At 44.1% G+C, this 60,473-nt stretch overlaps 4 protein-coding genes and 1 long non-coding RNA gene across 9 annotated transcripts; 3 read left to right on the top strand and 2 right to left on the bottom strand.

Moving 5' to 3' along the window:
- Positions 1–2,091: 2,091 nt before the first annotated feature.
- On the bottom strand, positions 2,092–29,250 carry LOC117185835 (putative sodium-coupled neutral amino acid transporter 11). Of its 3 annotated transcripts, XR_004474635.1 has the most exons (12): positions 28,641–29,247; positions 28,054–28,368; positions 18,394–18,453; positions 8,462–8,755; positions 8,119–8,233; positions 7,771–8,023; positions 5,877–5,947; positions 5,615–5,776; positions 5,267–5,379; positions 4,968–5,159; positions 4,216–4,593; positions 2,092–2,116 (listed from the first exon to the last, which is right to left on the bottom strand). XR_004474635.1 is itself a non-coding variant. In XM_033398329.1 (11 exons), the coding sequence occupies exons 2-11, from the start codon at positions 28,108–28,110 to the stop codon at positions 4,330–4,332; spliced, it is 1,581 nt and encodes a 526-aa protein (XP_033254220.1). In that variant the 5' UTR covers positions 28,111–28,368; positions 28,641–29,247; the 3' UTR covers positions 2,677–4,329. The 3 variants fall into 3 exon arrangements, 2 of the variants coding, with proteins under 2 accessions (XP_033254220.1, XP_017149992.2); XM_033398329.1 differs by lacking the exon at positions 2,092–2,116 and having other exon boundaries at positions 2,677–4,593; XM_017294503.2 differs by lacking the exons at positions 2,092–2,116; positions 18,394–18,453 and having other exon boundaries at positions 2,677–4,593; positions 28,641–29,250.
- Positions 29,251–29,324: 74 nt separating this feature from the next.
- Positions 29,325–30,748, bottom strand: LOC117193592 (leucine-rich repeat-containing protein 34-like). The gene is made up of 2 exons (XM_033398330.1): positions 30,259–30,748; positions 29,325–30,204 (listed from the first exon to the last, which is right to left on the bottom strand). Exons 1-2 carry the CDS (start codon positions 30,671–30,673, stop codon positions 29,474–29,476), a joined length of 1,146 nt encoding a protein of 381 aa, XP_033254221.1. The 5' UTR covers positions 30,674–30,748; the 3' UTR covers positions 29,325–29,473.
- Positions 30,749–35,501: 4,753 nt separating this feature from the next.
- On the top strand, positions 35,502–36,321 carry LOC117194058. Its single transcript, XR_004474731.1, has 2 exons — positions 35,502–35,893; positions 36,243–36,321. It is a non-coding gene; the product is annotated as an uncharacterized LOC117194058 (long non-coding RNA).
- Positions 36,322–45,107: 8,786 nt separating this feature from the next.
- On the top strand, positions 45,108–54,084 carry LOC117193462 (protein anachronism-like). Of its 3 annotated transcripts, none has more exons than XM_033398222.1 (5): positions 45,108–45,736; positions 49,798–50,159; positions 50,237–50,467; positions 51,363–51,435; positions 52,753–54,084. In XM_033398222.1, exons 1-5 carry the CDS (start codon positions 45,420–45,422, stop codon positions 53,174–53,176), a joined length of 1,407 nt encoding a protein of 468 aa, XP_033254113.1. In that variant the 5' UTR covers positions 45,108–45,419; the 3' UTR covers positions 53,177–54,084. The 3 variants fall into 3 exon arrangements, with proteins under 3 accessions (XP_033254113.1, XP_033254112.1, XP_033254114.1); XM_033398221.1 differs by having other exon boundaries at positions 49,798–50,168; XM_033398223.1 differs by having other exon boundaries at positions 49,798–50,168; positions 50,237–50,463; positions 52,753–52,861.
- A 1,377-nt stretch (positions 54,085–55,461) lies between these two features.
- Positions 55,462–57,791, top strand: LOC117193463 (solute carrier family 28 member 3-like). Its single transcript, XM_033398224.1, has 8 exons — positions 55,462–55,515; positions 55,575–55,779; positions 55,849–56,053; positions 56,118–56,572; positions 56,655–56,958; positions 57,014–57,341; positions 57,397–57,577; positions 57,645–57,791. The coding sequence occupies exons 1-8, from the start codon at positions 55,462–55,464 to the stop codon at positions 57,728–57,730; spliced, it is 1,818 nt and encodes a 605-aa protein (XP_033254115.1). The 3' UTR covers positions 57,731–57,791.
- Positions 57,792–60,473: the final 2,682 nt, after the last annotated feature.

Below are 60,473 nucleotides of genomic sequence, written 5' to 3'. Positions count from 1 at the left end.
TCTACTAAATCGAAAATGTTGTCATCATCCGGGAAAATGTATGATGGATTATCATTATTAGGCGTTGCATTCCTTGGGTCATCGTCGTCATCATCCCATTTAATGTCACTTAACCAGGTCAAGTTGCTCTCGAGATAGGTTTGGGTCTTAATCCCAAAAATCAAGGACAGGTCTACGGAGCTCGGCTGAGAGTCCAGATTTATGGTTGATTCCGGTTGGGAATCGATAAAAATGATTTCAAGGTCATCCATCGTTGTTGAAAGATTACTAGTTTATGTACTAGCTGTTAGCTGTGAGTAGTTATTATATAGGCATTTTGCTATGGGACAGTGTTACACAAAGGAGGAATATAAATTATAGAGAAAGTAGAAAGGTTCAAGGGCATCGAATCCGTTTTTCAGGAAACACTTAAAAAATACCTCTAAACTATCACATTAGATTCATTGCAAAGGGATGACCTACCTGTTTGAGGGTTGTTTGAATCGCAACACGGGACCAATCGTAAAAACAGGTTCATTGACAGTAAGAGGGAGGAGAGAGAATATAAATGAGCGAAGGATCGATTTGAGAGGATTTTACATGGTTGAGAAACAGGATTGAGATCGAAGTTAGTTCACAATATCACCGATAGGTGGCACCACCAAGTAGTAAAGGATAAGGGACGGCCGTATATTTAATATAAGTAGCTTAATTAATTTTTATGTCTTCCTATTATAATTTTATTCTTTGTGTGCTCCTGTATATATCTCCATTAATTTGTGTTCTCTTACCATTCAACCCTCTATACTTATAAAATATCCTATAAGTATTTATTTAACTTGACCAGTTAATAACATAGCAGAAATTGTTTCCCAATTCAATGTTAATAAAATATCTTATAAGTATTTATTTAACATGATCACGTAATAACATAGCAATATGATGCACATTTACATTCAACATGTTGCCAAGCTGCACATTCTTAAGCATATGTTGCTGCAACATGTTGCGAATTTGGTAATTCAGTCTAAAATATGACCGTCCCTTATCCTTTACTACTTGGTGGCGCCACCTATCGGTGATAATGTGAACTAACTTCGATCTCAATCCTGTTTCTCAACCATGTAAAATCCTCTCAAATCGATCCTTCGCTCATTTATAATCTCTCTCCTCCCTCTTACTGTCAATGAACCTGTTTTTACGATTGGTCCCGTGTTGCGATTCAAACAACCCTCAAACAGGTAGGTCATCCCTTTGCAATGAATCTAATTTGATAGTTTAGAGGTATTTTTTAAGTGTTTCCTGAAAAACGGATTCGATGCCCTTGAACCTTTCTACTTTCTCTATAATTTATATTCCTCCTTTGTGTACCTAACACTGTCCCATAGCAAAATGCCTGTATAATAACTACTAATATATATACTTTATGGGGTCGGAAACGATTCCTTCTGGACGTTACACACATCCACTTTTACCACAAATCTAATATACCCCAATACTCATTTTGAGTATCGGGTGTAACGAGGGGGAACGTTGTGAGTTGCTGCGGACACCGAAACTCTACATTTATACCCGATACTTAGTCAGTATGGCTCTCCTCCGGCAGACGCTGCTAATATTAAACGACACGACAAAGAGTGCGTGCGAGAGAGACAGAAAATCAGTCTGAGCGTGACGTCGGGCGCTGCGTAGCCAGTGCAAATTGATTTGTTCCTTTTGGCTATAAACATTATCTGATCTGGTCCAGATTCAGCAATCTGATAGATATGGTCGTTATCTATGATTCTGCGTTTTTAGTTTTCTCAAATGTGCAATATTGTGGATGCAACAGATTTTCGTTCTTTGTGGAGGCGGAAGGGGGTGGGGCGAAATTCTGAGATATACGTTTTATAGTGAGATCTAACAGAAATGCGGATACCAAATTTGGTTACTCTAGCCTTAATAGTCTCTGAGATTTGTGGATACCCCAGTTTTTCGTCCTTTGCGGGGGCGGAAGGGGGTGTGGCGAAATTTGGACACGAAACGGTCAAGGTCCGATATCACAGGAGTGTGGATACCAAATTTGGTTGCTCTGGCCATTATAGGTTCTGAGATCCTTGAACTCATATTTTGCAATTGCCAAAGCCGACCATGAAACCTGTGTGTTAGAGAGAGACAGAGCGAGAAAGAATGAAATTGTTTTCTTGATTCTGGCTATAATAATTATACGATCTGGTTGAGATCTTACATTCTAAAACATATAGTCATTCTCTACGATTCTGCGTTTTTGGTTTTATCGTATCTTTAAAAATGTGGATGCCACAGATTTTCGTCCTTTGTGGGGGCGGAAGTGGGCGGGGCGAAGTTTTGAAATATTTTTGTAGCAGTGACATATCACAGAAGTCTGGATACAAAACATCGTTGCTCTAGCTCTTATAGTCTTTGAGCACTAGGCGCTGAAGGGGACGGACAGACGGACAGACGGACGGACGGACAGACGGACAGACAGACAGACAGACAGGGCTCAATCGACTCGGCTATTGATGCTGATCAAGAATATATATACTTTATGGGGTCGGAAACGATTCCTTCTGGACGTTACACACATCCACTTTTACCACAAATCTAATATACCCCAATAATTATTTTGAGTATCGGGTATAACAAAACATAAAACAACTTATAAATAAAAAATAATATTTTGTGAAAACCGCAATATATAAAGAAATACAAAAACATTTATTTGCCTTCAAGCATAGCTTAGTTCCCCTGAAAAAAAATCTTATTGGAACTGGTGTGAGAAGAAATAACAAACATAATTTACCGCTACTTGTGCCGTGCTAATCAGCCCTCGCAGCAACCAAACGTTTTATTGCTTTGGCGCGCCGATCCGGAAGTCAAAAACAACGACTGCAAGCTAAAGTGCGAGTAAATCGAAGCTAATCAGTTTCGTCTTCTTTACTCTCCTTCGCACTCTTGCTTCTGCGGACAGGTATTCTGGTTTTCCATCACCCGTGGCCAGGCAAACTCTTTATAAAGAGATTGTTCTGTCTTTCCAAGCGTTTGATGGCTAGCTCTGCCGCATACTATTGCTAAAAATGGATGGGTCTTTGCCAAAACTTGTTATCCGTGGTCAGGCTAGACTTATCTAAAGACTTCTTCCCTGCTTTTCCAAACGTCTAACTAGTTGGGCTACGGACCCCATTACTGTAGGGTATTTACTCGCCTACTAAGCTCTACGTCCTCAGCCGTGGCTTGTCGATCGCTGCTAGCAACTTCTCAACAATAACTCCTATGCGACTGATTTGCAAAATTTAGCTGACTATATAGCTCGTTATTCTGGCCCAGATGCTGCAGGAACCGTAGTTTGAGAATAAAAGCGGACAAACGTATATGCTTCTCTTCTCAAGCTCACTACATAGCATCTAGTTTGCCAGAAAAATCGAAAGTGTTTTTGATGTGTGTTCCTGCGATATTGTTGACCACATCGAGATGCGGTTCTACCAATTATTTTGGGTCCCATTGTTGGGCGCCACTAACTTTATAATAATGAAATTAATAATTACTTATAACTGTAACGAACTTGGCAGGTGTCGGGGAGTGAGAGAAGGGGGCACGCAGATATTCCCGGCTGGGAGGCTCGTCGGCTAGTTGGGGTGGTGATCTTGCCCTCCTCTCACTTAATGCCTATTCTCATTATTACAAGGTTATAATCTGTGCGTGCTACGACGAGAGTTAATTTGGACCTAAAATGAACACATAATTGGCTCTTTCTTCGACCTGTCCTCGAACGCTTTTCCTCGCCTCAAATCTCGTTGAAGCGGATTGACCCTCCCTTCCTTGGCCATCCCTAGGTCGCAATTTTCACGGAATGACCCCTCTGCGTTCTCATGGGGCTCTCAGGGGCATCTGGCTAGCCGAAGGCAAACAAAAACTATATTCTAGAACATTATAAAATTTATTGAATCCTACATAAACAAATTTCTAAACTAAAACTAAACCTAACCCAAAAATAAGTACGCATAAAACAGATAAAATAGATGGAATTTCAAAATGACTTAATAATAGTGATAAATAAAATGTATAATTATTTCACATATAAAAAGATTAACAACGGCCAAACCGAAAGGGGGGAAGAAATAGACACAGTAAGGGGGGAAGCATATAAAGTATTTGTCCCTCTCCTCTTTACTTTTTCAGTGGGACTCGAGTCAAATCGTTTGAGTTGAGTCTTTTACATTTCTCTTTCACACTCACCCGCAGATCCGCATGTCCACCGGCGAAAGCGCTTTCCGGAGGAGAATCGGACCTGGAACGAGAACTCCGATAGGGAGTGGCCTTCCGTTCCCATTACCCTTCCTATCGCCCGGACTAATCCACCGTTTTTGTGGAGGCCACATCGGCGGTGGCATTCTGGAACTCCTGCCGGCAGTAGCCCAGCACAATATCCGACCGACAATCATCGCCCATTAGGCCGGGCAGCAGCACCGCAGCTCCCAGGATGGTCACCAGGGCACCGAACACCACCAGGCCCAGGGCGGGCAGCTTCTCGCGGCTGAAGAGGGCGTGCGGCTCCATCCGGATGTAGGCCAGGCCGGGCAGTATATAAGCCAGTGGTATGGCTGCCAGGAGACCCTAAAAATGCGTGCGTGTGAGTGCCGACATAAATTTACATAAAAGTACAAAGCTAAAAGGGCCTAAAATTGTGTATGGGAGCATGGGATCGTTGGAAAGTTAATGCTAAAGTTAATAAACATTTCTCAGCTCTCAATGGAGAACTTTACTTGTGGATTTAAAAGAGTAGGAGAACTTTTCTGTTGCATGACGAATATAAATATTGTATGCGGGGGGATTTTATCATCTCTTCATGTGGTTTGTTTGGAAAATATCAGAAGAGCAGTTAGCACTGTTGGCTATAGATTCGGCCCCCTAAGAAGTATAAGTACATATTTGTACTACTGGTCAGGGGTACAATGTTTAGGGCTCAGGGATGGAAAGGGTCCACTCACATTGAGTTCCAGCACCGAGCCGAGACAGTCGGTCATGGGCGATATGATGAAGGCGCTGAAGACGATGGCCATGGTAATGGCTTTCGAGTACTCATCGATGATGGCTCCCTTCTCCAACTTGGGGTCCTTGTCCTGGGTAAGCTCACTGATGGGTTCCTTCAGCACGAACCGAAGGACTAATGCGCGTACAATCTGGCCGACAGAAACGGAAAGAAGTGGCAGAGCAGAGCGGAAAATAAATGTAGCAGAAATGTTCTCAAGTGGACTGTGCAAATAAACAGGAGGATGAGTGGGCTAACCTCTCGAGAAACGAAGCATTCGATGGGAAAGGTCAGCAGTATGGAAATGGAGAAGAGAACACGCGAGAAGTTCATCAGGTCGTCATCCCAGCAATAGTTCTCCAGGAGGTCGCCTGCGAAAAAAACAGTACAGTGAGATGAGAGATCAGAGGAGAACCCAGGCATACAACCCAATACAATCGTGATAGCGCATCTTCAGATAAGAACTGAACCGAACCAAAAACGAAATGGAAATGGGAAAAGGGAAAACAAGGAAATTCTACAAATTGCCTGTCAATGCAATTAAATGCAATTTACGTCAATCCCAGGAACCCTCACTCCCTCTCCCACTCTCCCTTTCGTTCTCACCTTGGGACAGGGCACGGAAGGTGGAGTATCCAGCGATGCCGAACAGGGCCGCCACTGTCCAGGCGAAACCAATCGAAATGTGGGTGACCTTCTCCCAGCGCTCCATGGTCGCGTCCCGCATCGATTGATAAACGAGGAACGTATCGTGATGACACATGAAAGCTGCAGTCCAGACAAACACAAATACCAGATACGAAATTGACCACTCGACAGATGGATAGAGATGGAAATGGAAATGGTGTAGAATCCACTGGCAACTCACCAAAGACCATGATTCCCGTGGCTGGTATGACATCCGAGTTAGCAAAGCTCCACGAATCCGCAGTGTCCGTTCTGGAAATACATTAATAAAGGGCTAATAGAGAGGGGAAAAGGTGTAAGGAGGGAGAAGATCGTAGGTAGTAGGTAAAAGGGAGAAGAGGAAAAGAGGAAAAGGTTTTTTCCCAAGAAATATTACTCAAAAGTTAATACCAAATTAACATTTCGCTGGCTCAGGGAAACGTGAATTGTTCGCATACGGAATAAGCAAAAAAACAAAAAAACAAATGCTCTGGCGGGAAGATAGGAAGCAACGTAACAGTGGGGCAGGCCGCAAATTGGAAATTTATTTAAATTTTATGCCCCACAACAGACGCAACATTCAAGGGTGAATTGAGCTGCCCCACGCCCTCCCCCAACCACTTTTTAATCTGAAACTAAAGCTGAAGCTGAATCTGAATATGCAGCTCCCCTTTTCGGTGGCCCTGACAAGTGGCAGAGAAAGTGTTGCTCGACTAAGCTGCTGGTCATGGGACCCCACCCCAGCTATGTTGGTTTATATGTTTATAGTATGTATGTATGCATACAACTAAGTTGCCGATGCAACAGACTCCTCGACTCGACTCGACTCGACTAATGAAAAGCCATAAAAGGCAAACAAGTGGCCCAACGCTAAATTTCATGAGCTGAGCGTCCCCCGAAGCAGCTCCACCAGTAGCCACCGCCCTGGACAGTTGCCACAGATTTGAAAGCACTAAAGCGGCACTTAGCTTGGCACTAAAGAACCACCGCCGAGAACCACCCACCCTACCGCCAACCACAGCCCCTAACTCAACTGCAGCTCAGATGGTGGCTGGAGGTAGACAATTTGTAATTACAATGCAAATAAATCATTAAGCGTTCCCGTTTAGTTTGGTAATTTTTATACCTGATACTCAAAATGAGTATTGGGGTATATTAGATTTGTGGTAAAAGTGGATGTGTGTAACGTCCAGAAGGAATCGTTTCCGACCCCATAAAGTATATATATTCTTGATCAGCATCAATAGCCGAGTCGATTGAGCCATGTCTGTCTGTCCGTCTGTCCGTCCGTCCGTCTGTCCGTCTGTCCGTCCCCTTCAGCGCCTAGTGCTCAAAGACTATAAGAGCTAGAGCAACGATGTTTTGGATCCAGACTTCTGTGATATGTCACTGCTACGAAAATATTTCAAAACTTCGCCCCGCCCACTTCCGCCCCCACAAATGACGAAAATCTGTGGCATCCACAATTTTAAAGATATGAGAAAACCAAAAACGTAGAATTGTAGAGAATGAATGAATGTAGAGAATCGGATCATTTTTGTAGCCAAAAGCAAGAAATCAATTTTCAGTGGCTACGCAGCGCCCGACGTCACGCTCAGACTGATTTTCTGTCTCTCTCGCACGCACTCTTTGTCGTGTCGTTTAATATTAGCGGCGTCTGCCGGAGGAGAGCCATACTGACTTAGTATCGGGTATAACCGTAGAGTTGCGGTGTCCGCAGCAACTCACAACGTTCCCCCTCGTTATAAATGGATTTTAAAACAAATGGCTTCAGTTGCTAATTATCTTTTTAATTGACCTGGGGCAGAACGTTACTTACAACTCAGGCTATCATCAGTTTCGGATGACTAAGAAACATTAAGGTATAGCTTCTTTCTTAGAGAAAACTTAGTGGCTTAAGGAGTAAATGAGTTAAATCTTAATCCCTTAATCTTAGGGAAACTTCAACCTCTATTTCCATTCTCCCGGAAAAAGTCCCTTACAGCCAATCAAGGAAAACTATTAACCTATCACCTGCCAAGCTTCCACGCTTCTTTGTGTCGTTTGATAAATATATATATAGGAAGTAGAGCTAGGGGAAGAGCCAGCACACTTACACTTTATAATCGCCGGACATGAGCTTGATGATGACGGCAAACAGGATGAAGACGACGCAGGCCAGGCTGATGAAGCTGGCCCTGGCCAGGCGGGAGACGTTCTTGTACAGGCAGAGGGGCATCACAACGCCGACGTTGACAAAGAAGACCACGCCCAGTCGAACAGCGCCCATCGAGGCGCCGCAGGAGGGGAAGAAGCGAACGAGCACTTTGGACAGGGTATCGCCCACGACAATGTTGTACGATATCATGGCTATAAAGAGCGCAGCGGAGATTGAGGAGGATAATGTGTGTACTCGCATGACAGACGACCGACCCACGGAGCGACCCACGGAAAACTTTACTCACCCAGAAAGGGATACATGAACTGGAGCAGGGAGAGCAGGTAGTAGCCGTACTTCCCGTAGGCAGCCTCCATGATGCCCGGATAGCTGAACCTGCCAAAAATGTGGCCGCATCTGACCTGTAAGTGGAACGGCTATTAAACGGTTGTACACACGAGCAGATGGGTTGGCGGTTGGGTTGTGTGTGCTTTGGACTCTCATTGATTATGCAGAATATCCAAATGCCAAACGGAATGGCATTCGGTATGGATTTGTCTTGATTTCGATTTTAAAACCTGCTTCGAGGCTGCCCCAATTTTCGCAGTTCGATTGCTAGTCGGAATTAACGAGCAATTTGCTGTACTCACCATTAGGATGAGTGAGTAATCGGTGATGTAGGCGACGAGGATGAGCAGGGCCAGGCCCAGGCCGAACCCGGCCCGGTGCAGGGCGTATGGTATGCCAATGACGCCACTGCCTACAATAGAGTTGATGTAGTTGAACGAGGCCTGTGGCAACGACGACAATGTGTCGACAAGCGTGGCATCATGCTGTGGTTGCTGTGGCTGTTGCCGTTGCTGGGAAGGATTTTGTTGCTGCTGCTGGGGCTGCTGTTGCTGTGGCTGCTGTCCCTGTTGCTGATGTGTCGGCTGATGGTTGTTCTAGGAAATGGGGAAGGGGAGAAACAAAAGCATTGGGGAAAGATAGAAATTGGTCTCTGTAGTGCTCTCTTTGTAGCTCGCTCATGTCTAATATTGCACGTTGATTGCCTTGAGTGGCTCTTTACATCAAAAACAAAGCCACCAGAGCCACCACCCCATCACCCACCAGTCAGCGTTGCGTATACGCAACATCCTAGCCAAAGGTAAGCTCGTATCCGTATCGTAAATTGCGGTTGTGCCAGAATCACTTGGTGTCGGTGTCGGTTAGAGTATGAGTTGTATGTGGCTTTTGCCATTGTTTCGATACCAATCCAACTGGCATGGCACCGGCACCGCCAACGGCACCCTACCCCCCTCCGCTGCCAGCTGCCATAAAAGACAACTTTATATCAAGAGCTCTAACATAAACATAAATAAAATTCCTCAGCCACGTCATAAAGTCACGAAAGGCTGGCCAATGCTGCTGTGGCCCGAATAAAGAAGGGGACGGGGATGGGAATGGGGATGGGCAGGGGGTGACATTTACAGACCCACATAACTAAAAAAGGAGAAAAAGAAAAGCAGAAGGGATAAAGCCGAATTCGGGGAAAAGTTCTGCCAGCTAGCTGGCAATTAAAGAAGTTTTCCCAACATAACATTGGAGAATTCAAACAGTAAACAGTCACTCCGATCCCCCTTTAAGAGTGGTGAAGCGTAAATATTTCCCGCGCACTACTTTAAAATGATTGTCGTGGGCGAAAATGTCGGCACAGGCGATGGGTAATGAACATTTCCAAAGGCAAATTACGCGCGAGTTGAGTTGAGTTGAGCTTTCAATTCAATTAAGTGGCGTCAAAGGTCGCTTCTGAGAGACACGACACGCATTCCGCCCGGCAAAGTGCCGTTGAGTATCAAAAGAAAATGGCTAATTATGAAGAACGGGCCTGGGCCTCGCCACACTTCAGTGTCAGAGCCAGTGGCAGTGCCAAGAATCCAATGCCAAGGGTGGAGCATCCTGGCAAGGTTGCGACCAGCGGCAGCAGCAGCTGCGGCCAAATGAAATTACAAAGTATCCGTTGTCAGACGTCCTGTTTCTGTCCTCCGTTTTCTGTCTCCTGGCCTTTGTCCCTGTTTCCACGCTACCCTCGCACAGGAAAAACAAATTGCCGCGTCGAATGGCAAATGGAGAAGGCAAATGGGCCAACGTTAATCTCGAGTCTGAGGGGTGCAGGGCTGCAGGGCTATCCTCGCCTTTCAAAGCTTTGGGAACCCACTCCACTCCGTAATGGAGCGGGTGATGCGATACGAGTGGGAGAAACAATGCCACACACTAAACGGGATAATTTATAGCCAGTTAAATTGATTATTTTATCATTGAAAACATTACCCCCACATTACATTTTTATTGCCACTTGTCCCTCAACCTGAATGAAACTATCCTCACAGATTATCATAAATAAATGACTTAATAAATTATATGTATGAATGAACAAAATCAGTTTCCGTTGTGCAATCGAGCATATTTTTGGGAATGGAGTTATTCATATATCAAAAAGGAGTCAGGAGCCGAGAGCCGGCAACCGGAAGTCTGATGCAGGACAATTGTGCTGTCCGCACTTTTGGGCCGGGTCAACGAATATTTATGCACATAAAAGCCTCCTTGAATTTCCAGCAAAAATTATCATAAATAATTTGTCGGCATTCCCTTGTCAGCAATTAAACCTTGCAAATCCAATTCATTGCTAAAAAGGAACGAGGGGGAACGTTGTGAGTTGCTGCGGAGACCGCAACTCTACAGTTATACCCGATACTAAGTCAGTATGGCTCTCCTCCGGCAGACGCCGCTAATATTGAACGACACGACAAAGAATGCGTGCGAGAGAGACAGAAAATCAGTCTGAGCGTGACGTCGGGTGCTGCGTAGCCAGTGCAAATTGATTTGTTCCTTTTGGCTATAAAAATGATCTGATCTGATCCAGATTCAGCAATCTGATATATATGATCATTATCTATGATTCTGCGTTTTTAGTTTTCTCGAATGTGCAATATTGTGGATGCAACAGATTTTCGCCCTTTGTGTGGTCGGAAGGGGGTGGGGTGAAATTTTGAGATACACGTTTCATAGTAAGATCTAACAGGAGTGCGGATACCAAATTTGGTTACTCTAGCCTTAATAGTCTCTGAGATTTGTGAATATCCCCAGATTTTCATCCTTTGCGGGGGCGGAAGGGGGTGTTCGGAGCAGAACCCAGCCGATTAGCTGCTTGCCAAATAGCACCTAATTCTTGGCCCTCAGCCGCTTATTTTGTTTGTTACTTATGTCTATGTCACTCATTTGTTTGTTAAAGCTCTGCGCTTGCTTGCCCTGCTAAACGCTCTCTGCCAGCTCGCTCTTCGCTATCTCCGCTTTGCGTCTGCCTACCGACGTCGGCCGAGCGAAGCTGCGCTTAGCGATCGGAGCGGCAATGTAAAGGGCAGGCAAGCCACACTTGCAATTTGGATGTCACGCATTAAAGAACGTATCGTAATTTTATTTCTGCGCCGAGTTTTATTTAATTCGAAATAATTAGTCGGCCGATTGGGGATAAAAAACATTATCTCCACATAAAATTTGGTGACCCCGACGTGATTTCCGATGGGTTGCTGATCTTCATCATAGGCACGAAATTGGACCACAAGACCAAGGAGAAATGGGAAGAGAACTTGCCGACGTCAGATTGCCTCGGTGGTCAAGCATGGCCTCATTCTTGGAAGCAAGATGTCGGATGCCGGAAAATTTGGGATCGGCTATGGTAACAATTCCTAGCCAGCAGGTGGGAGAAAGTAAACCTAGCACCCTAATCACCTCCATTAACGATCATAATAGCTCAACATGCAAGTATTGCAAATCCTCCGATCACTACATATCCCGATGCCAGGCATTTATAGATCTCCCTGTTTTTTCTCGATACCAAGGAGGTGAAGAAGCGCCATTTATGTCTAAACTGCCTCAACAAAGGCCATTCATTGCAACGCTGCAAGTCAGGGGCATGTAGAAATTGCCAAGCCAAGCATCACACACTGCTCCACATGCAGTCGGGCGCTGACGCTGAGTTGCCGTCGCCGAGCACGGAATCGACCCAGCATGATCCTGCAAGTGCCCTAGTAGCAAGCAAATATATTAGCCCTCCCCCCTCGAGTCAAAAATCTCTGCCTAGCCAAAACGTGCTTCTAGCTACTGCAATCGTATATGTCAGGGGCCGTTTTGGATCGCTTATTCCATGCCGTGCCATTTTAGATTCCGCTTCTCAGGTTAACTGTATAACATCGAGACTCGCCAATCAGCTGCAGTTAGATCCTCACCCGTCTCACGTTAAAATCGCCGGTATTGGAGAGTCAATTCTACCATCCAGCAAGGCTGTGGACATCGTCCTGCAATCTCAAGACGAAAGCTATCGCGGTTTCCTCTCTGCAATTATCACTGCCTCAATCACAGGAATGCAGCCTAACTTCGGCCTAGACGCAAAGGATTGGCCAATGCCAAATAATCTAAAACTGGCTGATCCTAATTTCGCCAAGCCCCAGCGTGTCGATCTGTTGATAGGTGCTGGTTTGTTTTTCGAATTAATGTGCGTTGGACAGATTCGACTGTCAGACCAATTGCCAACATTGCAGAAGACGAAACTTGGCTGGATAGTGTCAGGAAGTATTAAAAACTCTGAGAAAGCCCGTGCGGCGCTAGCAGCCGTTGAAGATCCCCCTGTCATCTCCGCTTGCGAGACTAATTTGTGCGATATTGTAAGGCGGTTTTGGGAAGTCGATGGAGATTATTCGCCCTCATCAATTTCGGAGGAAGATGTTCATTGCGAACAGCATTTCGTCACAAACTGCATTCGCCTAGAGTCCGGAGCTTACTCCGTGCGTTTGCCAACCAAATTCAGTCTAGAGGAATTAGGAGAATCGTATCAGCAGGCGCTACGTAGATTTCTCAATTTGGAGAGGAAGCTAGCAAAAAATGCACAGCTTAAGGCAAAATATATGGAGTTTCTCCAGGAGTATCGTGATTTAGGACACATGTCGCCAGCTTCGCGGCAGTCAGACCTCCCGCAGTACTTCGTGCCTCACCATTGCGTCCACAAGCAGGATAGTACAACCACCAAATTACGCGTAGTGTTCGATGGATCTGCCAAAACAGCGGCTGGAGGATCACTAAATGTTGCGCTTATGGCCGAACCCCCCATCCAACCTAAAATTCTGATAACTCTGCTTCGTTTCCGCTTTTTTAAAGTCGCCTTGTGTGGCGATATCTGCAAAATGTACCGCTGTGTACGCGTTTCCCATCCCGATACGCACGTGCAGTGCATCCTATGGCGCAATGACCCGAAGGAGGAGATTCAGGTGTTCAAGTTGGAGACTGTTACTTACGGAACCAAACCTGCCGCTTTCTTAGCAATTCGTGCTATGCATCAATTGGCAAATGATGAAGAGTTGCGTTTTCCGCTTGGCGCTGATGTTGTTCGAAGAGATTTCTATGTCGATGATCTCATATCTGGAGGGGACAGCATTGATTCTGTCATCAAGATTCGTCAGCAGGTAAAGGAGCTACTTTCGAAAGGATGTTTTCCCATACGTAAATGGTGTTCCAATGAACCCGCTGCTTTGGAAGGCGTATCGGAGGCGGATCGCGAAAAGTTCCTTACCTTTCATGACGGGACTGAAGTAACCAAGGCGCTTGGTCCAGTTTGGGATCCCACCACGGACAATCTTCTGTTTAGCTTCGCTCACGTCGGAACCGCTGCAGGCCCAATATCGAAGCGTTCGGTCCTGTCTACACTAGCTAGGTTCTACGATCCTCTAGGGCTCATCTCTCCCATCATCACAAAAGCCAAAATATTTATGCAGTCGCTATGGAACGAAAGCCTAAAGTTGAATTGGGACGAAAGCCTGCCCCAGGATCTACATACGACTTGGATTGAGCTGACTTCGCAGTTGTCGATGGTTAAAAACTTTAAGTTTCCACGTTACGTGCTTCGGCAGCAAGCCAGATTAGAAATGCACGTGTTTTGTGATGCGAGCCAAGCAGCATATGGCGCCTTTGTATACATGCGTTCGGAAGCTCTTGGCATTGTGCAAAGTCATCTCTTATGCTCTAAATCCAGAGTCGCGCCCTTGAAAAGTATGACTATCCCCAAGCTTGAGCTGTCCGCTGCCCTCGTATTAGCCGAACTAGTGTCCACCATAGTTAAGGGATTATCAGCTCCATGCCAAATACATTGCTGGTCGGATTCGTCCATAGCCCTTGCCTGGATTCGAGAATCACCATTGAATTTTAATATATTTGTTTCTAATCGAGTTCAGCGGATTCAGGAGCTCACCGCTGGAATGACTTGGCATCACGTGCCCACAAAGTTGAATCCTGCCGACATCATATCACGTGGAGCCACGCCCGCTGAGCTAATGGATAGCAGCCTTTGGATCTCTGGACCACCATTCTTGCGTCTTGAGAGCTCAGAGTGGCCTGCAGGCTTGCAATTGCCGACCGATGTACCAGAACCTCGTCATGCAGCATTGGTTGTTTCAAACGAAAGGGATGTATCGTACGATTGCAAATTTCAAAACTCATTCGGATCCATGCAGCGCGTCTTTGCTTACATATATCGATTCTACATTCTCAAGGACAAAGGCATAGCGCGGTCGAAGGGTCAACTTACCGTAATCGACATCAAAAATGGTACGCATTTGCTCATAAGGGCAATACAGCAGCAACAATTTTCGGAAGAGATAAGGGCCCTCTCCAGCAAATAGGCCCTACCCCCAAAAAGCACGATGGCCTCACTGAATCCATTTCTGGATAGCTTTGGATTGCTGCGTGTTGGAGGCCGCCTCCAAAATGCCGAATTGGACTACGACGCGAAGCACCCGATCCTGCTTCCTAAGGGACATCCTGTCACTGTCTCTATTATTATCTTCTTTCACGAAAGGTTTCTCCACGCAGGAGCTCAAGGATTGCTCGGACTGCTTCGGCAAAAATTCTGGCCTATTGGTGGACGCAAATATGTTGCGGGAATCATTCGCAAATGTGTTAGATGCTTTCGTTTGAAGCCAGTGCTGAGGGAACATATCATGGGAAACTTGCCTGCGGATCGCGTAAGGACTAATCCAGCATTCCACACAACGGGCGTTGATTTTTGCGGACCCTTTTATCACAAGTCGGAAGTCAGAAGCAGGCCTCCTATCAAATGTTACATCGCTGTCTTCGTATGCTTTAGCACCAAAGCAACTCATTTGGAAGTCGTTCGGGATCTATCTACAGAATCCTTTCTGGCAGCATTAAGGAGTTTTATAAGTCTACGTCCCAAACCTCGAATCATCTGGTCAGACAACGCTACAAATTTTGTAGGAGCAAAAAATGAGCTTTTGGAGCTTCGGCAAATGTTCCTCCGCGATCCTCATAAGTCGGCTGTGTCACATCTCTGCGTTTCTAGTGGAATCGACTGGAAATTCATCTCCCCTCGCTCACCTCATTTTGGGGGTTTGTGGGAGGCGGCTGTTAAAGCAGCTAAATATCATTTTCATCGCATCGTCGGGACCTACATTTTTACTCTTGATGAAATTCAGACCTTGGCTTGTGAAATCTCTGCTTTGTTAAATTCCCGTCCGCTTTATGCAATTACAGAAAGTCCCGATGATCTAGATGTGCTCACGCCAAACCACTTTCTCAATGGAGCCCCGAAAGCTGCATTCGACGAGCCAGATGTGGCGCATCTCCGGGTCAACCTACTTAGTCGATGGCAGCGGCTGTGTCAAATGAAGCAGGCGTTTTGGAGAAAATGGAGCACGGCGTATCTTTCGATTCTTCAGGAGCGGAGCAAGTGGCGGTCATCGTCTCCAAACATCAAGCTAGGAGCGCTCGTCATGATCAAGGAGGAAACGCTGCCACCATTAAGGTGGCCGCTTGGCCGCATTGAGAGCGTCATCCCAGGAAAAGATGGAACCATCAGAGTAGCCGTCATCCGCACTCAAAAAGGCCTTTTCAAGAGGGCCGTTGGAAAAATAGCGGTTCTGCCCCTTCAGGATGGATCTGTTGAAAGCCTTTGCCTTCCAACGGGGGGTGAATGTTCGGAGCAGAACCCAGCCGATTAGCTGCTTGCCAAATAGCACCTAATTCTTGGCCCTCAGCCGCTTATTTTGTTTGTTACTTATGTCTATGTCACTCACTTGTTTGTTAAAGCTCTGCGCTTGCTTGCCCTGCTAAACGCTCTCTGCCAGCTCGCTCTTCGCTATCTCCGCTTTGCGTCTGCCTACCGACGTCGGCCGAGCGAAGCTGCGCTTAGCGATCGGAGCGGCAATGTAAAGGGCAGGCAAGCCACGCTTGCAATTTGGATGTCACGCATTAAAGAACATATCGTAATTTTATTTCTGCGCCGAGTTTTATTTAATTCGAAATAATTAGTCGGCCGATTGGGGATAAAAAACATTATCTCCACAGGGGGTGTGGCGAAATTTTGAAACAAACTCGTCTCGGTCCGATATATTAGGAGTGTGGATACCAAATTTGGTTGCTCTAGCTTTTATAGTCTCTGAGATCTAGGCGCTAATGTTTTACTCTAAGCAAAGCCGGCTATGCTACGTGTGTGTTAGAGAGAGACAGGGCGAGAAAAAATGAAATTGTTTTCTTGATTCTGGCTATAATAATTATACGATCTGGTTCAGATTTTGCACTCTAGAAGATATAGTTATCTTCTACGATTCTGCGTTTTTAGTTTTCTAGTATCGTCGAAATTGTGGATGCCACAGATTTTCGCCCTTTGTGGGGGAGGAAGTGGGCGGGGCGAAGTTTTGAAATATTCTTGTAGCAGTGACATATCACAGCAGTCTGGATCCAAAACATCGTTGCTCTCGCTCTTATAGTCTTTGAGCACTAGGCGCTGAAGATTTTCTGATTTTCTGTCTCTCTCGTTTAATATTAGCGGCGTCTGCCGGAGGAGAGCCATACAGACTAAGTATCGGGTATAACTGTAGAGTTGCGGTGTCCGCAGCAACTCACAACGTTCCCCCTCGTTTATTTTACAGGGATCAATACATCTCCAAAGCACTCCCTCCCTCATTCTATTGTAGTCCTATCCCAACCAAGTGCCTATATACCCCACGAGGGATACTGCAATAGCCCAAGGAGATTGTTTGATTAAAAATGGACAAATATTTTTGGCTTGTCCGGGCTTGGCTAATGAAATTAGAACGAAAGAAAGCAACACAATGGGAGTAACAATTTTCACTTTAATGGAAACGTTTAGGCAAACACTGTGCCGGTGGGCGGTGGGCATGGGCATGGGGTGAATGGTTCTCGCCAACAGGGGAGACGGGACCCAAAATGATGCGAGTGGCAAAATGTTAACGTGACACTCGCCGCAGGAATTGCTCAACTTTTGCACTGCAGTTTGTGTTTTGGCTGGGGGGGGGGGGGGGGGATATTGACACAACGTGTCGACACGCTATCTCCTTGCGGTGCCAAAGCAAACACAAATATGCAAGGCAGACAAATGGCGCACAGTCTAGAGGTAGGTTCGAAATGGTAGGTTTCGACATGTCCTTCACATTTTGACTGGCATTTTCAGTGTTTAATTCAGTTTTTACCGTTCCCTTTAACTGCTTTCTACTGCAATTAATCAGCCATCTTCGACTGTGGCCCACAGAAAAGCCTAATTGAGAACCAGCCACGAGGTGGTTGAGAGCGTCTCAACTATTGGCAATTTGCCTTGGTGGCGACGCGGCCATTAGTTGAGCAAACAATCAGGACTGCCTTCTGTCCGGGGTTCCTTTTCCGTACCGTACACCCATCCCGGCCACTTTTAATGTCGGAATTCGGACAGCCTTGGCTGCCTAATGGCTTCGCCAACAGCAAAACTTTCGGTGCGAGGGCCCAAGAAACCAACAAAAGCCCACCCACACAACGGGCTCCAGAGAGAGAGGGATCCGAATGAATTTCCTTACTTATGCATGGTAATGCATCAAATATTACACAATGTTCCGTTCTTCAAGGCCAACATTTATTGCTTTCCTCCCCAAAAAATCAAGCATGTAGAGGAAATCCTTTTTGTGGCTGACATTCTCTGGTATTATTTTCTGTTGTAAGCTTCAGCTTATCCTTTTCTTTTGTGGTCCTCACTTTTGGACGGCTTAGTTTGTATTTATTTCCAAATTATGTACTGGCACCTCTTCTTTGCATCACTCCAATGAATGTTTCTTTCCACCTCAAAGGAATTATGGTACATTTTTGATTGTAATTTATCATCATTATCAACTGGTACGAGATTTTGTTTGATGCAATATTTAATAATGAGCTCACGAAGGCAAAGTCTACAGAGTAGAACAGCAGCGACAGGAAAATATTTCTTAATAAGAAAATTTATTTGATGTCCAGAGACCAAGAGCAATTTGGACCACGAATGGCGGTCCGCCACCCAAAAGACCTCGGAAAAGGTCGCGGCCAGAATTCCTTCCGCTCTCTGACTCTGACTCATTCTCGTTCTCTGGGTACATATGTATATGTGAAGGCGGCACTTGGAATTTAATGAATGTAAAGAGGAATAGTACTATATGTGAATGTGGACTACTACGAATGGCAGTGCGAGTGCAGCTGGGGACTAGAAGAATGACTAGGAATGTAGGTCAAATTTTACCTTCATTAAATTGTTGAAGTCGTCGAATGCATAGGCCTCGGCAACGGACACATCGCTGCCCTGTTGAAATGAATAAGAATCAAATTGTTAACCATTAAAGTCGAGTTCACTTCATAGCCATGCCCCATAAAAAAAATCAAACAAAAATATGTATCAAATCAGAAAAACAACGAGGGGGAACGTTGTGAGTTGCTGCGGACACCGCAACTCTACAGTTATACCCGTTACTAAGTCAGTAAGGCTCTCCTCAGGCAGACGCCGCTAATATTAAACGGCACGACAAAGAGTGCGTGCGAGAGAGACAGAAAATCAGTCTGAGCGTGACGTCGGGCGCTGCGTAGCCACTGCAAATTGATCTGATCCAGATTCAGCAATCTGATAGATATGGTCGTTATCTATGATTCTGCGTTTTTAGTTTTCTCAAATCTGCAATATTGTGGATGCAACAGATTTTCGTCCTTTGTGTGGGCGGAAGGGGGTGGGGCGAAATTTTGAGATATACGTTTTATAGTGAGATCTAACAGGAGTGCGGATACTAAATTTGGTTACTCTAGCGTTAATAGTCTCTGAGATTTGTGGATGCCCCAGATTTTCGTCCTTTGCAGGGGCGGAAGGGGGTGTGGCGAAATTTTGACACGTGTGGCAGTAAGGACACCAAATTTGGTTCCTCTAGCTCTTATGGGTTCTGAGATCCTTGAACTCATATTTTGCAATTGGCAAAACCGACCATGAAACCTGTGTGTTAGAGAGAGACAGAGCGAGAAAGAATGAAATTGTTTTCTTGATTCTGGCTATAATAATTATACGATCTGGTTCAGATTTTGCACTCTAGAAGAATCCGATTATCTTTCGTAGTGATCAGACGTATTTTTGTTTTGCGCTCCGCATTTTTTTCTTTTGTTTTGAATAAACAGCCGGTGTTTTCCTAACTAAATTCTAATTATACTTCCTAACCAGACAACAATCTGGAAACCTATTCTATTACGCGAGTGCATGCCTTTTGATTTGTGTTAAAACATTATTTAACTTTTTATTTTTCGGCGTCGGCTTGTGCTTGTGCTTGTGTTTGGGTTGTTGCAGTGAGTGAGTACGCATTACATTGCATTGCAGTCCGCTCTCGTCTGGTAGCCTTTGTTGTTTTATCACTCTCTCGCTATCACCTAAACTTCAATAACTGTTCTTTCTCTCTCGCTCTTCAAACTTTCCGAGCAATAGAGCTCTCTGCTTAGTAGCTCTCGCTATAACCGCTCTCCACTCTGCTCTCTTTTTTTTTACCAATTCCGCTTTGAGCGTTGTCTGGCACATTGGTCTGATACCAATTTGTTTTGCAAATAATAGTATATAAATAAATAATAAAATGGAATACGCTGTGGTCTGTGCCAAAAAAAGCTGTAAGAAGCAGATCACCCACGATCAGCCGAATGTCCCCTGCTGGCTCTGCGACAGCGTAGTGCACGCAAAATGCGCTGGATTTTCTGGCCTCGTGAGTGATGCTATAGCCAAACGTAATGGCTTGCATTACAGTTGCGAGGCATGCCGTGCGGTGGAGAAAGACATGGTGGCTTTCATGAGGCAGACGCGGAGTGGCTTTAAGGAGCTGACCGTTGGTTTTAAAAACCAATACGATCGGCTCCTAGCCATGGAGGCTCAGTTTAGCGGTTTAAAACTGCTGAATGAGTCTCCGAGGCGCAAAAAGGTCACTCCGCGGGATCTGCAATTGCCAACCGTCACTCAGCCGTGCGCCGCCGAAAAACTGACTCCGACCAGTCCAAGTGTGCAGCAGTTGATCTCGTTTGCCACTCCAAGGGCAACGACAGCTGCTGGCGATGCAGATTCGGTAGCCGAATTCATCGCCTCGGAGAATGTGCAGCCAAGTACGTCTGCAGCGTCCGTGTCCGTGGTGTCCGCAAGTTCGCTAGTTGTCCCGTCTATCCCGATCCCACCAGTAAATAGACGTTCCGGACCTCCGGATATTGCCACCACAGGTACTAGGCCTGTGGTGACTAAACCACTGGTGGGAGTCCCACCAAAACGACAAGTTTTTGCTTCACGGCTGGCCCCTGACCTCACATCTAATGATGTTTTTATTCAAAGCAAAATAAAAGCCGTGGGTTTAAAGGTGGAGAAATTTAACTTCTCTTATGCCAGGGAGATAGCCTCGTTTAAGATAAGCATCTCCCCAACTCAATTTGACACCATTTGCTCCGCCAAATTTTGGCCGGAGCATTTGGTGGTGAAGGAGTTTAAGGCTAAGAAGAAGAATAGGCCCCCCATATCCCTTCCAAATCTTTCCAGTGTGCCACCCTCAACCACAACTTCCTCTTCCTCAACTTCCCGTCTTGCTTCCACCTTTCCAAAAAACTAACTTCTCTTTTAGTAACCTATCAGAATTTAAGAGGCTTGCGTAGTAAGCTCAGCATTCTTTTCCGGGATAGTGTTGCATTTGCTTCCCACGTTATTGTGTTTACTGAAACCTGGTTAAAGCCGGACATTCTTAGTTCCGAGGTTTTGGCAGGTCGGTACACAACTTTTAGAAAGGACCGTTCGTCTCGACGGGCAGGGGGGGTTCTAATTGCAGTGGACTCTTACTTCACGTCGGAACACTTCACAGTCCAAGTTCAACAGGAACTGGAATTCCTGTGTGTAAAACTGATTCTTCCCGCTTTCGCTATATTCATTACTTGCTCGTATATCCCACCTTCTTCGGATATTTCAATTTATGAGCAGCACTTGTCCGCTTTAACCGCTGTTTCTTCCTCGCTATCTGATAAAGATCGTATGATAGTTCTTGGTGACTTCAACTTGCCAGGCACTGTTTGGTCTTCGGTAAGCGAGTCTAGTATCCTAGTGCCCATGTCACGACATGACTTTGTTGACGGCTTGCTTGACCTATCCCTGTCTCAAGTCAACCATGTGAAAAATTCCTTGGGTCGATTGCTTGATCTGTGCTTTGTATCGGATCCGACCATAGTGTTGTTAACCCGAGCCCTTCCGCTCACTATACCTGAAGACGCCTACCACCCTACTTTCGAGGTGTCGCTAGATATAGGACAAACTGTATTGGATCGGTCGAGTAGGCTGCCCGAACGTGTCCGCTGCTTTCGTAAAGCCGAGTTTGCGAAGCTTAATAACCTCATTAGGGATTTTGATTGGTCCGCTTTGTACTTGTGCACTGATATCATAAAAGGCACAAACATTTTTTACAATGTTCTTGGCACATTTTTCGATTCTTGTGTCCCGCTTTCTTGTCCGACTAGATCTGGAAAACCCCCTTGGTTTACCAAAGAGTTATCCAGTCTAAAAAACTTAAAATCAAGACTTTATAAAAAATTTCAAGAAGTGGGTTCTCCTACTTCTCACTCTCGCTATGTATTAGCTCGGTCAAACTTTTCAGTTCTTAATGCTCAATGCTATAAGAACTACCTATCTCGATGCAGGATACGTTTTTCTCAGGACCCTAAGCAGTTTTACAGCTTCGTAAACAGTAAGCGTAGAACGTCCGCACACCCATCCTCGCTATCATTTTGTAATACGTCGGCAAATAATGATCAGGCAATTGCCGATCTTTTTGCCCAATTCTTCCAAACCACCTATTCTGAGGAAAGCTACTCTGGTCATCCGTACCCATACGGTTTACCGAGGTCGAACGGCATTTTCAGTCCCTTGTTAAATGAATGTTCCCTACTTCATGATCTTCGACTAGTTAAGCCGGTGTTTTTACCGGGTCCAGACGGGGTTCCAGGTTGTGTACTCAGGTACTGCGCCGAGGCTCTGTGTGGACCTTTGCTTAAACTATTCACCCTATTCATTGATTCTTCTTGCTTCCCCCCGATCTGGAAGGAATCGTTTATAATTCCTCTCCATAAAAAAGGTAGCAAGTCTGATGCAAAAAATTATAGAGGTATAGCAAAGTTATCCGCTATTCCTAAAATGTTTGAGAGGGTTTTAACTCCGCACTTGCAACATCTCTGCAAGTCACTTATATCTCCAACTCAGCATGGATTTATAAGGCGGCGATCAACCACCACGAACTTGTTAGAGTTTACCTCTTTCATTATTAAAGGCTTTCAATGTAACTTACAGACGGATGTTATTTACACCGACTTTAGTAAAGTTCGACTCTGTAAACCATTCCCTTTTAGCGCATAAACTTGACCTTTTAGGGTTTCCGCCCAACCTCCTGAGATGGATTTCTAGCTATCTTTGTTCTAGGTCTCAAAAAGTCCTCTTCAAAAACTCCCTCTCTTTCCCAGTAAAGGTTTCTTCGGGAGTACCACAAGGCAGCCATCTAGGCCCCTTACTCTTCACACTCTTTATTAATGACTTACCTTCAGTATTAACATACTCTCGAGTACTTATGTATGCGGATGATGTTAAACTCTGTGTCCAGTACAAGGACATTTCATTTCATTCTCGCTTGCAATCCGATCTCAATAACTTTCAGTCATGGTGTTGTGCAAACTTGTTACACCTTAATGCCTCGAAATGCTAAGTTATGACATTTCATCGTTCTAGCCATTTGTTGGCTCCCTTGAGCCAATTCTCTTGAGAGAATTACCCTGGTGGATGATCTGGGTGTTATGTTAGACCCCAGGTTAAAGTTTTCCGAACACATTTCTACCATGGTAAATAAGGCCATGGGCGTGCTTGGGTTTATAAAGAGGTGGTCAAAGGAATTTGACGACCCTTATATAACAAAGACTCTCTATACCTCGCTTGTTCGTCCGATCTTAGAATACGGCTCCTGTGTATGGTGCCCTCAGTACAAAGTACACCAGGACCGTATAGAATCAGTACAGAAAAACTTTGTACTCTTTGCTCTGCGGGGCCTTAACTGGGATGCGGGTGTAAGACTCCCATCTTACTCTAGTAGACTACTATTAGCAAACCTCCCATCCTTAGTTAACCGTAGAAAAATGCTTGGTGTGATATTTATGCACAACTTGATCAGGGGTGACATAGACAGCCCTGATCTGTTGAGCTGCATAAACTTCACGATTCCTATTAGTCTGACTAGAAATTTTATACCGTTGTTCCTTCCACTTTGTAGATCGAATTGTTCCTTGCATGAACCGTTTAGGGTCTTATGCTCGGATTATAATTCCCTCTACCATATTATATCCATCACTAATTCTCTTCCTCTTATTAAATTATTAATCCTTACACACCTTTCTATTAATTAGTAACTGTAGTGGTATTTGTACTTTGATTGCATGCTTAGTTTCTTAGTAAGTTTAGTACTAATTTTCCTCGAATGTTAGTCTAATAGCTATTAGACCATGTTCGCGTTTGGTTCGGCTACGCACCGCGCGTCATGCGGCAGCGCCCCTCGGTCGGTTGGGCGGGAGGAGGGCTGCGTTTTGCCTGGGATCCGCGCGTAACAGCCTTCTGCTGCTGTCACACGGGCCACTTGACGGTGCAGTAACTGCATCGCCTCTTGAAAGATGCAGTCATTGCATGTCAACGTCCAATTATATAGTCATCTTCTACGATTCAGCGTTTTTAGTTTTCTCGTATCGTCGAAATTGTGGATGCCACAGATTTTCGCCCTTTGTGGGGGCGGAAGTGGGCGGGGCAAAGTTTTGAAATATTCTTACACGTTACACACATCCACTTTTACCACAAATCTAATATACCCCAATACTCATTTTGAGTATCGGGTATAAAAACATGCGAGAAAACGAGAATACGAATATATACATATGTGCATTGCATACCAAAATTGAGGGGGTGTCGGATCGAAAAAAACAATCCCAATTTATTCGCATGTGAAATACATATATTTATACCCAAAACTCAAAATGAGTATTGGGATATATTAGATTTGTGGTAAAAGTGGATGTGTGTAACGTCCAAAAGGAATCGTTTCCGACCCCATAAAGTATATATATTCTTGATCAGCATCAATAGCCGAGTCGATTGAGCCATGTCTGTCTGTCCGTCTGTCCGTCCGTCCGTCTGTCCGTCTGTCCGTCCCCTTCAGCGCCTAGTGCTCAAAGACTATAAGAGCGAGAGCAACGATGTTTTGGATCCAGACTTCTGTGATATGTCACTGCTACAAGAATATTTCAAAACTTTGCCCCGCCCACTTCCGCCCCCGCAAAGGACGAAAATCTGGGGATATTCAAAAATCTCAGAGACTATTAAGGCTAGAGTAACCAAATTTGGTATCCGCACTTCTGTTAGATCTTACTATAAAACGTGTATCTCAAAGTTTCGCCCCACCCCCTTCCGCCCACACAAAAGACGAAAATCTGTTGCATTCACAATATTGCACATTCGAGAAAACTAAAAACGCAGAATCATAGATAATGACCATATCTATCAGACTGCTGAATCTGGATCAGATCAGATCATTTTTATAGCCAAAAGGAACAAATCAATTTGCAGTGGCTACGCAGCGCCCGACGTCACGCTCAGACTGATTTTCTGTCTCTCTCGCACGCACTCTTTGTCGTGTCGTTTAATATTAGCGGCGTCTGCCGGAGGAGAGCCATACTGACTTAGTATCGGGTATAACCGTAGAGTTGCGGTGTCCGCAGCAACTCACAACGTTCCCCTCGTTTCTATCTTTATACGAGTGTGCGCATATATGTATGTATCTTTATGGAACACGTGTGTATACAATATATCTGCACTCCCCTTCCGCTGTGGCAAATGCGCGGGGCTCAGTGGATGGTTGAATACGAGTATCTTTCCTTTTTATCGTTTCCCTCGTCAATTTCCGAGATGCAGACAGAGCCACACCCACAGCCACAGCCACAGATACATATACAGAAACACAGTGGCCCAGAACGCGTTTGCTTTTATTGTTTCCCCCACAAAAAAAGCGCGCGCGGCGGGTGAGGAAGAATCCATCAGAGAGCCGAAATCGCTTTTCAAGGCAAACGAGAAATCGAAACCATTTAGGACACACAATGCAGACCACCCACCGATGCCCAGATCCTTACGAGATGGATAGAAGAACCTGCCAACGACCACGACGACGGCTTAAGGCCAGGCACACGGATGAGATTTGCGACTCGTTTTGATTGCCTGTCAGGCAAGGCTCCAACCCATCCAGGTATGCAACAGTTTTGTGTGCATTGCATAATTCTTCAGAGACATTGCGCCTCCACACAATGTGCACTTGACACTTGCTCGACCACAATTCACTTTCAGCTCGAGTGCCTGGCACACACCACTCATCCACTCGAGCACCCGTACCCACACTCCATCATCCACTTAGTTGTAGACGTAGACGTAGTCTCCCTGCCTGTTTGGGTCTGCTGACAGCCATCAATAGCCATTGGATTTGAAATTTATTTAAATTGGGTATTCCTGTTCAGTTTTCCGTTGTCTTCTTTTGGCTCGAGTGACGTTTGATTTAATTGGGTCAATTGGAATTGTGATTGGTATTTTGATTGAATTAAACGTTCATGGGGCTTAGTGGCCAATTTGAAATTCTAATAGAAGTTAATTGTTGGGGCGTGGGAGGGAGTGGAGGAGGGAAGCCCAGTCTGTCCGAGCTTAGCCAGTGCACTGGCTGATGCCTCTCTGACATTGATTTCTGTTATCTCATCGTGGGCGTCATTGTCATTGTCCCTCTCCCTATCCCTGTCCCTGTCCCTATCACGGCTCCTGTTGCTGCTGCTGCTGTTGCTGTTGCTGACATTCTTATTTGATGCCTCAGCTGGCACAGCAGCCAGCCTGGCCAAGGCCAGCCAGCAGATGCCAGGGCGCCACATGCCTTGAATACTGAACGTTGCGATTAAGTGGATGGGGATGCGGCAGAGATGAGGATGCGGATGCGAATGCGGATGAGGCAAGTGCAAGTCAGGCTCCACTCATCGGTTTGTGGAGCAGGCCTCATAAAACCTCCTCCACTCGAGTATGTGTTGTGTAATTAAAGGTCGTGTTCGCTCTTGCCTCTTATTGATTTTGTTGTCAAGTATGCGAGCGGCACCCTTGGGAGCTTAAGGCTTAATTAAATTTTGCACTGAAGTTTAAAGTCCCTAAAAAGTTCCTCACAAATTTTGACGCCCCATAAAGGCATATCTCGCAAACGACGGTCAACACTTTTTCCCTTTGCTGTCTCGTCACTGACAAAACCGAAAAAGACCACGAAGACACGGTCTCTCACTGAGCAGAACACTTTTTGTCTCTTCGCTTGTGTTATGTGTTTCGGGTTTTCGGGTGAGCCCGACACACGATCGTGTCTCACAATAACAACTTAGAAAGACACTTTGGTCAAGCGCTCACAGCAAAAGTGTCTTTAGATGAGCAGAACCAAAAAAGTGTCTGAGTAAAGTGTTTTTAATTTTTTTTTCGTGTATATGTTTATTTATTCATGTTTTCCGCATCTTTTGGGCTATTGTATTGTAATATGTATATTTATTTGCAAAATTGGCAAACGAACATTTTCGTTTTGCTTTTCACGATTCATTTTAAGCTCCAATAGTAAAACCGTATAGAATTCACAAAAATTGATAGTTGCCATAAGCATCACACGTACAAGCACGCATACATACGCAAAAGACACTTCGTTCGTTCACTCGCGACAAGATGCTCAGTGAAAAACAGGAACAAAAGAGAAGTGAAAAAATCGGTCTTTGCTTGAGCGAAGAGCGAGTTGAGCAAAAACAGATTTGATCGGGTCTTTTCAGTCCATTTTCTCAAGGTGTCCGTCAATGAGAGGTTTTTATCAGACACGCCGAAAGTGTCAACCGTTATTTGCGAGCTATGGACACAATGAATCTTCGAATTTCTATCCTCAGAAGACTTCTGTTTATTCTGCCTGTGTAGTGGGATCTATCCATTAATCATACCAGGGCCGTGGCATGTTGTGAATTGTGATTTGGATTATCACTCAATCAGGACACGATTTGATGATTGTAATGTGTCATTGCCTGAGTGGGGAGGACGGGAAAGGTCCTGTTGGGGTTGGGACATCGCTGGGAAAGAGCTGGGAAAGCGTTTCCGTGCCAGTTGGCAGTGGGTGAATGAAAACAAATTGATTTAACAGTTTTCGTCCTCGTGAATGCTTGTATGCGTGTGTGTGTGGGCGGACACGCAAGCCAATTTCAGAAACCGAAAGGAATGGAATGGAATCCATAACGAGCTTAAGGGATTATTGAGCATAATCCATTGTGGCATCGGGGCTCGAGCATCGGCAGCTGCCGAAATCCTGCAGCCAGATTGGTGTATGTAAAACGCCTGCGGGAGAAGGAAGGATGGTTTCCAGGATGGTTTCCATGGATGGGTACATTTTAATGGATTGTCAAGGGCTGTTGCTTATTAACAATTCATTTGACAAGCCACAACATGTTGACGATATAAATTATGTAAGATTGCCACAATGTGGACAAAAAGAAGGCGAAAATTGATTAAATTTGCCCTGTAGGCGAAGCAGATCTGTCAAAGCGCTGTAGGGGAGAGGTTCATCTGGGTAATAGCCCCCCAGTTTAGTCCGTGTGTGTGCAATTAGTTGGGTTTCCTGCGTTGGCTGGCGCATCCGAGTGTGTGCAATTAGTGTGCAACAAAAGAACTACTAGTACGAGCTTGATTGAAGTCAAGCTGGGACGCCAAAAAACTGGCTCATATCAAACTGCAGTAATTGTAAGTGCATATATTGTACAGTGTAATTACAGTGGAGTACAGTAGACATTGGCATTGACTCACCTGACGCTGAAGAATGTAGCTGAATTCTGTGGCCGTGTTGCGTCGACTGTCGTTCATTTTGCTCACTTGGCCCCGGCTGGGCTTTTGGCCAGTTCCTCTTTAGTTTAGTTTTGTACGAGTAATAGTAAAAGTAAAAGTTTTAACAGCTTTCTGCTTCAGTTTTAGTCGAGTTTACGTAGTTGAGTTTGCCTTTAGTTGTGCTCCAGCAGAGAGCTTGGTTTAGGTTTGGTTAAGTTTAGGTGGGTTGTTGGCGTGATTTTTTGTTGCTTTTTTTGATTAAAGATAGCTCAGCTCAAAGGAAGCAGCAGCAGCCGTCTGCAAGCAAACAAACAAAATGTACCTAAAGTAATGGCAAATAATTGAGACAGTTGCCGAACACTTTTCCTCAGATTGTTGCTTGAAGTTTGATTGAAAGTTATACAAGAATTATACAAGACACACGTGCGCACAGGACCAAAGTTATACTCAAGGATTTATTTATTGGCAAATAAACTAATTGTTTTTTTTTTTAACTGTTTTTTAGTTCATTTATTGTTTGTTATTTGTGTAGAAATTGTCATTGCATTTTTTTGCTGAAGTTTTCTGACCGTTTAATCGGGTGTTCGATGCGATTAGGTTGGTTCGACGCTTTCGTTGAGACTGCTGCAATACAAATATATTGCGAAACTCTCAACAAGGATAACGTTGGCGTTGTCCTGTCGTCGCGGCCTGCCTCTGTGTCTGCTGCTGCTGCTGCTTTTGCCTCGTGTCGCGTCGTGTCTCGTTTGCTGCTCAAGTTCTGTTCTGTTCTCAATGCTTCGCAGTTGTTGGCTGCGCATAATGCTCTTATTGTTGTTGTTTTTTGACTTTGAAATTGCCAACAATAATGCACACACTCAGACACACTTTACGGACACACTCGCACACACACACACACACCCACATGCACACATTAACATGCAAGAGAGCAGCGCTCTCTCAATAACAAATCAAAAGCCGGAAGGAAGGAAACGAAAGCGAAAGTTGCCAGACATCGCACAGCTGTTAAACCAGGGCTTTAAGCTGTGTCACTTTTCTCTCAAAAGAGGTCATTTTTTTGCAGAGTCTGGCAACGCTCTCGTCTGTCGATTCATTTCATTCATCTTTTCAGTTAGCACGAACAAAGAGATAGAAATAGAAGCACGTGTGCGGCGGGAAGCTTTTCTTCCTGCAGGTACTAGAGATGAGCAAGAAGAATGATGATAACGGATGGAAATGGAAACAAAACTGGCAGTACTAGTAGTAATCATCTAATTGGTAGGTAACTTTGCCAATCAAAAGCTCATGCGGAAGGCTACGGCTGTACCCTGTAATCGTTTTCATAATTCAAGTATTCTTCGATTCTTTTCATTTGAATAATTTTAACACAACATTTTTAAGGCAAATACTATCCTTTCTCCTGTCAACGCCAGGGCACAATGCGATAGTCTTGCAGGGCCTCATCGTAGGTATAACTTATATCGATTACCTCGTGGAACAGCACCTCTGCGTCCAGTAATCGCCGCACGATCATGGCCGAGCGAGCATCGAAACTGTTTCCATAGAGATTCAGGCGCTTCATCTTTGACTCCTTCTTGATGGTGAGCAGAATGAGATTGAGGCCGGACTCTCCAATGTCGTTGTAGTTTAGATACAAGTGCTGCAGCATACGGCAAGAGCTTAGATACATGGCGATCCATTCACCGCCATGGGTGCCAATACTGTTGCAGCTAATGTCCAGCAGCTCCAGGCCGCTACCCTGCGCTATGCCTCGCATTAGGAAAAGGGTGTCATCGGCGGCAATCAGATTGCAGGCCAGATTGAGCTCGCGCAATGCGCACTTGCTTCTGTACAGATACTCGGAGATGGGCTGCATGTCCTGGGCCGTGAACTCGCAGTGCTGCAGCGTGAGCACAACTAGGTGGTTCTGCATCAGAAGAGAGCCAATTATTGAGGCTGTGTCCAGGCTGAGCTTGAGGCCCAGGAGGCGGCTGGCATTCAGGCTGCGCACACCCGACTTGTGGACGCCATCAGCTATCAGGGCGAAGTTGTACTGGGTAAGACTGCAGTGGGACACGTTGAGGGTGCGCAGGGTCTTGTTGACCAGCAAGAATTCTCGCAGCATACGAACATTCTGATCGCTGAGGGGCGTGCCTGTTGGTGAGACGGTGACTTACTGGACCTGGGACTCCGGCAGACCCTTCTTACTGAGCTCGACGACCTCCATCTTTGCCGCATTGAGGCGCAACATCACAAAGAACTCGGTTGGCAGCTGCATGAGCTTCAGCTCGATCTTCCACACGCGAATCAGCGAGAGGGCAAACTCCTGCAGCAGTTTTGCATCCCAGTGGCTAACCACCACGCTCCAGATGGACACCTCCAGCAGGGATCGGCGCAACAGAAAGTTCACGATGATGCGAAAGGCACGAATACAATGATATTTCCGACCAATACGCTCCTCAAAGTCCAGTCTCCGGAACTGGAACTTCTTGTACGGTCGCTTGTCGTACTCCCGCTGCCAGCAATGGAGCAGCACGATCGTGAACAAGCGCGGCTTCACGGTGACCGGAGCCGTGCACTGACCCGGATAATATACGCACGGCAATCCTACGTCGCACATCATGGTCCAGCTGGTCCGTTAATATGTAATGTAAATGGAAAAAAAACTAGCTATTGTTGAATTTGTAATGACAATTTGTACTTGGGTGTAATGGAGTTTCGATAGTTTGAGGTAAACTTAGGTGTTGGGTGAAGCAGTTCCATCCAAGTGGAGTAAAATCCACTATACCACACCGTAACCTATATACATACATACATGTGGGGGGACTTATATGTATGTACAAATGCGCGTATAATCCTCCCGGTGGTATCGAATTTGAGGCTACTTTCTCGCAATAATTGTTGTCGGCGGATTCATTAAGAAATCATAACTTTATTTCGTTCATTCGTCTTATATTTAATTTACACAGTTTTTATAATTTTCTCTTCTCTCGCTTTTATTTAAGCCGCGCACACAGAACACAACCTCTCTCTCTCGTAGCTCAAACTCTTCACTCGATCCTCGTTTCTATTCGATTATTTCCTCTCTATATGTTAATGGTACTCCCGTTACTGCCTTTCCTACATTCGGCCATCCGACATCCTCATTCGTCCCGAATGATGGATACCACTTTTTCATGTGCTCTGCCACTGTGTTAGTCCGGTTAGGTCCCTCTTCCTCTCCCACTTTTTCGACTAAATATCTACCATGCCTCAATTTGCGGACTATTTTATAAGGTCCTAAATATTTTTTCTTTAACTTTAAGCCCGCTCCAAACTGCGTTCTTTTGATGGCCACTAATTCATCCACCTCATACTCGCGCTCTTCTCTCCTCTTCCTGTTATACGTTCTACTATTTTCTTCTTGCATTTTAGCTATGTTTCCTTTCACTGTCTTTCGTATCTCTTCCTTTTCACTCTGTAGCTCGGCTAGCAACTCTTCTTCCAACATGTCCTTCAACTCTATATCATACCCTATTCTCATATCGATGCCTGTCAGGATCTTAAATGGCGACACTTTCGTACTTCTCGGGGGTGACGAATTAATTGCTGTACTCTACCGACATTCTTATACCATGCCATCTTCCGCACACAATTTCGTTAACAACGAGATGATCGTCCGATTCAGACATTCCACTTGTCCGTTTCACCTCGGCACTCCCGTGGCAATAAGCAAATGCTGTATATTTTGTGAGTCACAGTACTCCTTAAAGATGTTTGAAGTAAAAGCAGTACCGCGGTCAGTAACGACTAGCCTTGGATTTCCAAACAACTCTGATTGCCTTTGAAACTTATCAACCACCTCTTCTGCACCAGTGCTCTTCGTCGGATACAACCACAAATATTTCGAGAAAGCATCTACTACTACCAAAATATGATTGTACCGTTTTTTCGTTAACTCCATAGGGCCTATATGATCAACATGAAAAGTATTCAACGGTTCGTCACCCTTATCAATAAAATTCAGAAATCCTTCTTTTCTACCATGTTTCGACTCGCTGACAATACATTCAAAGCACGACCTAACAATTACTTCTACTTTACTCGGCAAACTTGGTATATAATAATCTCTCTGTACTAGATCAGTAGTCTTTTTTACCCCAAAATGCCCTTGGCGATGGGCCATTACAATAATTTCCCTTTCCATGCTGGATCACAATGAGCTCCTTAGTAGGATTTTAATGCAAAATACCATGCTGCACGTAAAAGTCATCGTATGTTCCTTGTTCTAACACCTTAACTATTACGCTTGTCCATTCATCTAGTTTTTGTGCATTTTGTATTTTACTCCTAATCGAATCTTCCAATAGAAGACAATGTACTCTGCTTAAAGCATCGACGTGTTTCATTCTGACGCCCGACCGATGCTCAATATCAAACTCAAAATCCTGCAAAAATATTGCCCAGCGGGCTACCCTTAAGGGAACTTCTCGTTTTTTCATCGTTATTGCAAAGGCGTTGCAATCTGTAACGATCTTAATTTTCAACCCCAATACGTATACTCTCCATTTCTTCAATGCTTGGATTATAGCCAGGACCTCCAACTCATATGAATGATATTTCCCTTCAGTTGGCGTAGTCTTCCTACTCATATACTCTACTGGGTGAAACTGTTGATCCTCTGAGCTTCTTTACAACAAAATGGCTCCATAACCAAATTTACTAGCATCACAATGGATTTTTGTAACTCTCTTTGGATTGAAAAGTAGCAAAACCGGAGGATTGGTTAACCGAAGCTTTAGCTGTTCAAACGAGGCCAGTTCTTCCATCCCCATTTTAAAAGAAACATCCTTTTTCAATAGATTTGTAAGTGGTTTAGCAACCGTGGCGAAATCCTTCACGAACCTACGGAAATATGATGTGAGACCCAAATATCGTTGGACTCCCTTTCTGTAACTGGAACTGGAAAATTCTCAACTGCTCCCGTTTTCTGTCTCGACGGTTTAATCGTCCCGTCTTTTATAATGTACCCAAGGAAAATGACTCTGCGCTGTAAAAACTGACACTTACTCCATTTTATTTTCAACCCTGACGCCTCTGCCAAGCTCAAAACTTTCTTCAGTTTATTGATTCCTTCTAACTCACTCTCAGCTTGTATAATAATGTCATCCATATATAATATCAAAACGCCTTCGCTTATAAGTGGCCTCAGCACCGCGAATATATAGCGCGTGAACACCGCTGCCGAATTATGAATCCCAAATGGTACAAAATTAAACTCGTATTGGCCGTTCTGGGTGACAAACGACGTAAATTTCCGCGAGTTCTCCTCTACTGGGACGTGAAAGTATCCGTCACACAAATCGAGCGTTGTGAATACCTTTACTCTTTGCAATTTATGTAAAACATCATCGATAACTGCTGTCGGAAAATTATCTCGTATAATCTTCTGGTTGAGCTTTCTATAGTCACAACATGGCCTTTTCTTACCGTCTTTCTTCGGAACTAGCACAATAGGCGAAGAGTATTCCGAAACACTGTGTCGAATGATTCCTTTCTCCAACCATTCCTTAATTTGCTGATCTACCCTTTCTTGGTCGTCATAAGGCAACCGTCTCGGTCTCTGGTATACTGGCACTTCGTCCATGAGTATAATCTTTATTTCTACTGGACCATTAGTCGACTTTACTGGTTTTTACTGAGTAATCATATCCTTCACTACCCCCTTCGCCATAACACTCAAATACGAAAGGTCGACTTCTGACGAAAAATCTTCTATTTTTTTTATCGTCATTATCTGCTCGAATGCTTCTTTTAACTCTGCTACGCGATTCGCCGGTGAAACATTGATGGAGCTCTTAATATCACTATAAAGACCAATACTGGTTTGAACGCTATCCTCTATCTCGGATCTCTTTTCGTTTTCCCTCAGCTCTTCTACCTTATGAAAAACTACTCCATTTTTCCCAAGTGTAACGCTCACTCCCTCTAATACGTCACTACCGATTACCGCGTTATACAAAGTGTCTCTATCTTTGACCACATGAAAACACATCTCAATCGGAATGCCATCTAGCTCAGTATCAACAAAGAAAAATCCGAGGGTACTAATTCTTTTTCCTCCGATTCCAACTAATTCTTTCACTTGCGCCCTTAATGGAACCGGGTACGCTCGCTTATATGCGCTCTCACTCATAGTGCATATGTCACTACCGGAATCAAAAAGCGATGATATCACTTTATTACCGAACCGAATATCCTTAAAAACCCGAATATCTTTCTTTTGGACTTTGCATTGATTTGCTTTATGTCCCCACTGTTCGCATTTGAAACATTTTATACCCTTCTCCACACAATCTTTAGCCAGATGATTGTTTCCTCCACACTTGAAACATCTATGTTCAACAGCCCTGATATTCTTTTCCTTCTTCTCGAACTTCGTCTTTGATCTTGACTCCAGATTCGTATATTTTCATTTTGTCTCTTAACTCTTTAAAATCCTTGGCCTGATATAACACGCTCTTGTTCTGATTTGTATCAGGTATACCTTCTATTATGTATTCTATGACGCTATCTTCATCTAAATTACTCTTTTTGGCTACACTCTTCATTTGATAAAAATATTCTACCAAACTTTCATTCGGCTTCTTCTTCCTATTCTCGAGTTGCTTGTGTAGTACTTGCTTAGCCGACAATTTCTCTGTAAACTCCTCCTCTAAGGCTTCTTTAAGTGTATCCCAATTAGTAAGACCATCTTGACTGTTTACAAACAACTTCGCAGCTCCTTTCAGCAATTGCCTACCCTATACGAACTTTTGCAGCGCGTTCCACTGTACTGTCTCTGCTGTGCTCTCAAAATCTGTAAGCCACTCGTTAATATCTTTATGCTGGCTGCCATCAAACTCAACTAAAGAATCACGAATATCTTTGAGTGTAAACGTCATTGTACTTGGAGCTTCTAACTGTCCACTCTGGGTATTCAAACTAAAATCTGTTGTATCCTCATACATTGACTCTTCATTAACCTCCGACTCAAAATATGATATTAGTCTCTTTTGTAACTCTGCTTTGTTCCCGTTAGTTTTCAACTTCAATTCTTTTAACCTTTCTTTTAGCTCGAGTACGGTGAGTTGTGTGATCTCGTTGTGCAACATTAGTATTGTAAAAAATATGATATAAACTTAAAATAATGTTTAAGGATGGATAACGCGTCTGATGGATAACGCCGTCGCCTGTGGATGTGGCTGCCGCACTCGGGACCTTGATTTTCTTCTTTTCCTTTGCTCTCGATCGTCTCGTCACGCTACCCTGTAGAACCAAAGGGGTCAATTGACCCCTCTCGAACTAGTTCTAGCTACGCAACTAGTTACGCGGGAAGCGAACGCGGACCAGGTCTTCGTCGACTACAATGTACTAGTTCTGCAACTAGTTACGCGGGAAGCGAACGCGGACCAGGTCTTCGTCAACTACAATGTACTAGTTCTGCAACTAGTTACGCGGGAAGCGAACGCGGACCAGTCGAAAAAGAACCGAAAAACGAAGCCGCCTTCGGTTTGTTTTTGAAGGCGGCAAATAACCGCAATTCCGTGGAGTTACAGTGCCCACTCAGCTAGTTTTTACCGAGCCACGACATGCAATAAGCACCGAAATGGTAAGTTAATCGTGATATTTTACTGTAGTTGCGCTCGTGGAATGAAAGAGACAAGAATTTACACAAACAAAATGCATTTGTTTTCCTCGTTTGCTTTATGCGTTGATTTTGTTCACTTCTGTACAACATCTAATCGCTGGAAGAGTCTTTTGTGTAAACATTTATTAAAAAAGTGGAAAAGAATTAATAAATAAATCAAATTAATATAAACAGGTACGTGCAAATATATATTATATACATATATATGTATTTCAAATAAAATGATGAGCAAAAGGCATTTGCGTAGACTCCGTAAGAGTGAAAGGGAAGCTAACATTGCAAAGTTAGCGTTGTGCAGGAAAGATAACAGATAACAGCAATGAAATCGATTCTCCAGCCAGCTGGCGTTTTGAGCGGCTTAAACTTTATTTTGAGTAAGGAAATTGTTCTAGCCTATAACGTAAGGGAAGAAGGCCCTTAGGACCCACAAAGAATTTTTTGCAGCTGTGCTAGGTAAAATACCATTTACACTTCTAGAGATTTAAAAATTTTTCATATAAATTAAAACAAATATTAATTACAGAATGTATTCCGCCTGGCGATGAGCCCCCCGAAAACACTGTGCGGAAGGCAATGCAAAGGATGAAGAAAAGGGTGTTTAAGAAGAAGTGTCTCGCCAAAAACCAGGATTAGGCTAAGCATCATATAATTAAAAATTATTCGTTATAATGAAAGACATTGTGTTTTTATTTTTGTATTATTCCAGACTGCCAGATTGACTACTACCAATAGTCAGTTCGGAACTAGTTACTGGTAACTTGGTCAGAGCTAGCTACAGGTAATCGAAGGGTAGTCGAGTGGGGAACTAGTTGCTGGCTTTCTACTGGTAACTAGTTCGAAACTACCTCCTGAGCTACGGGTAATCGAAGGGTAATCGAGCGGGAACCAGGGGTGGTTCCGCCCTAGGACATGCATGTGTTAAATTCTCCGCTGAAATTCATTGCGGGTAATCGATCTGGAACCAGGGAGGTGAGAATGGTAGCTAGTGCGGCACCAGTGCGGAACTAGTTGCCTGGTACTAGAGGGTATGTACCCATCTTTTGGTTGATGCCGTCGTCGTTGTGTGTGAAGCCCGCTCTCTGGATTCTGATGTGCTCTGCTCTTTCTGGACCCTCTCGTCGCGTTCTGCACCCATACACACATCTGATGAATATTGTCGTCGCCTGTGTATGTGAATGCCGCTCTCTGGATTCTGTTGTTGTTGTTACTCCTTGCTTCTCTGCATCTCTCTCTAACAGTTCGACATCGAAGTTTTCACTCTCTTTTATGCACTCTCTGTGTGCTTCTTCTCTAATTTTCGTTGTCCTCTGTGGTTCTACCTTCGCTCAGACATGCCTGAACTTAACGGATAATGCCGTAACTGCTCTTCTTCTTGCCTTTGCTGTCATACTCTGTCTCCCTCGCTCTCGTGAAATTTAGGCCTTTCGTGACATAGCCATTTCTGTGTGTGTGCTGCTCAATGTGCTGTCTCGTTCTCTCCTTTGCAGAAATTTCTAGACGTTCAACATTCTGCTTCGCCTGGGTGTTTTATGTGTTGTGGCAATAATGTACACACGATTTAATGATTGATGTACACTATTGCTTCTTTTTTTATTGGACGAGCCCCCATTAATGTGGGGGGACTTACATATGTATGTATACATACATATGTATGCTCGTATAATCCTCCCGGTGGTATCGAATTTGAGGCTACTTTCTCGCAATAATTGTTGTCGACGGATTCATTAAGAAATCATAACTTTATTTCGTTCATTCGTCTTATATTTAATTTACACAGTGTTTTATAATTTTCTCTTCTCTCGCTTTTATTTACTGCCTTTCCTACATATGTATGTATGTACATACATATGTACATATGCTCCCTAGCGGTAGCAGCCTATGCAGCCGTTCTCCCGCTCTTTCTTTCTTTCGCCTTCCCCATCGCTCTCTCTTGTATTAGAGCACGTGCAATCACGCAGGCCGGCCTGCCCTTGAATTTAGTCTAGACCTAGTACCTTGCACGTCTATTGCGAATAGTTTTTCAATTAATCTTACCCCTTCTTAAAGCGAGCTAGTCGTCCAACATTGTACCTGTTCCTTAGGCGAGAGACCTAAATAGATAGATATCCAATATCCAATTGTGGCATATTTTACCGAAGTAGTTTTTTTCACTCGTACATGAATATCTACATATTCAGTGGCGCCACAGTAAAACCGTTACTGAAATTTGTTTAAAAGTGATTTTTTTACCCTTTTATTCCCGATGACAGGTTATCTTTCTACCAGAGATAATAGGTAGATGAATATATGTTCAAAACTATGAAAAAATTGACCCTAAATAACATTATTTCGAGTGAAATCTAGATTACAAAGTTCGTATGATAAGCATGCTTTCAGGCGGGAACAAAATGTATTGTCATGTATTAAAGCTGTGTAAAAAGCAGTACATTTAACGTTGTAATTTGAATTCGAGATGACGTGTACTTTCGTGTAGTGTATTTCCCGTCTTAATAGTATTAATAGAAATATGTCACATTCTAAAGACAACAGCCAAAAACCCTCTGATCTGAGAATAACTGCATAAGGGAAGTTCCATTCTGGCGTTACGTTACATTCGTGCGACAAAATGTAAAATAGGGGAATGAAAGAGTCCATTTCATTTCATATATAACATATTTTTATACTAAGACTTTACAAAATATATTACAACTATTAAAAGTTAAAAACTATACCGTTAGCCGAGACAGGGCTAATTTTCTGTGATTTTTTTAGATAGTTCAATATGTAAGAGAGGTAATTGGGTAAATTAGTTAACTTTCAATAAATTTAGAAAATAATATCTGGAATATTTTAAATGGAAATCTGTTTTATTGACTTTTCCATGGTGGATCTTTTGGCGGAAATGTCCATATTTTTTAAAAGGTGCTTAAATATATGTAGAACAACAACAAGAGGCTTAGACTGTTAAACAGACTCTTGTGCATTGTGAGTCCTCAAAAGACCTTAAAGTTGTATAAAGAATACAAACATTTAAAATGTGCTAAAATAAAGTTTTAAACTTAAAATAGGGCAAGTATGATGCGCACACGTCTCCTTATACGAGTATAGCCGAGTAGTGTTCCCATTTCGGAGATTTTTCGATTTTATTAACCCCATTTGGAAAAGTTGTCTATCATTGGCATAGTTTCGCAAACTCGCAGCACATACTTGGACAGGGAAAAATTACCATAAACGACATTTCATTCATTTATATGTCATTGCCATAGCTATGGCCTACCTGGCCCACAATTTATACATACTCGTACATTCTACCTGGCATCGTCATCTTGGCAGGGCTAGGAAGGGTCTGGCATCCTGACGTGCCGGCACGTGCAATCGCAATCATCCCAGGCATCGAGTCCCTTTCCCAGCGGTACTTATAAATATGCTGCAGACCCAAAACCGATTGTATGTACAATATTTATTTATACTTGTGCAGCAGCTACTACATGTCTATATATAATCACGTAACGAGAGGAGACTGCTAGGGTATGGAAGGCATTTATGCCATTTACGGCCTGGTTGCATCTTGATTTATTTATTTAGAGGCTGAATCTGAAGCTCATTCGCAGACTCTATCACTCAATGGTCTGGCCAGTCCGCTTATAGTGATGGCGTGGCGACAGGTGCCTCATTCGATAGATAAAGTGACGATGGCGATCCATTGGCTGAGAGTTACTTTTCACTTTTACTACCACACACCACACCACAAATTGGTGGTGGTTCTTGGCTGTCTTGGCCATGTCTGGACATGGACAGGACAGGGGACTGCTCGTATCTGCATTAATTTACGTTCCATGTTAGTAAGACAACAGACAGCCAGGAGCCCAAGTTTCGTTCTTTGCTTAGTCATCGACAAGTCCCGACAAGATGGCGGCCCGATGGCAATTAACAGCGGCGACAATTTGGCGTGTTGTGGCTCAAAAACAAGCAACTCCAATATGCGATGGTTATCTGTGCTTGGGGGAAAAAAAAACGAGATAATTAAAAATATTGTAAAATGCCAGACGGCCAGACGCTCATAATTGCTGGCAAAGGCAAACTCCAAGACAAACGTAGTCTCAGTCCCAGTCCCAGTCCCAGTCGCAGTCTCAGTTTACAGCTACCAGACAACGCGACGCGACGCGACGAAACGGACGACAGAGCACCAGAAGAGCTCCTACATTGCATATGCATATCATTTAAATAACTTTACGAAACGCAATGTGTGAAACTGCAGCAGCAGCATCAGCATCAGCCACAAACTATCCAAAGAGCCTGCCTGCGCTGAGTGCTGCTGCTTCACCTGCCACTGCCACTGCAGGACAGAGCCACAGCGGCCAGACCAGACCAGACCAGGCCAGCCATGGTCCATATTTGGATGCAACAAACAACACAAAACAGCAGCAGCAACTGCGTCGCATCTGCATCTGCATCTACGTCAGTTAAGGACAGAAGCATCGACATCGACAGCAGCAACTGTCTGTTCTGCGGCGGTCTCCAGACAAACTGCAGACAAGAGAGACATGCACTTGTCTCCACACATGGCTGGGTCAGCCTCAGTCTCAGTCTCTGCCCCATCTCCATCTCCATTTCCATAACCATCTCCATCAGTCTCTGTCCCGTCGCCATCCCCAATCGCCATCTCCTGGCAAACGCATTCATTGTCAATTTTGACAATCGACAAGACGCGACTACAACACACGCCTGGTTAAATGCCAACATCAACATTACTTGTGCCTGCTGCCACAGCCTCTGCCACTGCGACGAACTGTCAGGCTCGGGGTCTTCGTCTCGGTCTCGGTCCTGGTTCTGGTTCTGGTCCATGCCTCCGTCTCCATCTACAGTTGAGATCTGGATCTGACTGGAAAGGGGCTGGGCCGAAACATCAACAGAAGCCAAACGACGGCACGCGAAAGTCCTAAAAACCGAAAACGAAAATTCGCTTACAAAATTAATAACATTCAAGAGTAAGCCCAAAGGCAGCTACAACTTATTTATAGCGAAGCATTTGTACCCTAATCGAATCAACCATAATATAATATATTTGAATAATGCTTAAGTGATAAACAAAGCATCGTTTCACCAATTTTGAACGTCATTTGAATGATATGCCGTACCTATTATGATTTAAGTTAAAATTATTCACTTTCAGAGGATCGGATCCCACTAACAGAGCAGAATAACCAATGTTGGTACTCTATTCTTATGGCAGGGTAGGTCGAAAACAGCAGTCTCAGCCCAAGAAGCGGCTGAAACTGAACGGTAGCAGCGACAACCAACCACACAATAACAAATTGGCTTCTGGTCTTTGCATTCCAAATGCAATCTGAGACAACAATCACGGCATCTGCATTTGGCGGGTGCACCGGGAGCCGGAGCGGTCAAGCGGCAACAACAACCGGCACCAGTGGCCGAGAGCACCGACATGGTAACACCCTCGGAGCTTGCTCGACCATCAAGCAGCTAACTAACCAATATGCATATGTACTAACACAAGTGTGTCGAGATATGTAGCAGCGTCTTAGATGGGTACTGCTACGGGCACGGGGACAGGGACTGGAGTCTGGGTCTGATATCTTGACACGTCTGGTTCGGTGCCTGCCGAACGTCATGTATTTTTAATAGACCTGCCACAAGTCCGCGCTCCACCTCCAGGGAATGTTCTCCTCTCCGTCTCGATGCGCTCTAATCTGTTGCTTCTGTTGTCTTCTGGCCTGATGGTGCGACCGAAAGAGACCAAGAGACTGCCAGTAGTTTGATGATTTTGTGATCCCTCATGCATCGCCCAGCCTAGGGGTGAGGGACAATTATGTTAATTACGTGTTATATTGATGGTTAAATAATTTTCTTTCAGTACTTGCATAATTAATGTCCACGGGGATTGTCAGGAGTGAATACGCTCTCCAATAACACGGGTATTATGCAATTTGGGGTCCCCACATTTTATCTTTCATTGCGAATATACTCGTATTGTATATTATTGATGCGAGCATTGATTCTAATGAATTGTGGTGCCTACTATAAGTGGTCACAAACATTGTCAACGGTATCTTATGATCTTTCAAGGTCATATCGTCGCATGTTGGACTCTGCAACTAACTAATCTGATGATTTGCAGCTATAATAGTTTTGCGATGCTTCCTCAATAAACTTTATGTCAGACTGAAAATGTATAGATAAGAAAGTCTTTAAATGCGAGCCGATAAATCATCTGTTGGGTCTTACAGTATTGAACCGTTTGGAAAGGATTGGTAATGTCAAATTTATTTAATCTGAGAAGCTCCAAGTAAACAAAAATCACGGAATTTTCTACCGATCCGATAAAAGTCGACACATAACAGAATAATGTAATCTGCTTGTCACATGTCAATTAATTTGAGTGGTATTCAATTCGATTATGAGTGAATGATTCCTCGTAATTAGCGGCAGGCAGGCATATAGTATTTGTGGTTTGCATATTAATCTAACAGCTATCTGTCCTGCATGATCGCGTTCGGTTCGGCTACGCGCCGCGCTTCATGCGGCAGCGCCCCTCGGTCGGTTGGGCGGGAGGATGGCTGCGTTTTGCCTGGGATCCGCGCGTAACTGCCTTCTGCTGGTGCCACACCGGCCACTTGATGGTGCAGTAATTGCATCGCCACTTGAAAGATGCAGTCATTGCATATCAACGTCCAAATATTAAAATCTTAGAGTGTTGCTCAAGACATACCATACTGAAAAGAGAGCGTTTCGAGTCGCTATCGCAGCTTGCAGAGGTCACACCATGGTCGATGTTCTACTAAGCGCTGTACTATTTTTGTCTAGTTCAATCACGCTTCTGCTCCGATAAGCAGGTAGACCTAAAACACCTTGCCTTATCATCTTTAAGGCCCCCCTAATTGTGGGGGGCTTAATTATAGAAAGGTGCCAGAACTCAAGTGCCAACTTGTAACTATTCAGCTGGTGTTTGTCCGATGGCAGTCTTGCAATCACTTCAAATTTAAGTGTTAGCAATCGATTAACGACCGATCGTGCAGCCAAATGTTTTGGACAGGTGGAGATGATAGGGGGGAAGGTGGTGCTGATAGTGGTGCTGCGGGTGCTACCGGTGTTAAGCGGCGCCCCCCACGTGCAAACACGCACCTGCAGATATGCGGACGGAATTGTTGCTCATTGGCGGCGCAATCGCCATTGCCGGCTACCGTTTAAAATAAAGCTGCCCAAAGTGGTCCGACCGTGAGGCATACTCGTAGTACGAATTCGACAGAAAATTGGTTTTGACAAAAAGCTCAGAGAAATGCCAAAAAGCGTGGTCCGGATCCGATGTCCATCGATCATCGATCAAGATCAAAAGAAAAGCACAACAAACTGCCAATTACTGGGATGGAAGAGTGCCATTGTGTGGTTCGGGATGGTTTGCGATCAGCCTTGAAAAGTTAATGAAAAATCAAAAACTTAAACCAAATTCTGTCTTAGTTTTGACAGGACTCATTTCGTATTCCAATCGCTTATATATATTCATATTTCGGTATCTTCTTGTCGATGTCTGTACTTTCGGTCTGGTGTTTATTTTCGTGGGTGTTTTGATTATCGCGTCTACATTGTCCCCAAAGTGGGACAAATTCTGTCCGAATTCGAATAGTCGGGCGAGTCAACAAACATTATTATATAAACCTGGTGACAAGGGAGCTTGCTTCGTTCCGTTCCATACGAGTGTTTTATTGTATTTGTTCCGTCTTTTTTTTCGGGGAGTGGGATTATGATTCGGAGCATTTGATGCGATTGCAATTTTACATAACAGTCGCCGTCTGGGAGTCTCATACCCGTCTGGGGTCTCGGCCTCCTCCGCCTCCTCCTCCTCCTCCCCATGTGTCCTCTGTAGGTGTTTCATTCGAAGCTTAAGCGATGTGTAGACATAAAATACATATCGGATGGATGGACTGACGGACAGACGGACGGTCGAGGCAGACGGAGACACGAGCAGACGGTAAGAAATCCAGACTTCATAAAGTAATTCAAATTATACAATCATTTAGAAATTCAATTTTGGTACAGACGACGAAACGTTGATCATTTTGATGATGATGATGGAGATGGGGATGGCGATGAGGATAATGATGATGATGTTTAGATGTTGCAACAACAAAAGTAAATAAATAAATAAATCAGGAACGTCCTTGAAGTCTCGCTGTTTTGATTTCCGTATGCAAATTGACAGAGCATTCTGTTCTTGAGGGATACTCGTACGAGATCCTATCCAATACGTCGATAAGCTAAGCCTAGGGGATGCAGGGCCTTCTGAGGTAAAAATGGGGGGCCGTTTTAGTACGGTACCAGGCACCACGCACCACGCACCTCTAATAGGATATATCCGCCTAATTCAGGTCTCAACTGATGAACCACGCACTTTTCGAGAGCGGCGCAATCTACGCGCATCTAAACTGAGCGACGAGCAAAGAAAATACTAATTTACTATACACACCTACTCGTGTATAAATCTTATAGTATGTGTCCTCCGAAAGTACAAACTGGGAACCTCACCACAGTGATAACAGATACAAGTTGAGTATCAAAACAATTTGATTAAGTCAAAACTAATTGTGCGGTCGACCCGAATCTTTTCAAATTATTTGTATGGGGATTGAAGTCCAAGCATTTACTCTACTATTTGCTTGAAGTAGTGTTTGAAGTTGGTCTCCTGGGTCATAGTTACGAGCAAAACAAAATGATTTGGGGCTGATAGTAGGGAGAGTTATTGAAATGTGTCTTGAAGCAAGCAAACCTACCTCTATGCCACAATGGTTATGACCAGAAATATCGCTTTCTTTCTATGGTACGCGCGATAAGCCGTGTCGCGAGCCCACAGATACGGATACAGATACAATTACACTGCCGGCGGCACAGATACACACCTACACATACACACACAAAGACATCACTCCATCTGCGCCGGCAGATCCTCAGGCAACGTTGATTGGTCGACGACGCCAGTGCCGAATGGCAGCCGAACAATCAGCCAAAGTACACGAGTAAATTACACTGCGCGATTAAGCAACGAAATGTATGAATCTAATTATTATTACAATTTAATAGTTAATAAATTGGTTCATATGCATATAAGTTTGTATATGTCTTTGAACCCAAACAGAGTTTCGGAATCATGCTCTAATTCATGAAACGTGTCAGTGAAGAATAGAATAATTGAATATGCAAAATTTACGTATTCCACACTCACTTAGGTGACTTTTAACGAATATGAGCCCCGACGGCAGGGCAGAGCCAGCTGCAATTTCTTGCAGTGTTGGCAGCAACGCAGCGTTTACGACCATAACAAAGTAGATATGCCCGGCACAACCAAATTTTTATTTAAGACTAAAAAAACGACTCGCGCAAATCACTTCATACTTGGTTCTTAGAGCGAACACATCGAGAAGCTAAGCTAAAAAAAAACCAGCGGGAGAGTCAGAAACAAAAATCAAATTAACAAAATAAATACATAGTTCAGTTCGAAAGCAGTTTTAAGCGAAAAAAACAAGATATACCTACACTTCCTACACACATACGAACCAAAGATGCAATTCCAGTGAAAATTGTGTAGGAGGGAAAATGTCCGAAAAGTTATAGATACGGGATCCAGAAGTGCCTGAAAACAATAAATAAACCTTCGATTGCCACACATTTGCCAAATCGATTTGACTTCGAATTAAAAAAGAATAGAAAGATGTCGAGTGTTAAGTGCTGTGAGAAGTGCGGACGGAGCAGGAGCCAAGTGCTCCTCCTGCAACTGCTGATACTGATGGTGATGCTGATGTCCATGTCCAGGGACTGTCAGGCGTCGCCGTCCCGCTTCAACCACTCCGCCTTCATGGACGGTGTCCAGTCGGTGGTGGTGAATCCTTACAATCGCACCATCCTAAATATGTTCGACCTGACCGAGGAGCAAATTCAAAGCATCCAGAACCGCAGCAATCCCAATACGAAGGACGAGACCACCCAGTCCTCCAATCACCAATATCTGGAGCTCGTCGCCTCGCAGCGGTGAGTACCGTACCGTACCTGTTTCGACTTACTTGTCAAAGCGTTCGCCAAGCGGCTGTCAATCATTGTGGGGCCAACCACTTCAAATAAATATTGAAACGTGTACTTCTAGATTATTGAAAATTGTTCATCTTGCGCTTCGATGCCTCTATAACATGATTTACCCGAATGCAGAAATCTTAAATCGAGCAGAGAATAAATACGTATCTATAAACATTATAAATTACAATTCTGAAGCTAATTTTTCCACACGTGTTGCTTTGATTTTAAATATTTTATTAATTATTTTACATTAATGGAAGAATAATGTTCCCATGCTCGATCGACAAGAAAAAGGAAGATTGTAAAATTTAAAGTCTTTATTAATCTGTTGTATCGCCATAAATGCCAATCAATGCCAAGCATCTAGTGCAAATGAGCATCTAGGAGGGAACCCATCTCAATGGTACCCGTGAGATATTATCGCTGCATATATGGCCCATACAAATGAGATGCTTCCACAGACATCTTTCAGACGGAAATCTATCAATGGTATCTGTGGTATCCATCAGATACTGTTGTACAACTGTCGCGACGCCGCTGCACAATGCAGACACTCTCATACAGCGATATTTACGCTCACACAGTTGCAAGTTGCAGCCGTCGTCATCGCAGTCGGCGGCGACCTCTGTATTTTTGTGTGCGTCCGTCCATCCATCCGTGCGCCCGCCGGGTGTCGGTGTCTGGCAAATGTCTGGGAGCAGTCTGGGCCATGCTGGCTCTGGCTCTGACTCCGGCTCCGACTCCGTTAATGAACTTTTTGTAGGTCGTTGCTATGCGAGACCGTCTACGTATCCACATACATACAATACGCCTACAATGCATGATGTTGGCTCAAACATATATGTATGTATATGAATGTTTATGGTGGTCGTACTCGTATGAGTATAACAGCTGATATCTAAATTGTTTCATCTTATTTGATTGCTTTGGCAGTTCCGTTCCGTTCCGAACACAGACCAGACAGAGGAAAATCTACGACGTATTACGTATGAGTAATATTGAGACAGTGAGCAGACATGCTTGGACATGTACTCGTACTTGTCCTCCCTCCCATCATCAGCCACCATCATCAAACTTGCAGCTGAATGCAAACAGTTGTAGGCGTACTTTTGTGGCTAATAAGCAACGCGGTCTGAGTCGTTGACTGACTGACTGACTGACTGCCGCCCGACGTCTGCCCGACTACTGTTTGTTGCATGATAATGAAGTGCAACCGGCGAGACACTGTCTAGCCGTTTCTGCTGCTGCTGCTGTGGCCAAAGGCAACGGACTGCGAAACCACAGACCCAGACACAGAGGCGATGCATTCAAAGATATTTGAATGTTAGTCCCAGCTTCAGACTCAGACTCAACTTCAGGCTCAGCTTGAATGGAGGCCAATGCAAATTTTGGTCTCAGTCTATGGCCGTACAGTATCTTTCTCTCTCTGTCTGTCTGTCATAATAAGCCAAAGGCGTTTCCACTGGACTCGAATCGACTTGACTTGGTTCAGTTTCTTTCGGTGGAGACTGCCAACCGACCTGATCCGAACATGTTTCATAATTTTTTTCGGCTAGACAAACTGCGCCTCAGGCAATGCCAAATAACCAAAGAAATTAATGTTATTTTCGCATATTTATTGGATTTTTATACCCGATACTCAAAATGAGTATTGGGGTATATTAGATTTGTGGTAAAAGTGGATGTGTGTAACGTCCAGAAGGAATCGTTTCCGACCCCATAAAGTATATATATTCTTGATCAGCATCAATAGCCGAGTCGATTGAGCCATGTCTGTCTGTCCGTCCGTCCGTCTGTCCGTCCCCTTCAGCGCCTAGTGCTCAAAGACTATAAGAGCTAGAGCCCCCATGTTTTGGATCCAGACTTCTGTGATATGTCACTGCTACAAAAATATTTCAAAACTTCGCCCCGCCCACTTCCGCCCCCACAAAGAACGAAAATCTGTGGCATCCACAATTTTAAAGATATGAGAAAACCAAAAACGTAGAATTGTAGAGAATGACCATATCTTTAAGACTGCGGAATCTGAATTGGATCGTATCATTATTATAGCCAGCATCAAGAAAACAATTTCATTTTTTCTCGCCCTGTCTCTCTCTCTAACACACACGTAGCATAGGCGGCTTTGCTTAGAGTAAAACATTAGCGCCTAGATCTCAGAGACTACAAAAGCTAGAGCAACCAAATTTGGTATCCACACTCCTAATATATCGGACCGAGACGAGTTTGTTTCAAAATTTCGCCACACCCCCTTCCGCCCCCGCAAAGGACGAAAATCTGGGGATATTCAAAAATCTCAGAGACTATTAAGGCCAGAGTAACCAAATTTGGTATCCGCACTCCTGTTAGATCTCACTATAAAACGTGTATCTCAAAATTTCGCCCCACCCCCTTCCGCCCACACAAAGGACGAAAATCTGTTGCATCCACAATATTGCACATTCGAGAAAACTAAAAACGCAGAATCATAGATAATGACCATATCTATCAGATTGCTGAATCTGGATCAGATCAGATCATTTTTATAGCCAATAGGAACAAATCAATTTGCAGTGGCTACGCAGCGCCCGACGTCACGCTCAGACTGATTTTCTGTCTCTCTCGCACGCACTCTTTGTCGTGTCGTTTAATATTAGCGGCGTCTGCCGGAGGAGAGCCATACTGACTTAGTATCGGGTATAACCGTAGAGTTGCGGTGTCCGCAGCAACTCACAACGTTCCCCCTCGTTGTTGTGTGTGTGTGTGTGTATTTTTTGTCTGCATATTGTTGTTCCTGGGTAAAATCACAAAAAAAGTATAACAAAGTAAAATAAAAGAAATGAAAAGAAAAAGTCATTTGATCAACTTTTGCCAGGCGCGTCTCAATTACCGATCCAGACGACATATACAATTGTCCAATTTTGTGTGTGTGTGTGTGCGTGTGTGTAGATTAGATCATAGCTAAATAACTATTGTTGTCTTGTCTGCCCCAATCTGATTTTCTCTGGTCCGCGTCTGCGTCTGCCAATTCACGATGATTGTACTGCCACAGAGCAGACTCGTAGACAGACGGGACGGAACCGTCTCGATCTCAATGGGGTTTTAAGTGACACGAGTCTGCCTGCTCCACCATGCACATTTAGCTCACATTTATACAATAGTAATAGTACTATAAGTACTAGCTATAGTAAGTACTCGGCTCTGATAGTAGGCGGCTTAGTGTTAGTCGGCATATTTATAGCATCTTTAATCGATTTATTACATGTACTAGTATAAGGCAATCCAAGGCAGTTGTTATTGTTGATAAGCCTCTCATATGACTAATTGGTCAACTATTTTGCAGTTTAGCAAAAGCTGCGTTCTTTTGGCATACCTTTGTTTTAGATATGTACATATCTCAAGTGCGGAATTTTACTTATCGGAAATAACTATAACTATAGCAATGCCCTTGCGGCATTATCATCCATTAGCTCAATTAAGTAGCCAGTGAACCGAACTTCTTTTATCTCAACTATTTCAATTGAAAAGTCCTAAGTTGGCCGCTTATCTCGAAGCCAAAAAAATTTGCAATACAAAGCGATTTCTAGAAGCCCACAAATAATGATAATCAGTGCGTGGATCCGTGGATCAGATAGATTGCGGTGGGGGCGGCCTAAAAGAGTACATAATCAGTAATATTCCATAGTGGATTACTTGTTGAGAAGGATCCACTCTACTGCCCTCAATCCTAATCGTAAATAAACTCGAGACCATGTCAAACCGAAATACTCCTATACAAACGGCGATTAGAATTAGCTTATTCACTGCTGTCTGACTTAATTGAATAGAATGGGGAGAGCTGTGACAAAGTGACTTGCCTCTGTAACGACGGCAGCGCTCAAATGTCAATTAAGAGAGTCTTACATAAACACTGGAACTAAATTAAATTGACTATTCTATGAATAATGGGCTAGTGCTTGTATGGGGGCATACGAGTGGAAATAGGCCCAGAAGGCACAAAATGGTGACAGTTATCAAAAGTGTGCGTCTTCTCTTTGCAGACTGAACGAGATTTTTAAACGCCTGCACAAGGCAATTTCCAACGAGCCCAATGTTAAGAAGTCAGCCGAGAAGGCCGGCTACCCCATCTGCAATGCGGAGATGAGCATTCCCAACTGGCAGCAGGCCAACAACTTGACCCTGCAGTTCGCCAGCAGCGTGTTCGACCACAACGGCGACCGCCCGAGCAGTGCCCTCCTGCGTCTCTACAAGACCTATCCCGGACAAAGTCCCAGCCAGAGCCAGAGCCAGGGCCAAGCGGAGAGCACATCGCAGCCCACGGCCACACTCTGCCCCGACCAGGCGGAGGTGGGTCCCCAGATTCGTGTGACGGTCTCTATTGTGCACCAGCAGAAGAAGAAACGTAAGTTAGGTGTGTAGCTAGCGGGGATTACGGCTGTCAGTACCGTCCCTCTAAGCCAGGATTCCCCTCTTCCACAGAGCGCAAGAAGCGCACCTGCAACACCACCATGTTCAGCAGCAGCGTGACCGGATGGGTAGAGATTGACGTTAAGTGCGCCCTGGCCTACTGGGAGCAACAGCAGCGCCAGCAGCAGCCCCAGCAGCTGCTCCCCAGCGTTGTGGGGATGCTGATGATCGAGGTCCATGACGACGAGGAGAACCCCCTGAAGCCCGGCCTCTACTTCGAGCCACCCACTTGCGATCAGGCAGGTAAGCGTGTTGTTTGCCAAGTCTAACTAACTCCGCAAGACAGGGTGCAGATCTCTCCCAGTCTATCACTCTCATCATCTTTCTCTCACCATCTCTCAGTATCTCTCAGTCTCTCTCTCTCAGTCAGTCAGTGGCCGAGACAGGCCCTTTTCCCATCAGAGCGTGCTGTCATTATTTCAACTTATTTACATTCTCGAAAAGGTCAATAGTCAGAGAGCTTTAGGGGGCCGGACACAGGCCAGACCCACGGGCCAGACAGAAACACACAAATTGTGCTGATAAAACCAAATCAAAATAAAAGTCCGAATATCAGTTTGTGCCACCGAAAACCAACAAAAAAGGGAAGGGATAAGGGAAAACCTTGTCGCTCGTCTGATAGTTGTGTGCAGTCAGCAACATCGGCATTCGGCAGTAGTCTACAAGACAAAAACTGTCTGGATAGCTTCCGAAGTGGTTTGAGGGTTGCTCCGTCCGAATTTGAATTTCATGTGGTGTAAAAGTGGAGCTAAAGTAAAGTCTGGACCTACGAAAGTCCAGAGTTTTATTCATGAATTGAGAGTTTTCTTAATGGATCGGTAAGAATCTGCGTATCTACACACGTCATCGCACAGATGTATCTACAGATACGGATTTGGCTGAAGATGCAATTAATACTAATCGCTTATACGCACCGTTGTGCCCTCTGCTCTGCTCTGTTGCCATGCTCGGCTTTATTTGTTGTTCAGTTACCGCGCTTTTTGCTGAACAAAACCACTGTTGTTCTTATTGTTGCTACTTTGTCGTTTTGCATGATGATCTTTTGTGCGAGTTTCCCACTGCATTGCATTGCATGCCTCGAGCTCCACCACCAAACCCCAGGCGATATTAATATGATCCCTCCACGTGTATCTTTCAGACCCTGCTGTCCCATGGAACGCATACGGATCAAAGACGTTTGTGCCTTATCTGGAAAGTCGGTCAATGCCCAGGTAAGCGGATGCCCTACATGAGTACCACTACCACGTCATACTCTCCCGTTACCGAGACGTTCGATATGGCAGTTTTTTCTCTTTTTATACCCGATACTCAAAATGAGTATTGGGGTATATTAGATTTGTGGTAAAAGTGGATGTGTGTAACGTCCAGAAGGAATCGTTTCCGACCCCATAAAGTATATATATTCTTGATCAGCATCAATAGCCGAGTCGATTGAGCCATGTCTGTCTGTCCGTCTGTCCGTCCGTCCGTCTGTCCGTCCGTCCGTCTGTCCGTCCCCTTCAGCGCCTAGTGCTCAAAGACTATAAGAGCTAGAGCAACGATGTTTTGGATCCAGACTTCTGTGATATGTCACTGCTACAAGAATATTTCAAAACTTTGCCCCGCCCACTTCCGCCCCCCAAAAGGAGAAAAACTGTGGCATCCACAATTTCGACGATACGAGAAAACTAAAAACGCAGAATAGTAGAAGATGACTATATCTTCTAGAGTGCAAAATCTGAACCAGATCGTATAATTATTATAGCCAGAATCAAGAAAACAATTTCATTCTTTCTCGCTCTGTCTCTCTCTAACACACAGGTTTCATGGTCGGTTTTGCCAATTGCAAAATATGAGTTCAAGGATCTCAGAACCCATAAGAGCTAGAGCAACCAAATTTGGTATCCACACTCCTGTGATATCGGACCTTGACCGTTTCATGTCAAAATTTCGCCACATCCCCTTCCGCCCCTGCAAAGGACGAAAAACTGTTGCATCCATAATATTGAGGATACAAAAAAACTAAAAACGCAGAATCATAGATAATGATCATATCTATCAGGTTGCTGAATCTGAATTAGATCAGATCATTTTTATAGCCAAAAGGAAGAAATCAATTTGCAGTGGCTGCGCAGCGCACAACGTCACGCTCAGGCTGATTTTCTGTCTCTCGCACGCACTCTTTGTCGTGTCGTTTAATATTAGCGGCGTCTGCCGGAGGAGAGCCATACTGACTTAGTATCGGGTATAACTGTAAAGTTGCGGTGTCCGCAGCAACTCACAACGTTCCCCCTCGTTAATATTTAAAACATTAAAACATTAGATCATTGCGAGACGCCACGATCATATTTCATTGGACGTTTGTTTTTAGAACTATAAATACGCCATCTGCACAGTGGCGCCGCCATCTGAAAACGCCAATCACAACATCTTTGCCAAATATATAAAAACTAAACACTTGCAACATTCTTCCGCAACACATATGCGATCACCAAATTTGCAACATATATGAAAATAATTAAATGATTTATTATATTCTATCTCCACAGATACCCAAGGATAGATGTTGGGTTTAATGGCAGTGCATCGTTTTCGCCACACAACTGCTTGAAGAGCATATACAGTATCCCGAAGAGCAGGAGCCACATCAGCCCCGAATCAACCACACCCAATTCACAAACAATGGACAATTTGCTTGACGAGACAAGGGAGACGGAGAGCCAGCAGGGGCGGGTGCGGGAGCAGGTCCACCAGCATCACAGACGGCATCACCACAAGCACCGGGACAGTCCTGCATCCGAATCGGAGTTCGCGGTGGCCCAGTCCGAGGGCGAGGCGGAGGCTGAGGAACTCTTGGCAGCGGCGAGCAATACCGAGATATCTAACCATCGGGTGCTCAACCATCACCACGCCACTAATGGACGCCATCACCATAAGCACCACCACCACTTGATGGCCCACAAGCAGGATTAGATCGGCTGGTAGACCCATATCATAGCACGCACATATTCTGTCTCTCCCCTCCCCCTCCCATACGTACCCATACCCATGAATATGATGGTATTATTTAAATTAATTTTTGTTTTGTTTTCTGTTTGTATCTTTAGGGCCAGTTGACTTAACTAGTTTTTAGTTCGTCTGTTTCCTAACCCAAGCTACCATATACGTGCCCGTGCACGGCGTTGTTTTAATTATAATTTAAAATTCGTTTTAAGTTAAACAAATTTTTGGTCGAAATTTGTATTATTAATCGATTAAATCTCTCTTATATTAGGAGTCTGTGATTTAGATGTGGTTGAATTTATGAATTTTTTGATACAATTGAATTATACAAAAACAAATTGTTGGAAACACAAGAAAAAATTTTATACGAATATAATTATTAATACAATTAGACTTGCCCTTGCCTTAGGCCAGAACGTAGTCTAAATTAATCGATGCCTTATCAGAGCATTACAACACTAGACTTCTGCACAATCCGCTCAAAAGCGAAAACCACACCATACCCAAAGGGCGAAGCATTTCGACGCAATTCATTAACGAATATTGGCCCGTGAAGGTTGGAAGCACTCCACAGATTTGTTATATACATATGTCACTAGATTAAAAGGACCCATTCAAACCTCAGAAGCCCTGCTCTAAATCTCAATTAAATCTCTATTTGTAACCCACAAAAGGTTTTCTGTTCATTTTGCTTTTAAGATTTCATAAGAAACTGTTACTTGAATTTGAGCACATTCTCATTAAGTCAAACAGCTATTCAATACGTAATCCTCCATACCACACAATACCATACCATACCTATTGATCATCAGTAACTAAGTACATTTGTAAATCTATAAAAAAAAACCTCTAATACAATATAAAAATATACATATATTTAAAAGTCAAATATTTTGAATTACTTATCAGGTTTCAGAAGAGATATGATGCGGGTAGACAAGAAACTGTAACGTAGCGAACCATTATCCTCATCTATACCTCGCTGAGCTACTGGATCTGATAAAGGGGATCTGATAAAGGGGATCTGCTACAATGATTTTTAAAGTGTATGGCCAAAAAATACAGTTACGACTGTTAAATTCCGCAGCTGAACTACGGGGAAAAACAAGGCTCATTAGCTGATTAAATTTGTGTATAACTTTATATATGTACGAGTATACATCCTTCCTTCCTGTTTCGGAACGCAAAGTCTGGTCGTTTATGGTTTGAAGTTGCGTGAAGTGAAGTACCGATGCAGATTAGTTAATCGCAAATAGTCTTTCTGCCTGTTACAATCTACATACATACATAAGTGTATTTGTATGAAACTGATATACTCGCCACCTCGGTCGGGTGCTGCTCATTAAAGTACGTTTTTTAAGAGCCCTAATGGAGTTGAGAGAACTTAGTCTGGCCGCGAATTTCGATCGAGAACAATGGTAGAGCAGAGCAGCTAGCAGAGTTAGCCGAAATCCGCTAAGCCAAGCAAATAAATGCACTAATCATTCATCAGTATTCGGCCAGTACGCATAGTTTCAACGACTTTGAAAACTTGTTTGAGCATAAATTAAATACAAACAAACACGAAAACAACAACAGAATAAAGGTGAATTAACTCGCGTAAAACGAATGCTGAACATATGTATGTAGGGAGATTTTTAACTTTTATTTATACAACTGATTTGAGGAGTGTATCTGTTGTGGTTTCAGCTTTTAGCTTGATTTTCTCGAGTGATTAATAAATGCAATTTCTTTTTCTTACAACGGGGATAAGCCATAACTATATTGTGCGAGCAATGCGATTATAAATTAGTGTTCGATTATCTTTCACGAGTTCTGCTCGAAGGAATTTAGATAGTGCTATCACCAATGAATCACCGACCTTCAATTTAAACGCCGCCAAATTGAACGACCACACTACTATATACTATATCACGCATGACAGCTGAAGTGGCATATTTACGGCAAAATAATACGAGTATCACTCGCCCTTAACCCTAACACAAGTCTGTTAGCTAGTGCTGAAGTGTCCAACCAGGATAAGTTTTATAAACGCGTTGGCAACCAGCCGCACCCCAAGTGGTGGACAGGTCCACGCGAAGCTATGGAACTCGATTGCCTGACTTATCGCCCGATCCTCGAGTGTGGCTATCCCATTGTGATTTGATGGGACACAATATCCACAATTCATGATTCTAAAATACTGATACAGATTATACAAGATTACTGTGTCGTAAATTGTCCAATAACCACTCGGGGGGGATTTTTCATTGCAGATGACAACAGATTCGGCGAAGGGCGTCATAAACAATGGCTACGAACTGAATCATGTAAGTATTGATACCTCCCCACAAGCATTGATTGATCATATTTGCATTAATCTTTGCAGAGGGAACTAGAGATACCAACTTCGGAATCATTCAAGGAAATTCCACACGAAGACCGTAACTTGCCGCAACAGGGAGAAGATGGAAAGGGATTCTTCTACAACAATCCGAAAATGGGACGCATCGTGAAGATTTCATTTTACGTTCTATTACACGTTGTGGTCGTGGGCTACTTCTCGTATGCCACTTATCACTATAATGACATCAGTAAGTACGAGTGTATCACTCACAATCATTATAATGTATCATAATATCCGTTTTATTTTTTATTATTAGCTAATTACGAGTGCAATTGGAGCTCAGATAATCCTCTTTGTGGAATCAATTTCTGCTCAGGCTATGGTATGCTCTTGCTTCTGCTGGTATTCGTCTACTTTGGTCTGTTCTACTACTTTATATTCAAGCCCAAAGTGGGAATCTGGCTACACAGGGAGTACCTAAAGCCGGCTGCCCAAAAGTGGCACAACTTTAGCAGAACCAGGTACGAGTCTTTGATTATTTCACGATCGATCACATGTCGGATAACATAATCGTGTACTTCGCAGAGCTGTCTCGCTGGCCAGTATAGCCTTGTTACTGGTCTTCCTAGCCATCTTCCTGTACTTCGAGACTAAGGACGAACCGCTGAAGCTCGTGTCGATGGTAGCCCCCTGCTTCTTTATCCTGTGTGGCTATTGCTTTTCCACAAAACGCAGTGCCATCAAGTGGCGCGTAGTGATCACAGGAATCACGTGCCAATTCCTGCTGGGCATAATCTGCATTCGCTGGGAGGTGGGACGCAATATCTTCGATTGTCTGGGCAAGAAAGTCGCCACGTTCCTCGACTACGCCAAAGATGGGGCCCAGTTTGTCTTCGGCGACTTCCTGATTCAAGCCGAAGTCTTTGCCTTCGCCATTCTGCCCGTGATTTTATTCTTCAGCTTTTTCATCTCCATTTTATACTACATGGGCGCTATGCAGTGGGTGGTGGGCAAGCTGGGTTCCGAAGTTGGTATCTCCAGTTCCCTCTGCAAAGATTAATGCAAATATGATCAATCAATGCTTGTGGGGAGGTATCAATACTTACATGATCCAGTTCGTAGCCATTGTCTGCGAAAGCGTTACCGCTGCGGCTAACATGTTCCTGGGCATGTCCGAGAGTCCCCTGCTCATCCGGCCCTATATTAACAAGCTGACTAAGAGTGAGATACACAGCATAATGGTCTCCGGATTTGCGACAGTCTCCGGCACAGTGCTGGCTGCCTATTTGTCCTTCGAGGCATCTGCGGCGCATTTAATTACCTCATCGGTAATGGCTGCCCCAGCCACTCTGGCAATCTCCAAACTCTATATGCGGGAGACTGAAGAGAGTCAGACCACATCGGAGTCCATTGAGCTGGAGAAATCGTAGGTCAATGAATTATCCAGTGTGACAATTAAGTTTGACCATTTTCCCATACAGCCAGGATTCGTCCTTACTCGATGCTGCGTCCAGCGGTGCCAGCAATGCCGTGCCCATTGTCCTGGGTATCATTGCCAATATCGTGGCTTTTGTAGCCTTCGTCGCCTTCCTCAACGGCATAGTCAATTGGCTTGGATATCTGGTGGGCGTCGATAATATCGACTTTGAGTGGATATTTTCAAAGCTGTTCATTCCGCTCGTCTGGGCCATGGGCGTGCCGAGCCAGGACTGTAATCTCGTTGCCAAGGTCGTGGCCACAAAGACTATAATCAACGAGTTTGTGGACTACGAACGACTGGGCGCATACATACTAGCGGGCGACATCAAAGTAAGCTTTGAATATAATATGGGGTCATCATTCACTAACCTTTAATGAATTTTAGGCTCGCAGCGGAGGAATCGCAACGTTTGCCATCTGCGGCTTTGCCAATCCCAGCTCCCTGGGCATCCTCATTGGCTCTCTGAGTGTCATGGCCCCGCATCGACGCTCAACCATCACCGCGGTGGCCTTCAGAGCCTTTGTCGTGGGCAGCATTGTGTGCTTTGTGTCAGCCAGTTTTGCAGGTCAGCTTACTAGATTAACCATAGAAGAATTGATGATTAATCAATGTCCTTTCAACTTTTCTTTTAGGCATACTTCTACAAGAAGGCGACGAAAGAGCGAACTACGACAGGATCATACAGAAATTGGCTAGCAGAAATGCCACGCACGTCTAGGAATACACAGGTTTAGATCTTAAATCTTTATAGGCAGCTTATCATCTTAAGAATAATAAAACGAGGGGGAACGTTGTGAGTTGCAGCGGACACCGCAACTCTACAGTTATACCCGATACTAAGTCAGTAGGAGAGAGAGCCACTCCGGCAGACGCCGCTAATTTGAACGACATGACAAAGAGTGCGTGCGAGAGAGACAGAAAATCAGTCTGATCGTGACGTCGGGGGCTGCGTAGCCAGTGCAAATTGATTTGTTCCTTTTGGCTATAAAAATGATCTTATCTGATCCAGATTCAGCAATCTGATAGATATGATCATTATCTATGATTCTGCGTTTTTAGTTTTCTCGTATCCTCAATATTGTGGATGCCACAGATTTTCGTCCTTTGTGGGGGCGGAAGTGGGCGGGGCGAAGTTTTGAAATATTTTTGTAGCAGTGACATATCACAGAAGTCTGGATCCAAAACATCGTTGCTCTAGCTCTTATAGTCTTTGAGCACTAGGCGCTAATAGGGACGGATCAAGAATATATATACTTTATGGGGTCGGAAACGATTCCTTCTGGACGTTACACACATCCACTTTTACCACAAATCTAATATACCCCAATACTCATTTTGAGTATCGGGTATAAAAACGAGGGGGAACGTTGTGAGTTGCTGCGGATACCGCAACTCTACAGTTATACCCGATACTTAGTCAGTATGGCTCTCCTCCGGCAGACGCCGCTAATATTAAACGACACGACAAAGAGTGCGTGCGAGAGAGACAGAAAATCAGTATGAGCGTGACGTCGAGCGCTGCGTAGCCACTGCAAATTGATTTGTTCCTTTTGGCTATAAAAATTATCAGATCTAAACCAGATTCAGCAATCTGATAGATATGGTCGTTATCTATGATTCTGCGTTTTTAGTTTTCTCGAATCTGCAATATTGTGGATGCAACAGATTTTCGTCCTTTGTGGGGGCGGAAGGGGGTGGGGTGTAATTCTGAGATAAACGTTTTATAGTGAGATCTAACAGAAGTGCGGATACCAAATTTGGTTACTCTAGCCTTAATAGTCTCTGAGATTTGTGGATGCCCCAGATTTTCGTCCTTTGCGTTGGCGAAAGGAGGTGTGGCGAAATTTGGACACGAAACGGTCAAGGTCCGATATCACAGGAGTGTGGATACCCAATTTGGTTGCTCTGGCTCTTATAGGTTCTGAGATCCTTGAACTCATATTTTGCAATTGGCAAAGCCGACCATGAAACCTGTGTGTTAGAGAGAGACAGAGCGAGAAAGAATGAAATTGTTTTCTTGATTCTGGCTATAATAATTATACGATCTGGTTGTGATTTTACACTCTAGAACATATAGTCATCCTCTACGATTCTGCGTTTTTGGTTTTATCGTATCTTTAAAAATGTGGATGCCACAGATTTTCGTCCTTTGTGGGGGCGGAAGTGGGCGGGGCGAAGTTTTGAAATATTTTTGTAGCAGTGACATATCACATATCACAACGTTGCTCTAGCTCTTATAGTCTTTGAGCACTAGGCGCTGAAGGGGACGGACGGACGGACGGACGGACGGACAGACGGACAGACAGACAGGGCTCAATCGACTCGGCTATTGATGCTGATCAAGAATATATATACTTTATGGGGTCGGAAACGATTCCTTCTGGACGTTACACACATCCACTTTTACCACAAATCTAATATACCCCAATACTCATTTTGAGTATCGGGTATAAAAAACCTGTTATTTATTAAACCAAATCAACAAACGTCGATATGGTAGGGTTTATATTATCCATTAAAAAACCAGTTAATTGAGGAGCAATGTGAGGACGGTCTTCGGTCAATGTGAATCGTAGAAGATGACTATATCTTCTAGAGTGCAAAATCTGAACCAGATCGTATAATTATTATAGCCAGAATCAAGAAAACAATTTCATTCTTTCTCGCTCTGTCTCTCTCTAACACACAGGTTTCATGGTCGGTTTTGCCAATTGCAAAATATGAGTTCAAGGATCTCAGAACCCATAAGAGCTAGAGCAACCAAATTTGGTATCCACACTCCTGTGATATCGGACCTTGACCGTTTTATGTCAAAATTTCGCCACATCCCCTTCCGCCCCTGCAAAGGACGAAAATCTGGGGCTATTAACGCTAGAGTAACCAAATTTAATATCCGCACTCCTGTTAGATCTCACTATATAACGTATATCCCAAAATTTCGCCCCACTCCCTTCCGCCCCCACAAAGGACGAAAAACTGTTGCATCCATAATATTGAGGATACAAGAAAACTAAAAACGCAGAAGCATAGATAATGATCATATCTATCAGATTGCTGAATCTGAATCAGATCAGATCATTTTTATAGCCAAAAGGAACAAATAAATTTGCAGTGGCTACGCAGCGCCCAACGTCACGCTCAGACTGATTTTCTGTCTCTCGCACGCACTCTTTGTCGTGTCGTTTAATATTAGCGGCGTCTGCCGGAGGAGAGCCATACTGACTTAGTATCGGGTATAACTGTAAAGTTGCGGTGTCCGCAGCAACTCACAACGTTCCCCCTCGTTAATATTTAAAACATTAAAACATTAGATCATTGCGAGACGCTACGATCATATTTCATTGGACGTTTGTTTTTAGAACTATAAATACGCCATCTGCACAGTGGCGCCGCCATCTGAAAACGCCAATCACATCATCTTTGCCACATATATAAAAACTAAACACTTGCAACATTCTTCC

This window comes from Drosophila miranda (genome assembly GCF_003369915.1).
Source record: "Drosophila miranda strain MSH22 chromosome Y unlocalized genomic scaffold, D.miranda_PacBio2.1 Contig_Y2_pilon, whole genome shotgun sequence".
Lineage (NCBI taxonomy): Eukaryota > Metazoa > Arthropoda > Insecta > Diptera > Drosophilidae > Drosophila > Drosophila miranda.
The sequence above is the reverse complement of the archived record's forward strand: the minus strand, read 5'-3'. Positions and strand labels throughout refer to the sequence as shown.

What these genes read in the sequence shown, in the direction of transcription:
- LOC117193462 (XM_033398221.1), top strand. Translation starts at nt 45,420, where the DNA reads ATGTCGAGTGTTAAGTGCTGTGAGAAGTGCGGACGGAGCAGGAGCCAA. An exon ending in GAGCTCGTCGCCTCGCAGCG is followed by an intron (nt 45,737 to 49,797) that starts GTGAGTACCGTA and finishes TTCTCTTTGCAG; the next exon opens with ACTGAACGAGATTTTTAAAC. An exon ending in GAAAGTCGGTCAATGCCCAG is followed by an intron (nt 51,436 to 52,752) that starts GTAAGCGGATGC and finishes CTATCTCCACAG; the next exon opens with ATACCCAAGGATAGATGTTG.
- LOC117193592 (XM_033398330.1), bottom strand. Translation starts at nt 30,673, where the DNA reads ATGATGTGCGACGTAGGATTGCCGTGCGTATATTATCCGGGTCAGTGC. An exon ending in GATGGAGGTCGTCGAGCTCA is followed by an intron (nt 30,205 to 30,258) that starts GTAAGAAGGGTC and finishes TCTCACCAACAG; the next exon opens with GCACGCCCCTCAGCGATCAG.
- LOC117185835 (XM_033398329.1), bottom strand. Translation starts at nt 28,110, where the DNA reads ATGAACGACAGTCGACGCAACACGGCCACAGAATTCAGCTACATTCTT. An exon ending in ACTTCAACAATTTAATGAAG is followed by an intron (nt 8,756 to 18,393) that starts GTAAAATTTGAC and finishes CCCATTTCCTAG; the next exon opens with AACAACCATCAGCCGACACA. An exon ending in GCTCGGTGCTGGAACTCAAT is followed by an intron (nt 4,594 to 4,967) that starts GTGAGTGGACCC and finishes ACGCATTTTTAG; the next exon opens with GGTCTCCTGGCAGCCATACC.
- LOC117193463 (XM_033398224.1), top strand. Translation starts at nt 55,462, where the DNA reads ATGACAACAGATTCGGCGAAGGGCGTCATAAACAATGGCTACGAACTG. An exon ending in TTATCACTATAATGACATCA is followed by an intron (nt 55,780 to 55,848) that starts GTAAGTACGAGT and finishes TTTTATTATTAG; the next exon opens with CTAATTACGAGTGCAATTGG. An exon ending in CACAACTTTAGCAGAACCAG is followed by an intron (nt 56,054 to 56,117) that starts GTACGAGTCTTT and finishes TGTACTTCGCAG; the next exon opens with AGCTGTCTCGCTGGCCAGTA.